The sequence below is a fragment of the Ptychodera flava genome, chromosome 2 (assembly GCF_041260155.1).
Source record: "Ptychodera flava strain L36383 chromosome 2, AS_Pfla_20210202, whole genome shotgun sequence".
NCBI classification, from domain to species: domain Eukaryota; kingdom Metazoa; phylum Hemichordata; class Enteropneusta; family Ptychoderidae; genus Ptychodera; species Ptychodera flava.
Window position 1 is genome coordinate 36,123,517 of NC_091929.1, and position 72,089 is coordinate 36,195,605.

Below are 72,089 nucleotides of genomic sequence, written 5' to 3' on the forward strand. Positions count from 1 at the left end.
TAAGCATCTATGACATACATTTAATTTACTGGTCTCCAGCAAGAGGAAAGATTCGACGAACTCATAAAGATATATATATAAATATATCATGACGCGCATGTTGGGGCAAACGCTAAATATGATACACTGGTTCGATCGTTGTGATGAATGCGGGGATACTAATTTGGTCTCCTGGAAATCAGACGTCGCTCGAAAATCATTTTTGACGAGCGACACTGCCGTAATAAAATATCGTCAAACACGGTCCCTCCACAAAAGAGGGACCGTGCGTCAAACTTAAAAACTATACGTCACTAAATCATCAGTGCAACATTTTAGGTAATATCTTTCGTGAAGTCTTCACGTCAACGATGGTATACGATGGTCTTGGATATTATGACAGTTCATTTTGAGATATTTGACATCATGGCACCGGCTGAATTTAGTGTAACTTTGCCATGAGCAATGCTACTATCGATCATTCATATTTTTATACCATATGACTGTGTCGTTATTTTGCTATCGACACTAAACCATATATTTCTCGCTTTGCGAATGTCTCGTGTTCATGATAAATGCAATACGTAATTAGTTTCACGCTTTGAACAAGTAAGGAAAGAGATGGAATTAACTAAATTCAATTGCTTTTGGCTCCGTGACAGGTACCATATTATTTCATCTAATTTTGTGAATGTCACTCACTATTTTGTCGAATGTCAAAACTAGCACAAGTAATTATTTAAAATTGTCAATATATAACACTATACTATAGACAGTACAGTGTGGTAACTTCTACGTCAAGCCTGACGATACTTTATTACAAGTTTGGCTGGTTGAAATTAGCTTATATTATAGGGAGCACCGTCAATTCTTTTCAAACTACACAGTATTTAGGTTCATTGTGGTAGTTTCCCACCGAAAAATACTCAAGTACTATCAATAACATCGTCCAGTATTGCAGGGCTCGAAATTAACATTGTACCTTGGTAGTACACTTGGGCTACCATTTGCTGAAGTTGGTAGCCCAGTGACAATGGCTGGTAGTCCATGAATATTTTAGTTTAGGGATGCTGTACTCGTCCGACTATAAGCCCCGGTTCAGCAACACAAAATAGCAGTAAAACTAGGGGCTTCAACTCGAGAAACCCCATGTTATGTGTCACGAACGCTTAATTTATGCTAATTTATATACATTTTAACACTTTCTATCACTTTCAAAATCGGCTTACACATCCAAAGAAATTGTAACTTGAGTAAAGAAAAACAGAAAAAAATATTCTCATGATCTTTATGAACTGGCATGCCTTGTTACACCCGAGTCTATCTATACAGAAAGTAATACATTGATACTGATCGACAACCATAGATAAAAGACAGCGAAACTCAGCCAAGCTTAACTGACAGAATGTTTTGTATTACTATTTCAAATCAAACTGATTACACAATCTCTTGATATAGAAGTGACAGTTTTGTGAAATTTCAGCATCAAAACCCAAAAACGTGACACAAGTACGTCTTGTATGTTGCCGATCAACAGCATAGTGTGAACTGGCATGCAAAGACTGCACACCGTGTGACGGAAAAGCAACTCAACATTCTAGTATCAAACGCTCTGCATCTTGTGAAAATAACAACATAGCAGTGAAAATTGTAATAGTCACGAGAAAAAAACTCTTTACAGATGAAAGGATAATTTATTCAAACAAATGAAACTGTATGTTGATTGCATTTAGCTCGTCCGAAAGTGACGGACATCGCACGCCAAGTATTTCATGTCCCAGGCTTTGGTAGTCCGTGTTCCATTTCATGGACTTCGGTAGCCCCAGGGAAAAGTTGGTAGTCTGTGGACGCGGGACTACCGCTAATTTCGAGCCCTGCAGTATTGTTTGGGTTTACGAAAGTGGATGATTTGGCTGACTCTCAACAAGATGACACGTGTATCATACTTCAGATCTCTTCTTACCTCCATTGTCAGATGTTATCGATAGCCACGGTGGATAGAGGGACTGTGTGATAGCAGAGCTAATGTTGTCTAGCTATTCAAGCTAAAATACATTGTTTTAACTAGTACTTTTGGCTCACTCGGTGATTTTATGATTCAAGGGTGCTTTCAGAATCATAGAAATTTTTAAGTTTCGGAAAATATTCGTCAAGAAGAGGCCAAACAACGGCCAATTGCAAGTGAACTTTGACATTTTAAAAACCTGCCAGGTACGCGGTTTTCTACAGCGGCTATAATCTCTCACTGTCATTTACACCTGTATGGATCTAATCCCCATTGTTTCTTCTCCGACGCCGATCATGTCTCGTAACTGCCTGTCCGATCGTCCGTGAGAATGTAAACATGGATTTTGTCACATCACGATTAGGAAACTCACAGGATTGCTTTTAGAGGAGAATAATTATGATAACATAAAAAGAAAAGGCATCCATGATATTTAATTTACTCGTCCCATACAAGCTAAAAGCTGCAACGAACACCGACAACTATGATGTTGGGTCTCTCGGAAATAAGACGTCGCTCGAAAGTTATTATTTGTCGAGCGACATTGTCGGCAAAAGCTACTGTTGTCATAAAATACACTTTGAAATTATAATTTATAAAAATATAAATTACCTAGAAATTATCAGCTAGACGTATCGTCACACATTCCTAGATCTTTTGTCTTTGGTATCATATACATTCAACAGCATTGGATAGTTTGGATGACATTGTCAGAAATCTCGGCGAGTCAGATTGTGAACTCAACCTGACAAAAACGATATTATCAATAGTCTCTGATATTTTTCCTGTTCATATTCGAGATAAAGGATGTCGCCATGGCACCGGGTGAATTGCATGTAACTTTTGCATAGGTGTCGTACTAGTCGATCCGTAGTAGTTTTGACTACACGATAGTGTCATTAATTTCTATTTTCGATTCTAGACGATGTATATCTTGCATTTCATGTTTGGGTGTTGAGCTTTCATGATAACAACTATGGGTTCAATTAGAGGCGACATAAAAAGTTCAAAGTCTGATCAAAAACTGAAATCTTTAAGTTTATCGCGCAACCTCCCCCACCTCCCACCCAAACCCCCATGAAACTTAATTGTTGAATGTTGATCACAGCTTCCTAATATTTCTTACAGTGATACTCAGGACTGGTGATATTGCAACATTATTCAAATGAAACACCAGTTAAGTTCGAAAAATTTCCCGGTCTGTCACTGTACATATAACATCAATATCAAAGTATCAAAGGGTCTCTATTGACTTACCGCGAAAGGAGCGAAAATGTGTAATTACTCAGGGTTTTCACAAGCTGTAGAATATCTCTCAGGGGATAGTGTCAAAGTACAGGGGGGGATATTTGGGGGAAACGTGCAAAAGTTTTGATGGGAGAGCAAGAGATGTCCCCTCTCCCATAGAAAATTTTGAAAAATCGCTGTCTGCACTGGTACTATCGGAGAGAAGTTTTGTTTTGCATTAAGACCGTTTGAAAATGACATTCGACAATGATATTTTTTCAATGACAATGATAATTTTATTTGATTTTTTTAAATTTTTGCATGATCAGTGGCTGAGGAACAATTATTCAACAATGCAACAATTTACAATACATCTAGACGCATTAAGGTGCGAAATTGTGTTTCTACCGTTTCTAGAAAGTTTTAGCTAGAAGTTTAGAAAGCTAAATTAGAATTGTCTAAATCTAAATCTAAACTTAGAAAGTTAAGCAAGAAACGATAATTATCGCTTTCTAAATAGCGTTCTAAGTTTAGAAATTAGCTGAAGTTTAGAAAGTTGGGCCTCGATTGAAAACATGTTTTCGAGGATATATCGGATAAAAACGATAATTATCGCTTTCTAAATAGCGTTCTAAATTTAGAAAAAAGCTGAAGTTTAGAAAGTTGGGCCTCGAGTGGAAACATTTTTCCAAAGATAATCGGATAAAAATGATAATTATCGCTTCTAAATAGCGTTCTAGACAGACAAGACGTGGTTCAGATTATCTTTGTTCCACGATGATCGCGTCCATTGTAGTGCAAATTAATGCTAGCAGCCTTATCAATGCCTCATTAGCATTAACTTGAATCACAACTTTATCAGCACAAATTGACGCGATCGTTATGGAACACACCTTGGTCATTAGCTGAAGCAGTACGGTTCCTTTTTTGTCTATTGGACAAGTCACATTTGAGCTTTGGATGTTAAAACTTACTTCCGGGGGGAAATAGTATTTTCCAGGCTATACAAGAAAGCTCCTACATGCTCACACTTTTTAATTTAAAACACTCGGGAATTTACAGATGACCACAGAAACTGTGAATCAACCTTTTTCCGACATAATCTTGAAAGTGTTTGCGGGACTTCATCTCAAGCACTGCACATTTCACTGTGAGCACGCAGCTGGGAGATGGCAGCCTGGCCGGCAACACTTTTGATAAGGCCAATGCATTAATTTGCATCACTTATGGGAAGTACTATATCGTCGGTCTATTGGACAAGTCACATTTAAGCTTTTGCTTTTAAAACTTACTTCTGGACTGAAGACTGCTCCTACAAACTCACACTTTTTCCATTGAAACACTTACGAATATACAGATGACAATAGAAATGGTGTACCAACGTTCTTATCCGATATATCTATGGGGAACTTTTTCTACAGTAACTCAAACTCCGACTTTCCAAACTTCAGCTAATTTCTAAACTTAGAACGCTATTTAGAAAGCATAATTTTCGTTTTCATCCGATATATCCTTGGAAAAAAATTTCAACCGAAGGCCCGACTTTCTAAACTATACAGCTATTTTCTAAATTTAGAACGCTATTTAGAAAGCGATAATTATCGTTTTTATCCAATATATCCTGGAAAAACCTTTTCTGCTCCAAGCCCGACTTTCTAATCTATAGCTAATTTCTAAACTTAAAACGCTATTTAAAATGCGATAATTATCGTTTTTATCCGATATATCCTTGGAAAAAAAATTACAACCTCAGGACCGATTTTCTAAACTACAGCTAATTTCTAAACTTAGAACGCTATTTAGAAAGCGATAATTATCGTTTTTATCCGAAGTTTTTCATCAGAGGCCCGACTTTCTAAACTAAAGCTAATTTCTAAACTTAGAACGCTATTCAGAGAGCGATAATTATCGGGGTTTTGTGTATATCGTTTTAGCTAGTTTAGCCCCCATAGGGAATACACGTAGTTTAGAAATGGCTTTGAGGAACAGACACAATTCCGTACCTAACTCTCTATACGGCTGGTATAAAGAATTAGCTCTCGGATATACCAAAGATTGTGACCATTAATTCATTAATTCTCCGTTGGTTTCATATCTCGTGTCTAAAACTGGTATCGAATATATGCATGGTCACCCATTCATTCAGTATCTTTCAACATATCAAGCAACATATATCGTATCTCGTATCAAACAAAATTTATGAAAAAATGTGCGACTTTGTCCCTTGATTGCTTTCTTTCCCCCCGATTTCCTTCTCATGCCAATATCGAACAATTAAAGATAGCTGGCTCATGGCTCATACAGTGCGACCGATTACTGAAAGAATGCGAACTCTACGAAAGGTCAAACCATTTTCAATGACGCAAAAAAATGCTGTATATGAAACTTTAAATATTACGATTTTTGGGTACGAGAGTCTCATTGGCAAGAGAGTATCCGACACATCATAACACAAACCGGTATATGCATGATCACTTTCTAGCAGGCTGTGCGTGTATGTCCAGCGTAACGGACTTGGGTCATTTGTAAAATCTTATATTACCTAAAAGACTAACAGTCAGAGTCAACTTTTTTCCCTTTCAATCATTATTTGTTTGCAACTTTGAAATTTTACAGCCAGAGAAACGACTTCGCCAGCTGTGCAATTTCTCTGGCCAACACCTGATTATATTAGCAATTTATTATTATAGGACACTTACTTTTGACCAAACCAAAGTAGGATATCTTGATATTGTTTCTGTCGGATAAAAAAGTTTTTTGGTGGGTTACCCCTAAAACAAAAAAACAAAAAAAAAAAAAAAAAAAATAAGCATCCGACATCGAGCTTTTGACGTTGTTTCCTAGTTCCACACTTTGAATTTGCTTTGGTGGATGTAAAACTTTACTGTACTGCAATAATTGAAAGTATATTGATGGTATCATTCGTGTTTATGTGTTTAAGTATGGCTTTCCGATAGGCACCTTGTGTTCAAAAGTCTAAATAGAAGCTTACAGTTTGTGTAATATAAATAATGAATACACGACTATACAATATAACAATGTCATACAGTATCAATAGTGTCCAATATTTTTATAGGCGACATAGACATACCATGTCATAGGTGGCATGAGTCTGTAATGACACACCGGTAAACTTATCTATACTATATATCGTACCCCTATCGACATTATCGGTAGCATCGTATGTTTCACAGGCGTTATTGATCTTTAGTCCAATACAGCAGACGATACCAGATAGTATCGGATAGGCCTACTATCGAATTTTATTTTGTTCATATGTCAGAAGCGACATGTGTATCTAGCGAAATCAAATTGATATGTTATAAGTGTTATCGATGGTGTCGATATTTTCTTAATTTAGCACTTCTAGGATATATGTATATCCGATGCTAAACGTTTGTGCACAGACAAAGATCTTTTCGTGTTGTCTGTAATGTCGTGCCTATATGCTGGAGCTTGAATGACCAGTGACCTTATTCAGAGAGCATGTTGGATCCATAAGCTTTCGAGATGGCTTCGAGGGCTCAGGGCCATATTAAAAGTAACACTGTACTATCATAGAATTATAGAATTACGGCTTCGTCAACAGTTGAGCTCTCAAACTCGCTCAATGTTTGGAAAACAATCGATGATTAGTTTGCAGGATATTCTCGAATTCAGATTATTATTTATTCAAAGTGTTATAAATGCGATTGGAACTAATTTTTGGATAATTGGATGGTGAAGTAGTGTCGATTTAATCTGCAAATGTAAGCTCATCTGCTTTCCTTTTAAGTTACACATTTATTTTTATAGTAATGTGTAAAATTGCAACATTGAGCTATAGAGCTTAACAATTGTGATAAATTTGAAAGATATGAAGATCCAATTATCACGAATTAGTTCCAATCTTGCTTATAACATTTATAAAGTGAACATGGCATGAAACTTACTTTTGCAGGTCAGCTTGATAATTTTTATTTTGTGAAAGCAAGGGCTATTTCTGCTTGTTGCCATCTGTTCAGGCAGAATAAAGCCATGTTTGTATTGTTTTTTCATTCGTTTTAGTCAATTCTCTTGTGTTCTTGCCACAACTCTAGGCCTATAGAAACTTTTGTAGAAATTGCCGCGCCTCCCTCAATAATTGAATGTAAAGTCACCCCCCCCCCCATTTCCACTGACCCTCACTGTAAAAAATAATGTTCCCTTCATATATGCTATACAGTTTCTCATCCAAGAGCTCGCACCTGTTATACCTTGAATACTAAATTCAGCTTGACCCCGACATAGCCGGCACTGGATATCGGGTGTGTACGTTGTTGTTCTTCACAATGATGTGCCAGGCTTATCACGACTTCTCAACAAAAGTATTTATTTACATTAAGAGGTTCAGGAAATCGCCCCAATAATGAATGTTTACACTTTTCCAGTTTCTATCATTGTTGGACGAGGATGCCAGAGTTTGCCATAAAATTGACCACGGCCACTTCTTATAAATGTACGTCGTGATGATAACCATAATTTATTATCCATTTTGTCTGTCAAAGCATGCATACACCTGGTAACAGAGCTACATTCCAAAATGAGCCTCAATCTGAACAAATGTATCACATAAATTTTTGAAATATGTACTACGGAAATTCTGTAGCATATACATATACAGATGCTGCATTTTGCTTTTAATTTGCCTTTCTTTAAAAAAACATGGAAATTTGGCTTTGTGGGGTGACTTGTCTCTGTTGACAATGTACAAGTAGTAGCTGCGTAGGCTACAGGAAATCATTTCATGTGTAGTAACTGGAATCATTTCAGTCTTAACACAATTCGGGTCCGTTAAAAAACTAGACTGTATAAGAGCACTCAAAATGGCTACCAAATAACCTAACTTTATCATAATTTCCTGTGTCAGCACCCTGTACTATACCTGGAACAAACTTTATCACTAAAATGGTAGTGGTTCTTTAAAGATTGAGATCTCGATGATTTCTCGTCTGCACATCTGTGATTTGCTGTACCGTGTAAAAAGATGCTTCTTTTTTCTTTCAAACTTTCCAGCATTCTGGAGCAGATGCTGTTATCCTGTACTTCCATGTAAATTTTGTGCAGCATTAAATTTCTCTATTCGTTTTGTCATGGCATATAAGAAAAGCATTGTGACAGAAAAAAACCAGGAAATATTGGCATTTCAGCATGCGCATGAGGGCGAAAAAATCTTCTCAGAAAGGAAATGAACAAGTCATCGTTGATGACACAGTCCCCACTTGTTAATGGGTATTTTGATTACAGGTCCTCAGAGAGGATAAAGTCCTCTTCATTAGGTCTGTGATAAAAATACTTTTGAATGAATTCGCTTGATACATGTCTGAGTTATGGTTCAGGACATGAAAAAATTGTAACAAAATGGCCGCACAGTGGCCATATTGGATCGCATCACAAAACAAATTGATGTGCATAGCTATGACATTGGTCGATGTCCTTGTACCAACTTTGAATAAAATCGGTTGAAACATGCGGATATGCCTGAGAAATGGCTCTGTACATGAAAAAAATTGTAATAAAATGGCCGCCTGGCGGCCATATTGGATCGTATCACAAAACAGATTGACGTGTATATGTATGACATAGGTCAATGTCCTTGTACCAACTTTGAATAAAATCGGTTGAGATATGCCTCAGTTATGGCTCTGTACATGAAAAAATCGTAATAAAATGGCCGCCTGGCGGCCATTTTGGATCGTATCACAAAACAAATTGATGTGAATATCTATGACATTGGTCAATGTCCTTGTACCAACTTTGAATAAAATCGGTTGGAACATGCCTGAGTTATGGCTCTGTGCATGAAAAAATCGTAATAAAATGGCGGCCTGGTGGCCATATTGGTTCGCATCACAAAACAAATTGATGTGCATAGCTATGACATTGGTCGATGTCCTTGTACCAACTTTGAATAAAATCGGTTGAAACATGCGGATATGCCTGAGAAATTGCTCTGTACATGAAAAAAATTGTAATAAAATGGCCGCCTGGCGGCCATATTGGATCGTATCACAAAACAGATTGACGTGTATATGTATGACATAGGTCAATGTCCTTGTACCAACTTTGAATAAAATCGGTTGAGATATGCCTCAGTTATGGCTCTGTACATGAAAAAATCGTAATAAAATGGCCGCCTGGCGGCCATTTTGGATCGTATCACAAAACAAATTGATGTGAATATCTATGACATTGGTCAATGTCCTTGTACCAACTTTGAATAAAATCGGTTGGAACATGCCTGAGTTATGGCTCTGTGCATGAAAAAATCGTAATAAAATGGCCGCCTGGCGGCCATATTGGATCGTATCACAAAACAAATCGACGTGCATCTGTATGACATATGAAGTAATCCTTGTACCAAGTTTGAATGAAATCGCTCCAGGCATCTCTGAGATATCTGCGTGAACGGACGGACGGACGGACGCACACACGGACGCACGCACGCACGGACGCACGCACGGACATGACCAAACCTATAAGTCCCCCGGACGGTGTCCGTGGGGACTAAAAAGAGATGCGGTTGACAGAAATAAATCAAGATGACGCAGCCAGGAAGAAGGAATGATGCTTCAGAGTAAATCTTCTAACCAACCCCCACCCCCCCACCCCCGCATATCACATCGTTCACTGTGTTACTGGGTTATCCGGGCAAAGAAAGATTGTCTACTGTCAGGCGAAGTGATGAATTGGCGAAATTGTTTCTGTTCAAAGTTGGCACCGACCACAGGCTTCCGATCAGAAGGCGAACCGCAAAACCGTCACTGGTGCAATATACATGTATCCACAGTCCCTCTATGTATCAGTGATGGTTTGGCGGCTCGCTTGCATTTATTCGAAAGCAAGTGGCACCGACCATCGATAAATTTTCATGTTAAGGTGTGTCTATAGTGCGATCTTTTCTTTTTCCGCCGAGACGCGATCAATGTTGCGCTGCCCTTTCATTGCATTTACCCGAATTTAGATTCCTAAGGTGAGCCACGGTCTTACAACATACATGTATTGCTAAATTACTGCTGATGGCAGTCTCGAAATTCAACAAGTGACTGCTCTATTTGATCGCTTGCAAACAATATCCGCATTGTTTTGGTGTTTACACAATAACAAATTATACATAATAGTCGCTGCACATTGTTATGACTTGTGCTTATACTTTAATGTCCTGAACTAAATCATATGGAGGGAAGTACAATGAAAAGACTTCTGTCATAAAATTACAATTAAATTTGTGGTATCGATGCATTAGACTATTCAAACCTTACTAAACGTGTTGGCACCAACTTAGTTGGGGCTTTGGTAGTCACTTTATAATCTAAATTTATATGATAGTGAACTGAAATGGAGATCAACTGGAGTGAACAAATAGCGATAACTTAAATTAGCATATGAATACTTTTGTATATAGAGCAGGTTTGCAAAATGACTTAGGAATTTTCCTAACTCTATGATTAGAATAAATTACCAGGGTAATGCAACTAACAACTGCAGGGCCAGGTGCAGGCATGCATTGTCCTCCCCACACACACACACACACACACAAACACAACTTCTGAATCATTCGAAGGGAGGGAAGGCCGCAGGTTTTGATCATTTTGTGATTCCTCGTAGTTTTGATTGATATATACGTATTCGAAATGTGATCACAATGCAATTGAATTAGTCTGGCCACATTGATGTTTTTAACTTGCCATGATGTATGGGTCACAGTCTTACAACACAAAAAATATGAATGAACATATCAGTGCAGGGTATTTTTCTGCATTTACTCAATATGACAGCACTAATTGGAGTTTTCCATCTTGTTTTCACTCGTTCATATCCATTCACAGACTTCAGAATTTGTTGAGTGTAGCATATGTGCACAGTTGAAAGAAGACCGAAACCGAGCTAAGACAAAACAAGAAAAAGAAATCATTTCGGAATTGCTGAAAAAAACATTTGTCCAAGTTGAGTAAGTATTTTGTGTATGATAATTTTCATGGAATGATATATTATGTGCTGTAAATGTGTCCTGCCTTGTGAATATTGTTAATTGGTTCCAATGTTTATGATGATATATGCTGTTTTCAGGACTGAAATTTAATGGAAAATTCTCAGGTACGTCACTAGTGCAGACACATAGATTTGAAACAGGGGAGACCAGTATGATAGGGGTCCCTTCATTCATTATATTGTTGAAAGCTGCTAAATTTGATAATTTCAGTGCTTTGCTTTTTTTGTTTATGAACTGCTCTTCTTGATCTATTTTGCATCATACTATAATAAACCAAATGCCACTATTCTTCCTGTCAAATTTGTCCATCTCTGTGTAAGAAGTAAATTTTGTTGTATTAAGAAATGAGTTCAAGTCCACTTCAGAATTCAATTTCCTAGAGAATGTATGTGTACTGTAGTTATTTGCTGTATACCATTCAAGTTATTCATTGTTTCATGGATAACATTGTAGCATGTGAGCTAAATCAATCATGAAGAGAGACAAAGTGTTCAGAGTTCTATCCTTGGACATACTCTATCTTGACTCTAGTATTATATGTCGTCATAATGCACTAGTTTGTTTGAAATAAGTTGATTGAATGACTGTGATACTGATATGCCATTGACCAAAACAAATGCCAAACGTAACCAACATAACAACCTCACAAACTAATAAATGGCCATACTATGCATTTGCAAAATAGTTTTTGTTTTTTTAACCCCGTACCTGCACGCATACATGCATGTGTATTGGCTTTGGTATTCACAGTTGTACCTGTGTCTTTTGATAGCAGTGAAAAGCGTCATTGTTACCCAGAAGGTTGATTTTGTGAAGTATCATAGATTAGTATTGAGAATGTTGATATTGTATCTTTTATGTATATAGGACAGAGAGAAAGGTGTATCATGCAACCCGAGAACAGGCAAGATTTGACCTGATGAAATAATGTGTATAATTCAGGATGGAATGGATCAGAAGAAAACAGCAATCCCAAGACTAGTAAATGAGGATAAGATGACAAGCTTGCTTGCCCGAATACGATTGCATATTACCGGTGAGTTGTTGTCAGCTTTTGTCCCATAGGCGATATGCCACACCAAGCAATGGATATTAAGCAATAAACACCAAGTAAAATACTTTATGTACGTTCTTGTAGATTTATGTTTATGAATGTATGGCACACGACACTAGCGGTATACATCCCAAAGATCTAATGCGGTGTTCCGTAATTGTACAAGAACGTATATCAATTATTTTACATAGGGAAAGCACGACCAGTGACGGCATACCATGAGATTTTGATCAGTTCACAACCTATTTGCACAAGGAAGAGCCATTGTAAACAAGAAGTGAACTGGTCAAAATGAGTGGTTTACTATTGCTAGATGTGATTTATTGCTATTATATCACAACAGTATATTGGAATTCTTGCACTGATGTCAGAAAAGGATTTTTGCTCTTGCCGAAAGCTCATGCAGGTGCCAAACATGATATATCACGTATATACCATGGTTCTTTTCATTCTCAACCAATCTGATAGCTACATTTGTGCCATCAATATGCTGGTATGATATAATGCAATATATTGACCAGTTTCCAATATATATTCGCAAACAATGACAAGTGCTAATCTGGAGTGAAGCGATCAAAACCTAGTGGTATATCCATTGCTCAGTTGTCGCTAACACAATTTTCTCCATGCTATTGTCCAATAATAATGCAACTGTGCAGATGCCAGTATGACATGTCTCTGAAAGTGCACAAATTTGTGTTTACAACACAAACGATTGTAGAAGTATGTGGGCCACAGGATGAAAGTTCTAATGTTAATTAGATATATTCATGTAACACAGTGTTTTAAGGAGGAAATCTGCATAAAAATCTTCCCCTACTGTCTGTGGTTATTTCAATGGGAATATAAGAAGTCATGGGTGCACTGTGGAACTGCTGATGATGCATGTCATTTTACACTGAGGGTAGTTTTTGAATGCTGGTATAATAAACAGTGGCTATAACCATCTATTTGAGGTAAACACTATCTGTTTCACTCAAGGTGTAGCACATGTTTTTGAAACTTGCATTCTATGACAAAAACAATATTTTTTTTAGTTTGTTAAGATTTTCAGACATCAATATGATTGAATGACAAGGGCCTCTTTTTAACATGGTAAAATAAGGAGATTCTTGGATCAAACCAAACACGTTCGATCAATAGCTGACTTTTTGACATTTGTCCAGATTTACAAAAATTAAGCATTTATAGTGGAAATTTCTGCTTGTAATGCAGTACCGTGTCGGTGTGTATCCTGTAACGACTTTAGAACCATTGAACATATCTCCTTTGTACCGGTACATGGATGCAACCTGGACTGTTTATGAGATTTTGTTGGAAACAAAACTTATCATTATGTAAAATTAAATAAAAATATGACAAAATTATATACTCAAGAATTATAGGTCAAGCTGATTTTATGACTTTGTAATTATTTTTCATGTATGAGAAAAAAGATTCAGAAAACTCCTGTTGCATCAGCCAGTCCATGATGGCAATGCTGGTATCATTCCTCTGTTTACCTCAATCATGACTCCAAAGGGATATATGATTATTCAGATGATACTAATATTATATAGGGCTCAGCCCTTGGTGTCGCGCCAGGCGTTGAGATTAAAAATGTAATTTGTATCGATTCATGATTAGTAATCATAAAGGATAAAATAGAATTAATTGTTACTTTCTATATACGTTTGTACAAGTATGACCGGTTTAGAGCCTACCCTCTAATGACAGTTCACGTACATGATGTCGGACCCCTTTAGGTATAGATTTTCTGTTATGTGTAAAAAAGTTTGACATAAATTTGCAATTTTTACCATGATTACTATATATTGTGTTTAACAAGGGACGTATTGTGCCATCATTAACTTTGCAATAGTAACTGTACCGCCCAACTTCCGATATTGTAAGCTGAAAACCAGCGTTACTTCTAAAAACGGGTAAATTTTGCACATAGTTATTGACACAGAGGGCGCTTTTCTAAGGTTCAATCCCAGCATTCTTTGCAAATGTTCTCGTTCATATGCACGACAGTTTTCTCTCTTCTTTTAATTTTTAGGCGTGATAAGAAATTTTGTATCAGCGACAGGGTGGATAATAATAATTACTCGCTAATAAAAAAGATATATTTTATTAATGGCATGTTATAAAATAATAGAGAGCACGTTTCGAATTTGTTTATTTACGAGCACTCAAAAAACATGGCGGCGCCCACGAAAGAAGGGTACACTTCCGGTTACTCGCATAGTATATTATGAATGCGCGCATGCGTAGTCAGTAAGCTGCTGGCGCGACTATTACAAGGGAGGAATAATGAATGGGGAGAGGAGGCTGTGTGTGATTTTATGATTGCTCAGTAATTTTATTTTAGGTTATATCGCTCATATTGCATGTCTGCATGTCATATAAATGTCATTGATTCTAATAGTCAAGTACAGAAATTGTTAAATAATGTATGAAATAATTCTCCCGATATTTTTTCTTTTCTCCAAAATACAGGCAATATTATCCATACTAATGTACCAGGTGGTAAAATAATACCGGCTTTCGTGACCTGTTGAACTATCCACACGACAGCAACCTATCCATGCACCTGCTGCTGCAAACATTGTTTGACAACCGAGCCCGTTTATCCAGATGTTTATTACTCAATTAGACAACTGCTATCGTGAAAATAAAAATCGATACATGTTAAGTCTTGCTTATGTGTTGGTGCAGTACAAAGTATTTGATATGGTGAGTTTATTTAGCAAATAGTGTTACTTTAAATAGACACCTCATATTAAAGCTCCATAAGCTGTATCTTTTGTCTATTTTTTTAGAACTTTTGTTTTGTGTTTTCCCTAAACTTTCTGCATTGGATGCCTGAACTGTAATTTAATGCCAAGTATTTAGCATATCAGCACAATCTATATGAGTGTAATCTGTATTGTTATTGTTGAAAATTGTTTTCAAGTCCAGACTAGAATTCATTTGAAAACAGTAAGCAATGATCACTACACACATACAAGCTGCATTGACCCAAAAAACACCTGAAATTTCTGCATGACAAATGGATTGGGTCAAACACTGTAGTTGATATACAGAAGCAGAATACTGAAAAAACTTGATACAAGTTACAGCTTATGTGCCTTTAAAATAGACAATGAGTTTAAACGGGTGTGATTATACCTGTAGTGTAAAACTTCAAAGGGAGGTTGGAAGGTTGATTTTTACATAGCTTTTGGGTCGTTTATTCTGGAAAAAGCCATTTCCCCGCGATTTCTTTGCCATATCACATGATGAAAGCGCCAAGCTTTTCACTTTCTCTCCATGATCCAAAATAAATTGAGTTGAAAAAGCCCTAAACTACAACTTCCACTACTATTTTTATCTGTTTTTGTAAAAAATTGCATGAGGTACATTGTAGAATGGTGAAAATGGCTTTTCGGAATAAGTGACACTAAAGGCAGCACATACGCAAAAATCAGCCTTGGTGAACTTCCCCTTAATTTCAAATCAGGCACAGAGTTATCAAGATATTTCCTTATCTCTATCCTCTATGGAAAATGGTAAATTAAAGTGAAAGAATACAATGTTTTTCCATGTGTTTGAATGGTCACTATTTTTCAGTGATGTATCCTTCACAATCACAGGTTGACCTTCATTTCCTACCGGTCGGTCATACTCACGAGGATATTGACCAGTTGTTTTCCTGCATCAGCAGACACTTGAAGAAGACAAACATTTATACAATGGATGGTAAGTTTTAATTTAAAGGAGTGACATGATTTGCTACAAACACCAGTATACCCCCTTGCATTAAGATTATGCATTCATGATATTGTACAAAATGAGAAAACTACCATATAGGTTTCTGATAAGACGGTAGGTGTCTGATACTAATATTGTAATTTCAGCATTAACTTTCCTCAGATTGAGTTTTTTCAAGTCACTTAGGCAACATGCTGTGAGTTTTCATTGTCCTGAGTAAAAAAAGGAAATGTAAGGCTGCGTATACAAATAACAGGAGGGCTGGAGGATTGTGATTGAAATCTTTTTTTTTTTTCAGATCCCCCCCCCCTCAATACCCTTAACAATTTTCAAGCTCCCCGTCTATATGATCAAAAATTTTAAAGTCCCCCCCAATTATCATCATGTTCTTCCCAGGATTTTCTGGTAGAGTGGAGACCATTTTCCATAACAATAAATTTAATTGTCATGATAATGAGTTTCTATAAATAATATTTACCAAAAATTAAAGAGTGCCAGCTAACACTATAATTGCTTAGGGATTACAATGATCATGTAGCTGCATATGTATTAGGATGCACACAAAGAAAATATAGAAATCTATTGGGCAGTTCTGCTCAGAAGTGTCCAACACTACCTGTTATTAGTAGATTGTAGAGCCATATTCCCAGGCAAGTTCTTTAATTGATTCATTTTTAAAGACAGTCGACTTTTTTGAATTATCAGTCAAAGCCGACTTAAAGGCAGAGCCTCCCTTTAAAAGGACACCAAGCTATGGCGGCGTTAAATGTGTAAGTGGACGCCAAACAGGCAACACGCGGACACACGCTCCAGAAAATGCCACTTTTTAGCTACTATAGACTATAGTCTATAGAAGCTATTGGGATGGGTATCCGTCCGGCGTCCGTCGTCAGTCTGTATGTATGTATGTATGTATGTATGTATGTATGTCCGTTTGTGAGGCGTCCGTCCACTCAAATATCTTGAGAACCGCAGTACTTACTGATTCGATATTTGTTGTGTAGATTAAAAATATGATTTTGAGAAACTGTTTTTTTTAATTTTTTGATATTGTTGAAAATAGGCAAATTAATGCCAAAAAAGGTGTTTTTGATAAAAAATCTTCTTCTTCATAACCGCTGGTCAGACAGCTTTGTTATTTGGTATACAGGTCCCTAGGGGTAACCCAAGTTAGATTTGTTCAAATTGTGATGAAATATGCAAATGTGTATTTTTAAGGAATTTTTTTGTCATTTTTGGTCAAAATTTGACTTGCATTGTATGTAATTCTTGTACTGTATAAACCCTATCAATTCACCCAGAAAAAAATAATTAATATGATTTTAAATAATTGAATTAATCAGGAAATCATCAAAGCCAAAATAATTTTTATGTAGAATTATCAGAAAGTTCAACCTTTTTTGACAGTTCATAGTGAAATGCTTACCATCTTGGACGATTAAAACATGTAAAGGCAACTTTCCTGAATCCCAACTTTGACATATTCTGAACCGTCATTTATTGTGCCCTGTATGTTATCTAAAGAAATTGCTCAAAATAGTCAATAGAGATAGAGATAGAGATAAGAGAAATTCTAATTTCCATTTATGGTTGACTTGGTAAGGATAAAATAAAATTACTTTTGAGGAAAAAAATAGAGTGGTCAATTAAAAGAGTGGTCAAAGTGATAGGGTTTTTATGGTACAGCTTGGCTGTAAGCTTCCTCATGTGCTATATTTATAGCAATTGTGCAATCTGTGTAAACAGTGCAATGAAAGTTACATGATTCCTTATAATGCTTTTGATGACCTTGAACTTCTTAAGTTTCAAACATTTGTCTCTTCAGTGTGCTTTCTCTGAGTATGTACAGTCTCAACTTATTCAACAGAACTCACTTACAATGTTAATGAAAGATATCCACCTTCTTCATCAATACATGTGTCACAAAAGGTTATTCTCTACATAACACAGCAGAGCTCTGTCAACTGTTGAGTTGCTTGTTTTTTCAAAACCGCTGGTCAGACAGCTTTAATATTTGGTTTACAAGTCCCTAGGATGACCTAAGTGAGATAATTTCATACAGTCAGGAAATACTTAATTTTGTATCCATGTCTATAGTAGCTTCAGGGACTTTGGCCCTATGTTTAGTTTTCCCCGGCCGCAAAAACGCACAGGCTGCAAAGTGGTCAGCGCGAAGTTGCTGTCGATCGAATTCTGTGGTTATATTCAAAGTCCAATGCAAATGGAAGACAATCTTTTAAGGAAATTTGAGCGTTTGTGGTTGGGAATCAATGACCGTTGGTGATTTGAACCGACCGTCAATCAATAGCTTGCATAAACTCTGTTTGCAGGATTATCAAAATGTGATAAAAGGTTGAGATCACTTTGTGTAATCAGTGTTATAGAAATCAAACATCTTACTGGTCAAGCGTTTGACTGGGAGGAGAATTCCACTAATGCGAAAACCTGGGATTGAAAAGTGCGGCTTTAAGGTAATCCAACTTGAACTGGCCACACCAATGGCACCTGCTGAAGAGCACACCAAAATGATGGCCATGAAAGAGTATACGAATTGTGAATGCCTGGGCACATTAAATGCTAGTTAGAAGTTTACTAAATTGACAATACCAATAAGGAATGATAAAATATTCCATCAAATAAAAGTTTTAATCGCTGAAATTTTTGGTGAAATAATGCTAATTTTGCTAAAATTAAAATAATTCCATCTAGTCACACATTTTTATTAGCTTCTCGTCTATGTATAGACAGAGAAGCTATTAGAATTGAAAAAAATACCGTCAATGACGCTGTACCTTCTCTAATGTGTGGCCAGGTCAGGTAATTGGTTGTTGGCATGGAGTTGTTGGCAAATGGTTGATAATGTAGGGCATGAGGTGGGATATGGACCCAAAGAACCCAAAAGATGATTAAATATATCAATCAAAAAAATTCTAAGCTACAGTATAAACAAAGTTTTTGAGATGGGCATATTTTAACAAATACAGAAATTATTAACATTATAAATATAAGACCAAACTATTTTTTAGCTACTATAGACTATAGTCTATAGAAGCTATTGGGATGGGTATCCGTCCGGCGTCCGTCGTCAGTCTGTATGTATGTATGTATGTATGTATGTATGTATGTATGTATGTATGTATGTATGTATGTATGTATGTATGTATGTCCGTTTGTGAGGCGTCTGTCCACTCAAATATCTTGAGAACCGCAGTACTTACTGATTTGATATTTGTTGTGTAGATGAAAAATATGATTTTGAGAAACTATTTTTTTTAATTTTTTGATATTGTTGAAAATAGGCAAATTAATGCCAAAAAAGGTGTTTTTGGTAAAAAATCTTCTTCTTAATAACCGCTGGTCAGACAGCTTTGTTATTTGGTATGCAGGTCCCTAGGGATAACCCAACTTAGATTTGTTCAAATTGTGATGAAATATGCAAATGTGTATTTTCCAGGAATTTTTTTTGTCATTTTTGGTCAAAGTTTGACTTACATTGTATGTAATTCTTGTACTGTATAAACCCTATCAATTCACCCAGAAAAAAATAATTGATATGATTTTAGATAATTGAATTAATTAGGAAATCATCAAAGCCAAAATAATTTTAGTGTGGAATTATCAGAAAGTTCAACTTTTTTTGACAGTTCATAGTGAAATGCTTACCATCTTTGAGGATTAAAACATGTAAAGGCATCTTATTTCCTGAATCCCAACTTTGATATATTCTGAACCACCATTTATCAGTTCGTGTTCAGTCTTAATTTAGAGATGTATTATGCGCACTCGCAGTAACGTTTTGACCCGTTGACCCTTTGCTGCGCGTGCGTAGAGCAGGAAGTTGATCGTACCTAAATGTCAGAGGTCAGAGCTAGCTCCGATCGCGCGGATCGCGCGAAGTTTTCTGCCTGACTGTCTACACCGTGTGTACTCCTTCGGAAGCTTCTGCTGTATACGGTAAACTTGCCGAATCAGGTCCACAGTTACAATTGATCAGGAATCAACGGTTAATAAACCTCTTTACAGTGATCCCATGATAAATTTGTGGAACCAGCGCTTAATTTTTAACTTTCCTGGGAGCACGATGCAAGGCCTGCGTGGCAGGGCTGTGTGTTTTACCGGCGTTGGGGCCACAAAACGCCGGTACCCTGCGACGCAGAGCCCGCTGCCCGGACTTGTATTTCATGTTTGCATGCACGGCAGTTGTATTTCTTTTGGTGTTAAACTTCGCCATTGTACCGTCGACTGTTTGTCCCTCCCTGCCTGTTAATGTTGATCATTTCGAATATATTGCGATGGGGCTGTGTATGGCTTATAATAAATATGATGCTGCATGGAGGTAGAAACTTCTTCCGCCATCGCCACGGTGAACGTACGTTGATGCTCCGATGGACGACTAGTCTGCAGAGGTACGTCTCAGGTGATCGTCAAATCCTAAAGCTTCCGCAATGACCCTCGGGGCTAGGCTTCCATAACTGACATTTCTAAAACTGTATTTAATTTCCCTTCCCCTCAGTCTTTTGCTACACGCCAACGACGCCAAAGGAGTCTCGCCATGAAGCGGTTGGGAGGATCTGGACTAATGGAAGGAAACCAATTGAAGGGGAATTTTAGTCAGATGTACGACACCAGGATGATAAAATTTGCCTAAATAAAATTTGCTTCATGTGCATTATAACGTTTGTCTAGTCAAGCTTATAGGCTGATTTTCAGGTTGTTTTGATTTTGCTCTTGTTTTAGGGAAAACCGTTTCCTCCAAAAACCTAGTTTGAGGGTTTCTTTCGGTTTTGTTCTTATTTTTTTATCGTCATATTTTTTGCACAGTGCAATGAAAGCATTTGTTCTTATAGGTTAATATAAAAGACACATGTCAGCAGAATATCACTCATAGTAGTTACTCAACAGGACTGTCCATGCAGCACTATAAAGTACTACAAAAACAAGACAGAGAAACATTTATTTACTGCAAGAGTATTTATTTGAAAATTATAATACTTATATTGTTATACATGTTCATGGTGTTGTGAAATATAATAAAGATACTGCAATATGATTTAGTAGTGTCTTTTTAGTGTCTTTTTTAATTCAGATCCTCAGTCATGAAAAGCAATACAAAATTACTGGAATAACAATACTAAGTTCAAGGTATCTCTTGTAGAAATACCCAAACTGCAGACCTTGAAGATGCATCACCAAATTGACTAATCACAGAGCCAGGTTACTTATCCATGTGACCCCATCATATATCATCTAAAAAAAAACTTTGCTTGGCAACCCTAACATCAAAATGTTTTGACTCTCCAGAAGACAATTTGTTATTGTACTCTACAATATCTGATACATGCAATATTTATTTTCAAACGAGATCAAAATCCTAAATATTTATAATGGTGTATTTCCCCTCTTATCACTTAACATCGAACTCAGTTTAAGTTTGAACCCATCTAAAGTGCGGTACGTACCAATGACTTGATTCAATTCGTATACTGCCACTAGACGTAGCCGGCCCTGCGTACAACGCTGTATGTTCCTGGCGTTACACGGATGGGAGGACGTATAGCGCCGGGAACACACACTATTGTACGCAGGGCTACCACTTGACGCAGCTGAACACTTGGATGAAACTATGGACAATTGAAGGCTGTATTTTTTTCACTAAAAGAATTCCTTCGCGGGCTGTTCTATAAGTCGCCATGCATGAGATCAAAGCTAAAACGTCGGAATTTCCAAAAATAGAAGTAGGCCGCGATGCATGTAAGGAAATGCCGAGTGTCCCCCAATGTCCCCCAAGGCGCAACGGCCATAAAATGCTGGCCTTTGTGTCCACCAATTGTTCATCGACAGTGTTGTTCACGTGGGATGAAAAAATCGGCCGAAAAAGACACTGTACGATGGATTTGAATATAGCTGAATGAAATCATGGATATTCTGACAGAAACAACATGGCGGAAACCCTGAGAGGATCGCTGAAAGTATTGCATAAAATCTACCGGAAATCCTAACTTTCCACCCTCGCTGGTAGCCATGACGTTAACTGAAAGTCCAAACTGTTTCTGCTTCCAAGCTTGACCCGAATATGTCTCTCCATCGCCTTTACACAAGAGCCGAAAGCACCCGGTGCGGTGTGCGTACCCTGAGAAAAATCCATTTTCGTGTTGAACGGGTCGCTTATGCAAATGTAGAACTGCGCATGCGCAATGCTCCAAAATACATCTCTAAATTAAGAGTGAACACGAACTGTTTATGTTATCTAAAGAAATTGCTCATAATAGTTTGTCATGATAGGGTGGTCAAATAAATAGAGGTAGAGAAAGTTCTAATTTCCATTTATGGTTGACTTGGTACTTTTTGTGGAAAAAAATAGAGTGGTCAATTAAAAGAGTGGTCAAAGTGATAGGGTTTTTATGGTAAATCTTGGCTGTAAGATTCCTCATGTGCTATTTATAGCACTTATGCAATCTGTGTAAACAGTGCAATGAAAGTGTAACATGATTCCTTATAATGCTTTTGATGACCTTGAACTTCTTAAGTTTCAAACATTTGTCTCTTCAGTGTGCTTTCTCTGAGTACGCACAGTCTCAACTTATTCAACAGAACTTACTTACAATGTTAATTTGAAAGTTAAAATGTGCTTGGTTAATAGGATGAAAATACTGATATTAAAAGATAATTAGCTCAAGATTCTTTATAACCTGACAGATATGCTGTTTTTTATGACGTAAATCTTGATTTAAGCAAGTCTTGTTCACTTGAATTAGAATGTAATTAACTCTCGTTTGTTTGCTATTATAGACTAATATAGTCTGATGAAATATGCAAATCTGTATTTTTACAGAATTTTTTTCCATTTTTAGCTCCCATAGCCATATGTATATATGGCAATGGAAGCTATTCTTATAGGCTAGGGAAATGTCTGTATGTATGTATGTCTGTATGTCTGTATGTCTGTGTGTCTGTATGTCTGTATGTCTGTATGTCTGTCCGTCAACATCAAAAACTCCAAAACCGCTGTACATTTCATCTTGATATTTGGTGTGTACATGGATGATGGGCTGTAGATGAGATTTTGTTCAAATGAAGTTGTCATTGCCAAAAATATGCAAATTAAGTGAAAAAATGTAAAAACAGTCAAAATTGAAAAAACTCAATAACCACTGAGCAGATTACATGAAAAATTAGCATGTAAGTACTTTGGGCTGACGTGAAATGATTGTGCACATCTTGGGTCAGTATCTTGGACTTGCTATTTTTCATGAATTTTTTTGTAATTTTCTCCCATTTTTGGTCAAAAAATCTCCTGCTCTGAAACCACAAGTCAGATTGATTTGAAACTTGGTATGGAAGTGCATAGGAGTGACCTTTCCCACAATTTTTTTGACAAAATGTCACGTGACCTCGGTGACCTTTGACCTCAAATATACATATTTGTCCATAACTCAGTAACCACAAGTGCTACAGCCTTCATGTATGGTATGATGGGACACCTTATGACGCCACATATTGTACCTCATTAATTATGTGCATATCTAATTTTGAGCGAGCCAATAGAGCTAGAGGTCTGATTTTTGGTATATAGGGATAACTTAGCAATACATTTTTTTTGACAAAATGTCACGTGACCTCGGTGACCTTTGACCTCAAATATACATATTTGTCCATAACTCAGTAACCACAAGTGCTACAGCCTTCATGTATGGTATGATGGGACACCTTATGACGCCACATATTGTACCTCATTAATTATGCACATATCTAATTTTGAGCGAGCCAATAGAGCTGGAGGTCTGATTTTTGGTATATAGGGATAACTTAGCAAAACAATTTTTTTGACAAAATGTCACGTGACCTCGGTGACCTTTGACCTCAAATATACATATTTTTCCATAACTCGGTAACCACAAGTGCTACACCCTTCATGTTTGGTATGATGGGACACCTTATGACGCCACATACTGTACCTCAATAATTATGCGCATATCTCATTCTGAGCGAGCCAAAAGAGCTGGATGTCTGATTTTTGGTATATAGGGATAACTATAGGAGAGAAATTTTTTGACCAAATGTCATGGGACCTCGATGACCATTTCCCTAAAATATATGTTTATGTCAATAAATAAGTAACCACAAGTGCTATGTCCTTTGTATTTAGTAGTATGGGAGACCTTATGACAACACACGCTTTACCTCATTAATTATGTACACATCTAATTCTGGGCAAGTGAATAGAGCTAGAGATCTGATTTTTGGCATATAGGGATTAATTAGCAATATAATTTTTTTTTTCAAAATGTCATGTGACCTCGATGACCTTTGACTTTGATTATACATATATATGCATATTTCAGTAACCACAAGTTCTATACCCTCCAATTTTGATAGGATATTAGACCTTAAGATGTCACATCTTGTACCTCATTTATAATGCGCATATGTATTTCTTGGCTGGCCAATACTGCTAGAGGTCTGATCTTTTTTCCCGATTTAGAACCATAACTTAGACATGCCTCATGTGTTTCAAATTGGGAACAACAACATAGACCTATGTGCCCATAGATCTCAACATATACACCCCAGTGATACTTCTTAATGACCACATTTTCCTGCCCCATCAAGACTAATACTCCTATTACAAGTGGGGACTATGTCATTGTAAATGACTTGTTGAGTTAATGGTTGTATCACAGTATTCGATATATCTAATTCTGTATTTTTTCCATTTTATATTCTGAATAATTACATTAAACATATTTCACTGTCTCCAGTACATTTCATTTAAGTATTTTCACTTCATGCACTTTATCCCTTTCACACATGTTCAAATATCTGACCAGAGAACAAACACTAAATAGTCCAGGATGGGAGCTACAGTGTCATTGACGCTATTTTGGTCAGGCCATCCTGAAATGAGCTGTCAAAGATATCCACCTTCTTCATCAATACATGTGTCACAAAAGGTATTCTCTACATAACACAGCAGAGCTCTGTCAACTGTTGAGCCGCTTGTTTTTTCAAAACCGCTGGTCAGACAGCTTTAATATTTGGTTTACATGTTCCTAGGATGACCTTAGTGAGATAATTTCATACAGTAAGGAAATACTTAATTTTGTATCCATGTCTATAGTAGCTTCAGGGACTTTGGCCCTATGTTTCAGGGATGGGGCAGGCTGGAAATGAGGGGCGAGAGACAAAGGCATTCCTATTGCTGCATGTGGATGACGCCACACCATTCCACTTACAGCATACTAGTACTTATTTTTAGATCATAGTCAAGTAGTACTTCAAACAGATTAACCATTATTTTTCTGTCAACCCCTAATTTTACATCACAAAGACTGTAATTCTGCCAAAATTTGTATTTTTAAGGCATTTAAAAATTTTTGCACTGCACAACATTGAAAAAACTGCAATGTTTGAATATGTTAAGCTCAAAGAATAAAATCCTTTATCACAGAGTAATTTCTTTAAAGAAATTACTTTTCAACACTTCCAGCATATATTCTTTACAGGGTCATATATTTCAAGGAAAATATGCCTATTAAAACTGTAATTTCATCACTTTCAATTTTTTTCTATAATATGACAATTACTAGTATTGGCCATGCGGTACATTTACAAACACAAACCCCAAATAAGCATTTTTCATCATTTTCAAAGGACTCTTTAGAAATTGCATTTAACAGTTAATAGTGACTTAATTATTCACTTGGTATACATTTAATTTACAGACGCCAGGTTGTTCATTTCACATGCACTCAGGTCAGCAGGGAAGTGTGTCATTACTATTTCAGGATTTTTATTTCTTATTTCTTAATTATTTAACTTCTTTCCACAATGAACTATCTTTAGGCAGTTTATACTGTAACTTACAATTTTTTCTGATTGATATATTTAATCATCTGTTGGGTTCTTTGGGTCCATATCCACCTCATGCCACTACATCATCAACTATTTGCCAGCAACTCCATGCCAATAACCAATTATCTGACCTGGCCACTAATTAGAGAAGCTACAGCGTCATTGACGGTATTTTTTAAATTAGAATCTTTACTGTTTTACTAATATGAAAATTTAGAAAATCAAGCATGGTGACCCTATCTTTTTTCTTTAATAATTGAAATATTTGATTATTCTCATGTGCTAGAATTCAAAAATCCCAGATAACTTTCAAGTCTCCTGGTCTTCTGTGTCGTGCTTTCTGGCCTGATCTTGTGTACAAATATGTTTCACCGTCATGAGTGTCATATGACCCAAACTCTTCTTCAGCTACTTCATGGTCAGAACTATCTCTGTCACTACTGCTATAGTATACAGTAGCAGTGACACTGCCTGTAGGCAGTAGCAGGACAGTAGCTGTATTAACTTTGATAATATTGACAATAATTTTGTTCAGTTTATACAACTGCATTCTTGTTCAACTCCCTACAGTGTTGAACTGTACAGTATTCAGCGTGCCAACACAGCCTGTGAATATGTATCCCGCATTTGTATCATTGACAAATGACTTTCAGTCTGGACTCTGATTCAATTATCACCCAATATTCCCATATGCAGGCTTTTGTCGACAAACTGAATAATATGTGTTTCAGCATACTTTAGGGAGACAGCAAGCAACTGTATTTGATATATTTCAAAGAACTATTGAAAAACTTATCAACAGTTCCAGCTTCTGCCCCAATACTACGCCTACTTGTTTGCTTTTTAACGAAAATTCATAAATTTTTAAATTTTTTTTGAGACAAAAGTAATGAAATGGTACAAAATGGTTCTAGATCTTTCATAATTATTACTAACATTAAAACAATGGAATTACATAAAAATGTAATTAAATTTCATTGAATTTTCAACCAAACCTTGGAATCATAAAAAAAGGGAACCAAAAATTTTAAAGTCCCCCTGTAGGTAGAGCAAAACTTTACAGTCCCCCCTCCTCTAACCCCAAAAATTTTCAAATGTTACCCGAATTCCTCCAGCCCCCCTGGTTTTTGTGAACGCAGTCTTAAGCACACTTCCCCTATTCCCTTTAGTGTTTATTATTCTGAATGTCTTTCTGTGCAGATATGGATCGTGCTGTGATGAATTCATATAATGTCCCTGTATTTGTCAAACATGTAGAAGGAGTGTTTGACATAAAGAAATGGCTGTTGCCACACATGGTGAAGAACTTCAAGGGACAGTCAAAGCCATTGCATTTCCAGTTCAAGGAATTTGATGGTAAAGTGCGGATGAGATATAGACATCGTTCAACTTCAAACTGGAGACCAGTTCTCCAGTTTAAAGATGATGACTTCACACCAATTGAAGAATCAAGGGGTTGATTTGCTTGAAGGTTAGCCATATCCTCTTACATCTCTGTCACTTCGCTAACACCCTTTAAACTCCAATATTGGATATCAAAGACATCCTTACTATTCGAAAATTCATAAACACATCAATAACAATAGCAACAGTAAGGTGTACCGCTCAGTGAAAATAACACACCACCAGTCAACAAAAATTATTGGAATGGCATGAATGTTTATCATTTCATAAACACGTAGACCATACAGAAATCCACATAATTTTAAAGGATTTTCCAATTACAAAGATTTTTGGGAAAATGACTTTATGAAGAAACACAAGGGCACTTGGGAAACTTCGGTTCCACTACTCAAACAATTGTCAATCGGTCAGTGATACTCAGAGGTGTCAACTGCTTGAACATCTGCCGTGTAAGCCAGAACAATTACAAGATAAACAAATCATGTGTGTGCATATATATAAATCCATGTGCGAAAGGTAAACTCTTTGAGTTGTAATTGATTCTCTTGGATTTGTGAAAGTGGTGTACTGAATCATAAAACTGAACCTTTTTGAACGTAAGCTAGCAAGAAGTATGAGGCAGTGTCATGAATGGTTGGTGGTGGGCACTGCCACACTAATGATTTCGCAAAACTGTAAGCATAGTCCATAGTTTGTACTGATGTTGAAAATAACCACAAAAATATTGTATACCCAATCAATCTTCACGTCTCCCCTCCCCCACCCACAATCGACAGCCAAAATATGGTATGGTACATGTATTTTGGATATGCTGGCCCAACGACCTTTAGGTTTGTGCACATGTTTTTATACAGTGGAAATTTGATAAAATGTTTAGGGGCTGTCGATAATAAAAGCTGACGCACAAGAAATGTAATTCCTTCGTTTACATGAAACCCCCTCCCTACCCCCTCAAAACGAAAGTTTTTATGAGAAATCAATTTCGTATTATGCCATTTCTGACAAACCCACACACACCTCTACGATCCGCACACCCATGAAAAAATACCGGAAGGGCACATTGATTACTAAACCTCCACTTTACGCGTTTCACTTTTTAAGACAGAACATTTTAATGTATTTCGCACATAGGAAAATGTTTCACATACATGTTTCACGTTGAAAAAGCATACAAGTTTTTATTTCACATTCATGTCTTTTCGTTGTCTTTTCTGTCTCCGTATTTTGTGGTCATTCTGTTCTCGATGAACGCAAAGGTAGTTTTGCATTCTCACTGCAAAGTCGCACTTCAAAAACAGTAGAAAATCTTTATGCGATTTTGACGCACACAAAACAAAATGAGCTTTTACCCACTCCCCCTAAATGAAAGAATTACGTTTGTCGTGCGTCAGCTTTTATTATCGATGGCCCCCCCCCCCCCTTAGACAGTCATGATCGGTTTACTAAATAGTACCAGCCACAGTAACATTTGGTTTTTTCTGTGTTGAGAACAAAACACAGCTTAAAAGACATCGCAACAGTTGAAACATTTCCTCAGTCAGTTCAATGTGGATGGATATGTATGACATCAAATCTTCTTGTCTCTGGGCGTGCATGTGTGATGATGGCACATCGAATCATATGCTGCATTGTTAGATTTTGACAAACATTGGTTTGATTCCCTCCATAATGAAGATGCACTGACATTGTTGTCAATGCCTGTCACACATTGACTAACTTTTTGTTGAACAAATCTTCAGAAAATAAACTCAAAGGTTAAACAGGTACCATACAAACAAATATTGTACATGAAACACACTGAAATTTCAGCCTATACGTGACGTAATAAACTACCGAAGTTAATTTGCTCATAAAATAGTCCACCTACTGCCTACCATTGTCAGCACCGTATTCTTTTGTTCATGCTCAGATGAAGAGAATTAGTATATAATATTTATATATATCCCAAAAAGACGTTATCTTATAGAGTGAATCAGTTCATTTGCATCTCATTTGCAAGTCTGTGTGTATGTATCTATGTCTGTTATTCAGTCCATATCCAAAAAACTTCCAAACTGAAGGACCTACCATCTTAGTATTTAATGTACGCTGTACATGCAGGGATGGAGATGTGGGTTTGTTCAAATGAACATACCAGTGTCAAAATATGCAAATAAGGAAGGAAAGGGAAATATACTGCAAATTGCTAAAACTCTGTAAGTTACCATTGGTCAGATTGCGTTGAAACTTGGTTTGCAAGTTCCTTTAGGTATTCTTAATTAGTTGTGTAAAAATTGGGGTATAATTTGCATGTTTGTATTTTTTTTGGATTTTTATTTCATTTTTACCTCATATTTGGTATTATATAAATACCAAAAAGCTTATATGGTGAGTCAGTGGTGTCTGTATGTATGTATGTATGTACGGATGTACGTCAGTCACACGCAAAAGCTCCAAACCGCCAAACAGGTATAGACCCAGGGGTTTAGATGTAACGTTGTTCAAATGAATATGTCAGTGTCAAAATATTCAAATAAGGTAAGAAAAAGGGGGAATCCTGCAAATGTGCGTGAGTGGTGGCATTTACAGAAACAGCCCACACATCTGAGATGTAGATTCTGTAATCTCTAACCTATTTGTATGCAGTGTGCCTATTATGTGTAAGAGTGGTGGCAGTGACTGAAACAGGCTACTTTACTGACCTTGAGTCATTTCCTGTCATTGTTCATGAACTGATACATATTGGCAGACCTGCTGAAACCATGAAGGACTGTGTTGAAACATTCCTGTGCTAAGCCTGTTCCTAAAGTTGACCTCCAGTACCTAAAGTTTCAGACCTCATTTACTTTTGCCATTCTTTTTTTTTTCTTGTTTAAATATTTCTTGATGGACCAATTCAAACCAACTATGAGCACACTGTCCTTGACGGTATTTTTAGTCAAAGAATCTTCTTCTCTGAAACAGCTTGTCTGATTGCTTTGAAAGTTGGTACCTATGTTCCTCAGGATGACCTCAGTCCATTTTGTATAAAGTGTAGTGAAATATTCGTATTTATAATTTTGGAGCAATTTTCCCAATTTTTTGGTCAATTTTTTTTTCCAAAAATGACTGATGAGATAGCTTTTGATATTTGGTGACAGGTTGCTAGAGCTTATCTTAATATTAGATATAGAATTTTGAATGAAATATGTAAATTTTTATCTTGGGCAATTCTTCTCATTTGTAGTCAAAACATTTTTTCTCTCTCAAAAACTACTTGTCTGGTTGCTTTGATATTTGGTTTACACGTTCAAAGGGTTTATATTAATGTGATATATTGAAATTAGGTAAAAATGGGCACTTTTGTATTGTGGGGGGCAATTTTTGCCACTTGTGTAAAAAAATGTGTTTCTGAAAGACTACTCATCAGACAGCTTTGATATTTAGTAGACATGTTTGTACACGTGATTTTAATTAATATGTTCAATTGTGATCAAACTGAACAAATTAACTGCTGTACATATTTTTGCAGCTATTTTTACCTCGCGTGCGCATGCGCGCAGCGAGGTTATGTCGCAGCGATGTCTGTCTGTGTGTCTGTCTGTCTGTCTGTCTGTTGGTCCATTTTCTCAATCTCAATTTCTCAAAAACGGCTGAACGTATTTCAGTCAAATTGGTAGACATCTTCAGAATTCAAATGGCTAGAACTGAAAGGTTTTGGTGGGCGTGGCTTGGATATTAATGAAGTTATGAAAGTTTTAATTTTTCTGTTACGCCGCGTATGACAAGTGAAAACAATCGACTGTTTGAGGGCGCTGTGAAATGTGCTTGTCCAGGTTGGCTACAGCTGGATAGCTCTGGTTTCAACCACGGTCCCTCCGTGTTTCAACCTCGTATTGAACATTAAAAATATGATATTTTATTACTCATTCAACTCACTATTCAAGATAAAATATCGTTTAGCAAATTAGCTTCATCCTTGGTAATTGATTGTTTCCCTCGCTGCTCGATCGCCAGAAATGAGTACATACGTTCTTAGCCCTGCGTACGATGCTGTGTGTTCCGCTACAGCTTTTAATAGCCCCGCTCACCACAGCCCTGCAAAGACCCGTACGTAGAGTTGGTGACTTCAAATCCATTTTTGGACTTGACGTAAAAGCCAAATTACTGCCGAAATTCAGCGTTCTTGGGCCCAAGTCGTATCCCTGCCTACCGCAGCTACTCGATCGCTTCCAAAAATGCCAGTCTTTTATTCTTTTTTCGTAAATAACCGTCGATGTCGGCAACTCTCTCGCTAGCCCTGCGTACGTACGCAGTGTACGCTGTGCATTCCCTGTGTGCGTTCCTAACACACAGCGTACACTGCGTACGTAATACGTTCTCTACCTACCTCATGGCATGGAAGTGCTGATGAATAATAACTTTGGGTCAAAGGTATTGAAGTGTCCAATCAGGTTCGTGCACAGAGTCCAAGGCCATGACCTACTTCATGTACTGCTGCACTGTTTTGATTTTGCTTCTGATTTTGCTTCGCCAAGAAACGTATTCGTCATTGTCCATAGAAGTATGTTTGCTCTCCTTTGAGGTTGTTTGTGAAACAAATTCCGGGATAGGCCTTGGAATGCATACGATCGGCATCGCGGCAGTGCATGTAGCTAGCAGTACGAGTATGGCGAGAGTGTCCGGCTTTGGCTACGCCGCCTCCCACCTCCGGTAGGCGGCGTAGCCCCCGGCGTAGCCAAAGCCGGACACTGTCGCCATACTCGTAGGGCTATGCATGTAGCGTACCATGCTTGTGTAACTGCCGAGCTCAACGTGCATTCACGTTGATACTCGTGTACAATCATGATGTGTTCAATTCTGATGAAGATTCATAAGTCTTAGTTTTGCAGTCTTTTTTCCGTACGATAATCCTGACAATACGTGTTACTGTTAGACGAGGTGGCCATTTTATGATAAGTTTCAATACTGCACAGCTACATAGCGTCACTATCGTGTGATCGAGGTACAGCGTTGTTGAACGGGATACAGAAACTCTGCAGAGGGAGAAACGATCGTTGACATGAACAGTCAATGTACTTCAGCACGTAGTCCGCAGATAGCGGATCGAGAAAATAACAGTCTGTGTCTTTTAAGTTGCTTTTCAAGATTGTATTAGCTACAGAACCAACAATGACAAATTTTTCATGAGATTTCCATGTTGGCATTGATGTTAAATCAGGAGCAGTAGGCTAGCTCCTGCCATGCTCCTGCGTACAATAGGTCTGCGTTTCCCGGCGGTACGGTGGTAGGCCGACGGCTTGTACCACACTGTCCACAGGACAGCACGTGGTAGAGGCCGTGTGCACAACCTGTACGCAGAGCTTCGAATACACTAGACAGAGTTCGTGTTTCCGTAAATTAGGCATTGAACTTGACAATATAGGCAATAACCAGAATCATCGACCATCGCATCGCCTGACAAGTGCACCATAGTCAGCTGTACATGAGTTGCGTGGCGTGGTGAGCAGGTTCCCATGGGTATTTATTTTTTGAAACGCGTACTTCAAAGGTCACGAACTCATTTTGCTGCTACACGGCGCGGCACAGATGATTGTATCGTTTTTGGGCGCATTGAGATACTGTGAAGTAGGTCAACTCGTTCTACATGGCAATTATATGTGAAATATGCAGAATTTATACGCAAACGCGACCTCTGCCAGTTAAGAGCCTGCTCAGCCATTTGCACTTGCATCGACAGATATTGTTGGATCATAATTTTTCAAATGGTTTCTTTTCTTTTTTTTCATTGCGTAATACAGTGGGGATAATGTCAAATTTAGATAGATTGGATTAATTTCGGGAATAAAAACAATGTAATGTCATAAAAGCCAATACCCCAAGAAGTACTTTACAAAATGTGCACGCGAGGCAATTCAGTTCATATCTGGTTCTTATTTTGGTTAGGCCAACTGAAGTGGGTTATCAAAGATTTCCTCCTCCATCAACACTGTGTCACAAAAAATTCATTCTCAGCAATCATTCTCAGCATAACACAAAGGAGCTCTATCCAGCTACACTCAGCATGTCATTGAAAATTCCTGGAAAGATTGTAATTACAATAAATGTCTCTTTATGAAATATCTTAGACTTTACCCAATGTTGATGAGTGCCAGAATGGGTGAAACCTAACATTGAGAAAATGGACCCAGAAAGACTACGGAAAGACTTGCCTGATGCATACCAGGGAAGAATCACATGTGAAAGAGATAAACAGTGGCAACGAGAATTTGCACAAAATATCAATGATCATGCAAAGGTAAGAAAACGTGCATTCGCATGCACTGGAAAGTATTTTATGTGGGTTCTTTTTGTCTTTTTATTCTGTGTTTACGGAAGTGTAATCGAACGTGAACCTCACTGAACGCAGCATCTTACACAACACAACTTGGTGATTTTTGTCGAAAACAGGTAAAATATTTACCGCTGCTACCACTGCATTTGCTGTCAGCCATCTTGTTTACGCCATTAACATAAAAATATTTTCAAAGCTATCGTTTTAGACGACCAAACTTATGGATTCCATTCCAGCAACTATCATTTCCCTAACCAAGCTATGCTGCACGGTGTCAAAGCTATCGTTTTCATTCAAAAGCTACACTTTCTTAGGTATCCCTGCACATGTGACAATTTTGGGTGAAATTGGAGAAACGTTAATTGTGCAGATCTTGACTGGGCATTTGTCAAAGATTTGCGTTCACCAAGAAAAATTACATGTGGTCATTCTTTACTGGTTTGTTTGAGTTTATTTCAATGAAAAACACTACTAACTGAGACCAACGTTTCTTCTCAAGGTGTATTTTAATCTTACCACCTATTGATACTAGTTTGTCAGTTTGTATCAATTTTACACATAAATTTCATATTGGTACAGCAACTGTTTGATTCTAATGGGACAGAAAGGGGCAGCATCAGAATGTATAGACCAAATACTGTCATATTGGCTGTTTTGTTACGCCATTGGGTTTTGTAAATAATATCTCTGATACTATTGTGAACAATGCTATAAGATATTTTTCATTGAAATTTACTTTTCTTATCAGGCTCCATCTTCAAGACCTCAAAGGTGGTTTCTACATGACTTGATTGATGCTGCCAAGCAGAGACGAGATAGGCAGCAGAACACTTCGATGCCAGATCACATACTTTCAATTCAACAGAACATTGAGAATGAGTGTCCAGATGTGAGTATAGCCATGAAGATTCACTATTGTGTGTAAAGCAGTCTTTTTTTTCAAATAGCATTTTGTTTTTAGATGCAAATCACATTACTGTTTAGATTATATTATTCAAAAAGTTTTGATTTTAATTTTACACTTTGACTGGCAGCCAACAATTCTTTTCAATGTTATTATTTTCTTGTTGTGACATCGATTGATGCCCTTAGCTGTATAAATATGTTTGAAGTGAATATATATGTTTACCTGGTTCTGTATCATATTCTAAGATAGCTTAATGCCCCAGTGCTGCTAACTTTTGGTGGTTTTTTTTTCATTATTTTTATTCTATAAATCAATTTCTTATTCTACTCCCCAAAGAATGTTGAAACACCCACTATTTAGCTTGTCAACTTAGCATCTATATGTGTAAAATGCATGGTTATTGTTTAAATTTGAATTCTAGTCCGGACCAGAAGTCAGTTTTCAACAATAACAATGCACTTTACAACCATAGGGGCTGAGTTAACAAGCTGGATACTGTGTATATCAACATTCTTTGGGGAGAAGAACAAGGAATTATGGTTCACATTCAAAATAAAAATGGTGAAATTATCATCAAAAGTTAGCAGCACTGGGGCTTTAAGTGCTACGCTAACATTAGAATATCTTTTCAAGTCACTGCTGTTCATTAATAATAATTTAGTGAGATAAAAATATGCTGTGAACCATTTTCATGATGTCATTTTGTACAAAATGAGTATTAGTATTTTAGCATTATGTCAGAAAAGCTAATGTGTACATGTATTAGTGGTGCTGCCTGAGGGAAAAAAATTGTTCCTTGGAGTTTTTTGCTCAGCTTTTGAGGTAATGAGCAAGTTTTTTATTTGTTATTCTGTCAAATCCAGCAGTAATTCCTGCTAATAACATTGTTACTGATGACTTGGAGTCCAAACTTTACAAACAGTTCACAACGATAGAGGCATTAAATATACAGGCATTGTTCACATAACTAATTCTGAGCATTTCAACTTGCTGCCAGAAGAACTAAAAATATGTGCTACAAAAAGGATTAACAGTAAAATGATGTCTTGTGCTATTAGACTCCTCAATGTGGGTTGTATCATTTGCTGTTTTTATTCATATAACCTTGACCCCATGTATTAGCCACTTAACCTCTGCCCCACCACATTTTACAGAACAGTCTCATAATTCTGTCCTGTGATCAGAGTGAATTATGCAGTTAGCAAGTAGGACCTTTTGTGCTCTGCAATAGAAACAGCAAGCTTCAAACAGGTTGCACTGACTAGTAATTTGTCTCCATTGGACTTTTCCATACCGCTCAGTTGTACAACGGCACTTCAATGATTGCAATGCAGAAGTATCTGCTGCATCTCAAAAAAAGATTCTAAATTGGCTTGAGTAGGAGGGGAAATTTCAAGGAAATTCCTTCCGGGCCTTAGTATAATAAAATTGTTTTTGACAGGTTGTCATTGGGAGACCAATTCCAACAAGTGAAGACAGGGGAAATAGCCTTGAGAAAATGGATGACTTCTCCAGCCTGAAAGAAGGCATGCTTGTAGCAGTCTATCTCCCAGATGTGAAAAGACTGCCACAAATTGGCAAAGTGGTTTGCTTAAAGACAGAGAGGAAGTGCTTACTCTTCATTGGTACACTGGGTCATGGAAAGCAGCATGGAAGCCAACATATAGAGGAGTAGGAAGAAACAGAAGACCAAATACACAAATAATATGGATTCAGGCATCAATCATGTGGGATTTTTCCCTCACACCAAGTGGAATGCTGCCAAAACAGACTAGGACACAATTACATGAACAGTACAGAGAGATAGAGGATGAAAGTGACCAGGAACAGTAAGAAAGACAATAATGCATACGTACGTATGCATGTGTACATACATGTGTGTTTGTGTTTCTGTGTGCTTTATAGCCCCACTCTCAGCGACGTGGAGCTTATCTCATAGGTGATGTAGCCAGAGTCTGTCATCTTTCTACATTCCACGCTGCTTCTTCAAACTTAAAGTCTGATTCCTTTGATATGTGGAGAACAGGTCTGTAGGGATGATCTTAATCAGATTTGTTCAAATTAAAATGAAATATGCCAGTGTGTATTTTTCAGGCTAATTTGCTATTTGTGGGCAAAAATCTTCTCCGTAACGGCTGTTAAACAACTTTAATATTTGGTTTACACGTCCATATAGGGATAACCTCAATTAGGTTTCTACAAACAGTGATGAAATCTAAAATTTTGTATAGTGACAGTGGCATTTTTTCTCAGTTTTTTCAATTTTTTTTCAAAGGCATGATAAAAATGTGTTATATTCAAATTATGTTGAAATCTACAAGTTTGTATTGTAATGCAATGAATTGATGTGTAGAAATCTGCAGACCTGTCTTTTGATAAATTTAAAAGCCAACTTTCTATCAAATGGTTTATCAGACAGGTTTGGTACTCCAGTCAGGGGCAGAGAAACTCAAATTTATCATTTGTGAGGAATGATGCATTCTTATATGTCGAGAATATTTTGGTTAAATTCTGAAAAAAATTTATTTTGAATCACTGCACAGTATCATGGTTGTAAATAAAGCAATATCATTACCTATATACTAGCTGTGTAAACCTTAAAATTTTGTTTCAGTTTTAGGTGATTTTTGTTACCCATTGGATATTTATTGCCAATATTGTTACAAAAGTCAGTACATAAAATTTAAAGAAAGATAAGTTTTATTAATGCCAAGTTAGTCCATTTGAAATATACTAATACTAAAAAAATTAAACTTGACTTTTTGTAGTTGGCAGAGTTATGATATTCAGTCTAGGTCATTTCAAAAATGTCCTAACTTCAGCTTTACATAAAACTATGTAATAAGTATAAAATATCTAACCACAATATTTTAAGTGCCCACACTTCTCATTGAAAACCAAAGTATTTCTGAAAACAAAGTCAGGTTAATTCCTAATGTGCCCTGACTCCATGTTCAAAACCAAAGTATTTCTGAAGACCAAGTCAGGATCACTTATAGTGCCAAGGCCTGAGGTTGAATATAACACTTTATCTGATAAACCAGGTCATCTCAATGTGACATTCCTTTATGTTGAAAATACACTTTTCTGATGACAAAGTCGAGTCATTTCAAATTCCCTGACAACATGTTGAAAATCACACCAGATATAAAGACTAAGTCAGGGGCTTTCAAAATATGCTCCAACTACAAGTTGAAAATCACACCTTTTCTTAAGACCGAGTTAGGGTAATTACAAATGTATGCTGACTACAAGTTGAAACTCACACCTTTTCTTAAAACCACAAGTCAGGGTCATTTAAAATATGCCCAGACTTCATGTTGAAAATCATGCTTTATCCAAAGTACAAGTCAGGGTCATATTAATATGCCCTGACTTCAGGTTTAAAAACAATCCTTTTCTAACAAGCGAGTCAGGGTCATTTTAAATTTGCCCTGACAACAAGTTGACAATCACTCCTTTTTTCAAGACAAACGCCAGCATTTGAAATGTACCCTGTCTTCAAGTTGAAACTCACACCTTTTCTAAAGACAACAAGTCAGGGTCATATCAAATTTGCCCTGACTACAAGTTGACAATCACTCCTTTTTTCAAGACAAACACCGGCATTTGAAATGTAAGTTGAAACTCACACCATTTCTAAAGACCACAAGTCCGGGTTATTTAAAAAGTGCCCTGACTTCATGTTGAAAATCATGCTTTATCAAAAGACCAAGTAAGGGTCATTTCAAATGTGCCCTGACTACAAGTTGACAATAACTCCTTTTATCAAGACAAACACCAGCATTTGAAATGTACCCTGTCTTCAAGTTGAAACTCACACCTTTTCTAAAGACCACAAGTCAGGGTTATTTAAAATGTGCCCTGACTTCATGTTGAAAATCATGCTTTATCAAAAGACCAAGTAAGGGTCATTTAAAATGTGCCCTGACTACAAGTTGACAATCACTCCTTTTTTCAAGACAAACACCAGCATTTGAAATGTACCCTCTGTTTAATTTGAAACTCGCACCTTTACTGAGACCACAAGTCAGGGTCATAGTAAATGTGCCCTGACTTCATGTCGAAAATCATGCCATATGTATAAAAACAAAGTCGGGGCAGTTTTTGTTGAAAATCACTCCTTTTCTAGCAAGCGAGTCAAGGTCATTTTAAATTTGCCCTGACAAGTTGAAAATCACTGCTCTTTCAAGAGAAAACACTGGCATTTGAAATGTACCCCATCTTCAAGTTGAAGCTCACACCGTTTCTAAAGTCCACAAGTCAGGGTCATTAAAAATGGCCCTGACTTCATGTGGAAAATCATGCCATATATATAAAAACAAAGTCAGGGGCATTTCGGGTTGAAAATAACTCATTTTCCTAACAAGCGAGTCAGGGTCATATCAAATGTGCCCTGACTTTAGGTTAAAATCAATCCTTTTCTAACAAGCGAGTCAGGGTCATTTAAAATGTGCCCTGACTTCATGTGGAAAATCATGCTTTATCAAAAGACCAAGTCAAAAACAAAGTCAGGGGCATTTCGGGTTGAAAATAACTCATTTTCCTAACAAGCGAGTCAGGGTCATATCAAATGTGCCCTGACTTAAGGTTAAAAATCAATCCTTTTCTAACAAGCGAGTCAGGGTCATTTAAAATGTGCCCTGACTTCATGTGGAAAATCATGCTTTATCAAAAGACCAAGTCAGGGTCATATCAAATGTGCCCTGACAACAAGTTGAAAATCACTGCTCTTTTAAGAGAAAACACTGTCATTTGAAATGTACCCCATCTTCAAGTTGAAACTCACACCGATTCTAAAGACCACAAGTTAGGGTCATTTAAAATGTGCCCTGACTTCATGTGAAAATCGTGCTTTAACGAAAGACCGAGTCAGGGTCATATCAAATGTGCCCTGACTTCAGGTTTAAAATCAACCCTTTTCTAACAAGCAACTCAGGGTCAGAACAATGCGCCCTGACTTCATGTTGTGAATCATGCTTTATCAAAAGACAGAGTCAGGGTCATATCAAATGTGCCTTGACTTCAGGTTTAAAATCGACCCTTTTCTAACAAGCAACCCAGGGTCATTAAAATGTGCCCTGACTTCATGTTGAAAATCATGCCATACATAAAAAAACAAAGTCGGGGGGCATTTCGGTTTGAAAATAACTCCTTTTCTAACAAGGGAGTCAGGGTCATATCAAATGTGCCCTGACTTTAGGTTAAAAATCAATCCTTTTCTAACAAGCAAGTCAGGGTCATTTCAAATTTGCCCTGACTTCATGTGAAAATCATGCTTTATCAAAAGACCAAGTCAGGGTCATATCAAATGTGCCCTGACTTAAGGTTAAAAATCAATCCTTTTCTAACAAGCGAGTCAGGGTCAGTTCAAATGTGTCCATACTACGAGTTGAAATTCAATTCTTTTCTCAAGATAAAGTCAGCAGCATATAGAAATGTAACCTGTCTTCAAATAGAAACTCACACTGACAGAGTCATTTTAAATGTGCCCTGACTTCAGGTTGATAATCACTCCTTTTCTGACAAGCAAGTCAGGGTTATTTCAAATGTGCCCTGACTACAAGTTGAAAAACATTTTTTATAATTAGCAAGTGTCATTTACAATTTGCCCTTCATGTTGAACATCATTCTTTTTGTAAAGACCAAGTTGGGCTCATTTCCAATATGCCCTGACTTCATGATGACAATCACGTTATATATACTGATAAAGTCGGGCATTTTCAATGTGCCCTTACTTTATATTAAAAATCATGCTACATTTAAAGACCAAGTCAGGGTCAATTAAAAAGTGCCAAGGCTCGATGTTCAAAATGACTCCTTTCCTCAAGACCAAGTCAGGGTCATTTCGTATGTGCCCTGACTTCATGTTGAAAATCACACCATATATAAAGACCAATTCAGGGCTACTTCAAATATTCCTTGACTTAATGTTGAAAATCTCACTTTCTCAAAAGACCAAGTCAGGGCCAGTTCAAATATGCCCTGACTACATATTGAAAATCTCATTTCATCGGAAGATCAAAATCAATGGCCTTTCCAATGTGCCCTGACTTCAGTTGAAACTCACACCTTATCAAAAGACCAAGGGTCATTTCAAATGTGCCCTGACCATGAGTTGAAAATCTCACTTTTTCATAAGACGAAGTCAGGGTCATTTTAATGTTCAAGTTGAAAGTCTCCTCTTTTCACAATTTAGACTGAGGGTCATTTCAAACATGCCTTGACTTCATGTCGAAAATCAGGCTTTATCTAAACACCAAAACAAGGCCATTTCAAATGTGCCCTGACTTCAAATTTAAAATTGCATCTTTTCTCAAGACATGGTCAGGGTCATTTCAAACATGCCCTAACTTCAGCATTGAAAATCGCACATTTTCAGACGACCAAATCAGAGTTATTTCCAATGTGCCCTGACTTTAAGTTGAAAATTGCACCTTTTCTCAAGACAAAGTCGGGGTCATTTAAAATATTCACTGACTCCATGTCAAAAATCACACTTTTTCACAAGACAAGTCGGGGTCATTTCAAACGTGCCCTGACTTAATGTTGAAAATAACGCTGTATTGTATAAAGACTAAGTCAGGGGCATTTCAATTATGCTTTAGGTTGAACGTCACTCCTTTTCTGACAACCAAGTCAGGGTCAATTTCAAATGTGCCCTGACTACAAGTTGAAAATCACTCCATTTTTCAAGACAAACACAGTGGCATTTGAAATGTACCCTGTCTTCGAGATGAAACGCACACTTTTTATCACAACTGGAAGTTGTGATATAGAGGGGGTTTCAACCGGTGTTTGATGTTGTCCATTTCCGTAAACGACAAAAAGTCAAAAACTGTTGAACAGACTGCGTTGATATTTGGTACCGATACATAGACTGGTTCCAAGGTTCCAATTCGCGAAAAAATGGAAAAAGCCAAACGGAGCGGAGGGTTATATAGTTTTGGGAAATTTCTAACCCCCCTTTTTAACTAATTGATTTTAGGGGTCTTTCATATATGTAGTTTTGGAATGTACACCAATCCTGCATTGTGGACTGTTTTATGAGTTGTGGAACAGAAATGAGGTTTTGATGAATGTTAGAAATATGCAGGATGGCTGATTCAAAGTATAAGACATTTCTATGCTCTTTTGGGTATCAAAAGCAATAAAAAAAAACATATTTCATAGTTTAGATTCTCACTTTTGAGATGACCCTAAGCATTTGTTATGTAAACATCCTTGAGTCAATATACAGACTTTGACATTCCTGAGATTAAGTATCCACGACCTCACATGTTACAGTCTTTCACTATCATGGCCCAAACCCATTGTTATCAATGGTGAGTGTGGACCTGTCTACAGGAAATTGGGGTGAACAGGTTAGACAATGCCGTTACAAGTTGGCAGGTTAGTTATCAAGGTAGCACCAGCATAGAGTCCTAAGCATGTCCATGTGTTCTCACAGGAAATTACAGGGAAAAAAATTATTTGAGAAGTTTCTCTCCTTTAAATAGAAGTATATTACAATTTAAACCTGTCATGGATGGATTGCTCTCAAACGATCTGAAACACAGTTATTGCCCATTAGCAACAAATCTATAGCAAGATTTATGTTAAGTTCATGAACTTACACAAGGTATTAGACAAAAGATGACCATGACTTTGCTACTTTTCAACATTTCATTCAGATTTCCTCAGCTTAGTGTATAATTTTGTAATCTTAATTACTGTCAACTTAGCTTTACTAACTTATTCTAACCTCATTATTCTTACACTACTGTTATACCTTATAACCACAAAATTTCAAGAGATGCATATATGATTGTCACTTAACAAACAATTTACAAATATGTCTTCTGCTTTTTTCTCCATATACATATACATGTCCCTTTTCTCATAAAAATGGGCTTAAAATCGCAATGTGAAAAATAGTCTTTCAGCTGTATGTTGCTCATTGACTTCGTGGTCTGTCTAATTAGTCCCCACGGACACCGTCCGGGGGACTTATAGGTTTGGTCATGTCCGTGTGTGCGTGCCTGCGTCCGTGTGTGCATCCGTCCGTCTGTTCACGCAGATATCTCAGACATGCCCTGGTCAATTTCTTTCAAACTTTGCACAAGGATAGTACCCTACCCCATACAGATGCACGTCGATTTGTTTCACAATGCGATCAAATTTGGCCATGTTAGAGGACTTTTTAGTTTACACCACCATAGACTACCATGTATAAGTCAGCTGTCTATAGAATCCCATGTATAAGGCCAAGTAAAATAAAAATTTAGTTTCTCATCATATTCATATTGCAAAAAGGATTCAGTGACACAGTTTTTAGTCCCCATGGATGAAGTCCAGGGCCTTATAGATTGGGTCATGTCCCTCCGTTCACGCAGATATATCAAATATTTTGACAAAATCTCCCGTGACCTCGGTGACCTTTGACCTCAAATATACATATTTGTCCATAACTCAGTAACCACAAGTGTACATACACCCTTCATATATGGTATGATGGGACACCTTATGACGCCACATATTGTACCTCATTAATTATGTGCATATCTAATTTTGAGCGAGCCAATAGAGCTAGGTCTGATTTTTGGTATATAGGGATGACTTAGCAATTCAATTTTTTTGACAAAATGTCACATGACCTCAGTGACATTTGACCTGAAATATACATATTTGTCCATAACTCAGTAACCACAAGTGCTACACCCTTCATATATGGTATGATGGGACACCGCATGACGCCACATATTGTACCTCATTAATTATGAGTAGTTTCACAATGTGCCAGTTGTGATCAAGTGCCATTGGCGCTATTTTTCTTAGACCAAGTCAGGATCATTCAAATGTGCCCTGACCTTGACTTATAAATCACACCTAAACTTCAAATATGCCTTGAGTTCATGTTCGGTATCACATTATTTCTGAAGACCCAAATCCGGGGGCATTTCAAATGTGCCCCGATTGTATGTTGAAAACCACACTATTTATATAGATCCAGTCAAGGTCATTTAAAATGTGCGTGACTTCAAGTTGAAAATCTGACTGTTTTTAAAGACGAAATCGGGGGCATTTTAAGGCTACCATTATTTTCAAGTGACTCAAGATTGTTTTAATCCTAACTTGTACTCTGACTTTATGATGTAAATCAGGGATGTACTAGATATAAAGTTTACATTGTATAGTTTTTCTGAATATTGTGGAATGACTTGCTATATGCACTTTTGATATGTAAACTGATGACAATTTTAAGAAAGTAAGACATTTTTTGAGTTTTGAATAAAGATTTTAGTAATATTTAATATTCAGTGTACTTTTTGTATGTTTGTCTTAAAGTATTTGCTGTAAGAAAGAAAATTGAAGTATATCATGAAATTCTTTAAATTTGCAAAATTGAAGGCAACAAATGTTGTTTTTTTTACACAATTTCTTAATTTTTGTGGCTATCCAATTATCCCAAAATAGTTCCAGAGCAAACCTTGCCCAGGGTTTTCCGGAAGAGTATGGCTAGTTTGCATAACATTAATTGTAATTGTTATGATAATTAGTTTATATTGTTTATCAATAATTTAAAGAGTGGTGTCCACCATGCTCTAAAGGCACTGTTCGCAATCCGTCTGATCTCATTTGTTCTAGTCTGTAAGGGAATCACGGAGGTGTGAAAGCATTTTGTTTTCCATTGAAATTGTAATCTTGTGGGTAAATTTTCTGATGAGACAATCTGGTGCCGACACAGGTCTATAAATTGCTCTGGATACTTTCCAAAAAATAAGTTTTGAATTGATGTATATTTACATTGGATTTGTATAATTGAATCTCCTTAAATTGTGCAAAAATATGGCTTATAAAATTTGTTGAAATTGAAATTTGCTTGTGGCATAGACCCTCCAAAAACAGGACACGAAACTGTGGTATTTTCTTTGTATGAGCTACAGTGGGATATATTAACATAAGTGTACCTTGAGATAAGCCCTACTTGACCAACTAATCTTGTTTACGATGCGTGAAATATCGCAAAACATGCGATGAAATTATGCAAATTAAGGAAAAAGCACGCATTCCTCGAGTATTCATGAGACGTTAATAGAAGTTGTATAACAGCTGTTTTCAGCTCTCAGAGAAAGCATATGTAGACGTGCGAGGAAAAGATCGACAGCGATTATTTTGTGGCAGTTTTCTCCAAGAAGACGCAACTGGCATTTATGATATTTAATTACAGAGAAGCGGCCAATACGCTCAACATGCGCTGGGGATAACACTGATAACACTTACCTTAGTACCGCCCTTAACAAAACACTCTGCTATCTAAAATACACTGGAGTCTTTACTATGGATGAGCTCCACTTGTCTATTCAATATAAGATCTGCTTTTTTTAAGGAACGCCAAAAAATTCACACATGAAACCATTCTTCTTGCTTTGTTTTACTTGTCCCTGCTCAAAATTACTAGCCTTGAGTTAACAGGCCAGTGACTGTGGTTAATCCTGTTGTCTCACTGGTGGCATTTTCTATTTATTTTCACAGACCTGTAGATGTCTTTCCAGTGAACGCAATACCTACTCAGACTTGAAAGAGACATTTCCCGTGGAACACTCATGGATCATAATAATACAGTACGGATCTGCCTGCCTGTAAACATCAGTCAATGTTACAATGTGTGGTACAGCCTCAGAAAACGATTTCAATTGAAAAACATATAACCCGGCATCACCCGAAGCATTATTTGGTACTGATCACAGTTGATAAAAATCATGGCTAAATACACACTGCACATTGCCCTTTGTATTCTTCTTGCAAATACTACGTACGATGGATTCGACCTGTTCAAAAATGTTAGCACTCAGCATGGAGATCTTGTCAAGGATATCCATTATTAGGATCTTTTGTTTACAGTCTGTATATAAAAGGTAACTCAATACTTCAATATAGTCAGTCTCGAATTGACCATCACCTAGACAAAATGTTGAATGGACTGTTCTGGCATCTTCTTCCTTTTAGGAGCAATGATGCAAGTCCTGTTGTTGCAGTTACCACAAAATTTTTGCTTGCCTCCTCAGTTCTCTGATGATGTTTTGTGAAGCTCAGTGGATGACCATACATGAACTAATTAGAGTCCATTGCTTCAAACCTTTCAAGCCTGACAACCTGTATATTGATAATATTTCGCTATAATCTCAGAAGGCCACAGAAGTACTTGAATATTATATTTAGGTTTATCTCTGTGTCAGACTCAATTTTTACCGTAGATGGGTTTAGACACAAACAAATAGGGCCCGTGATGGAAATGTCTGCAAACGTCTGGCATTGTCTTGGTATCCTGGCTCGGTCAGCTCTACCTGTTACAGACATGTAAGTTCATTGCAGAGATTTCAGCTAGGGTCACATGAATTGACAGACAGTCAAGCAGAAATAGACCCTCTTTTTGTTGGTATGCCTGAACCTGTTAGTCTGTCATTCAATCTATTATACTATGTTATGTAAAAGAAATAGTCTGACACAAAGGATAAACCTTCCTACAATGTTAAACCCTCTGCATGACTTTCTGAGAACTTAGATACAATTTATCAATCTTACAAAAGTGCGGGGAATTCAGGCCTGAAAAGGTTCATTACGTGGGAATTAGGGAGACTGGCTGGAGAGCACTAAAATTATTCAATCTTTTATTGTATATTTTCATGAAAAAATGCCCAGAACCATCGCTTTGCACTCATTTTGGTTGGTGTATGAATTGATCAAAAATCATAAATGTTGCACTTTTGATTGATTTCACTATTTTTTGCTGATAGATAAAATCCGCTGAATGAAATCGCAGTTCAAATGTTAAAGTTTAATTATAGTATAAATAGCCCCTTTCTCTTAATCCCTTCATAATTGGAAATAATGGGCACATGAGAGGAACTGGCAGGGAGCTCTAGAGAACGCCCATTTTACAGTACCATACACAGATATTACATTTTGTGAACATCCCTGGTAATGACCCTGAAGTTAAATTTTCTCCGACTCCCTATTTTAAGTCAGTTATTTACGCAAAAACTTATCTTATAGTTGTTCAAAAGTTACAATGCAGTCGACCTAGAATTCAAAGCGCTATGAAGCTCATAGGAACACGACATGGCGATAACTTCCACATCTATTGTTTACCTCAATGGTATCATTCATTTATAAAAAGCATGAAAATTGCATACTTGTTATCAAACATCTCAAAGGACTTGAAAGATTGGTTTTCTCGATTTAATTTTATAAACGAGTAAAATTAAAATACTTGTAAGTAGATTATATTAATTATCTAAGAAAATAGTTGCCACTCCAGTATGACTTGCCAAGGGTACACACTCTTCATGGAGAAAACATGCAGTACTGTGCACTGAATGTTCAACACAGAATTAAAAAAAATGGCAACAATGTTTACATTCAACAATTTCTGTCAGGATTAATATATCTCAATCAGTAGATGGCATTATTTTGCATTGGCCATATTGCACAAAACAGCAATTTTGTGTTTAACACATGCTTGTCCTGCTGCATCCCTGCACACAATCCACTCTGTTCTTGGAGACAGATGTAAAGTCTTCATCAGACTATCATAAACGGTGAAATAAGTGGTAAATTTTGCTGGTTTCAAAAAGAAAATTGTAAGTACTATTTCTGCCACAGAATATTTAAAAATTCATGGCTAAATCACCATGGATCTTTTTTGTAAATTTTGTTTACTGTACATGATTAGCTGTGCATCAAAATTACATGAAACATTAAAGTAAAAAAAGAAATAAATACAATGTTAATATAAGCAATATTTTTAATATTTTAAAAATTCATTGCTCAGTCACCATGAAACTTTTAGCTGTGCATCACAATTACATGAAACATAGAGGTCATGAATAAAAATGAATAAAAGGTTAATATAAATAATATTTTTTCCTTTACTGTATTTTGAATAGATTTGGTCATATCTACAGCCATTTATTCTGGTGTATAAAGGAATCAATCAATGGCCCTCTCTAGAAAGTTGATGTTTATAATATTTTCCCCCATGTATTAAATTTATAAAATTGACGGTGTTCGTACAGTGATTCATCACTCAAGACTGGATGTTTTTGCAGCAGCATACAGCGTGTATATGTTAGTATTTAAGAGCCATTGTTATGATCAGTTTTTTGACAAATTAAATATATATGCATATCAATTCTTCGACAAATTAAATAATTATGGTGTATAAGTTTTGTTTACTTGCAAAAACCTGCTTCATTTTCAGACCAACGATTCAGTAAAATAATTGTACATACACTGCACTGAAGAGAGCAGTAGTTTGTATTTGTCAATGAGTCAAAAGAGGTCATTGAATTGTAATTCATAGTGCACTGTAGTTGAGTAACCGGTACCGTCGAGACTGCTCGAGTCGCCCGCAGTTCATTCGTGTTTTTGTGGTAAAATTAATTTTTTATCTCTGACGGTAAAAAAAAGGGATAACGAAGAGGTACTTGGCCATTGTACGATAGGAATTTCATTTGAACCAGCGATTCTCGATAGCAGAGGAGTATTTATTGTACACGGAATCACAAAAGGCGAAAGTATTTTTGCATGCTGACGATACCGCATGAATGAAAATGTTTTTATGGTGTGACCTACAGGTCAAGTCGAGGTCGAGCATTTAAACCAATTAGAACACTTGGATACAGTGCGTCATCGCTTATCCTTCAAATGATTGGGCTGTTACAGGTGAAACCACTGATCACATCCCAATTCTCCGTACACGCAAACGTGCTAATCGCTCCAAGGGTAAAAAATATCGTAAAAAATACTCCCTCAACCCGGATATAGTTGTTATTTGGCGCATTGTGAATCGTTGGTAAATCTCTAAATTTAATCCTTATGTCCGCACTCAGGTCCTTAGAAAATTCGGTTGCACAACCTCTCTTACTATTTGTCTATTTTGCTTCATGCGTACGATTCTCACTGTTCCAATTTCTGCCGCTGGTGGCGCTGTGCATCCCAATCGCTACCACCGTAGCCGATTACACTCAACATGCTCAAGATTACATACACAACATTGCGCCAGCCGACCGTGATCACAGCAACCATCATTACTATTATATGGAGGATTAAGAATACAGTGTCTTAGCATCAATATGATTCCATACAAATGTTACACAAAGTGTACAGATCAAACTTCTAAGTTCAGATCTAGCAATAGATATGCGGAACAGTCGTAAGATCTGAGGGCCAAGAGACTCTGGAGAACTTACTTCAGCATAACCATTCTTTATTCGAAGACATTAGTCTTGCTGTCTCAAAAAAGCTAACACATATGCAGCAATACCAATATGTTGTTTCCAGACCAATAATGTATAATAGGTGCATTGATATTACGTTCTCATTCGATGTCACAAAATTGTAAGGGCTATTTACTCGCTTGCAAAAAAACTGGAAACAAACTTTCAACCACCATTTCTGGCGTCCTGCCAAGAAGATCTGACGCCTCAAGGTAACAATGCTCAGACGGTGACAGAAGATGGACATTTTACATCGCTACAGCTTCACACTTCTCACTGAGTTCATATTCCTTTCATCCATAGATGTACTTCCCTATCTCCACTAACAGCACAAGCTGGTAAAGTGGCAATCCAACTTAACATCCTGCTGTGACTGGTAATGAACTCGACAGAAGTACCTGAAAACCAGTATAAAATATTATTGATCAATTAGTAATCTCGTATACAAGTTTTTTCGAAGTTACTTTTCAAGCTGCTTTTCAACTTATGTGACATGTATAAGTTATCACACACTTACTTAAGACAATTATATATAAAAACTATCGAATGGGAAATCTGATGACTAGATAGGAGAAACCTATATACTAGTATCTTTACACTTGTTTACACTAATAGAGTTCTTTGAAGTGTTGTGCTTTGATACTGAGAAGTAAACAGTTCGAATCATGCGGAAAGTCCAAATTAACTGTGAATGTCCCAGATGAAATATCTTGCTTCATTGTTTCCTGCTGTGGCAAACAGATTCTCACTGACTTGCAACAACCTAAAATTTCTATCACCCTCATTGCAAGCTTGTCTTTTCTGTCGTTGCAGGCTAAAGAAAATTGGATAAGGTTTTTGAAAATATAGCTCTTATACCATGTCTCTCTCATCAGGTGTTCAGAATGTCACACAAAAAGTATTAGATGATGTTTTGTATGTGCACTGCATGATTCACACTGTTTTGAGAAGATAACTTGAAACGTTATAAAATTATGTAAGAATTAACAATACCTTATCAGACTTTCACACTTTGACCTTGAGGAATTAAAGATCATCAAACTGCCAATTACAATACAACAAATATAATCTGGATCGAGGAAGCAGATATCAGCTGACAGGGGCACATGACCTGCATCTAGTGACATAATTGGTCGGTGTGTTGTGAGATCATAAAATCTGATTGTAAGAAGCTAGAAACAGAGAGATGTTTAGATGTAACCGTTTAAGCTAAAAATACAAAATAAGACATAATAACACAAGCGACCTAATGGCAGATACAGGCTCGCTGTGTCATGTAGAGAATAGATATCCGTGTCACATGTGTTGATGAAGAAGGTGGAAATCTTTGTATGCTCATTTCAAGATGGCCTGACAAAAATGGCAAAATTAGCTGCAAAATACACAATTGAAGATTATATCATAATTTGAACATATGACATTGAGGTAATCCCTAAGAACATGTCAACCAAAGCTATCACAAGATGAGCAGTTTTTTAGGATACAAAGTTTTGATCAAAAATGGCAAAAAATGCCATATAATAAAAAAAATTCAGATTTCAACGTAATTTCACTATGAGTATATTATATCAGGATAACCCCTCAAAACCTGTATCGGAAACATTAAATATGTCAGAAGAGCAGTTTTTGTGCAACAGAATGTTTGACACAAAATTGCAAAATTTGCCTAATATACAAAAATTGCATGTTTCATTAAAATTTCAATATATCTTATTAAATACCCAAAGCTATCAGCTGAGTAGTTTCGAGATACATTTTTTTACCATAAATCGCAAATATGCCCTAAAAATAGAAAATTGCAGATTTCATCACAAATAAAATATACATGTTAGGATAACCTCTAGGAGTCATAACTATCTCATGAGTAGTAGTTAAGAAACAAATCTTTTGACCAAACATCGCAAAAATTGCTTCAAAAATACAAATATTCAAATTTCACCAGAAATTAAAAAACTTAACTGAGGTATGCCAAAATGGATTGCATATAAAATTTCAAGGCAATCAGACATGCTGTTTCAGAGAAGATTTTTCGATCCAAAATAGTAACAAATGCTCCAAAACACAAATAGGCAAAGTTCATCATAGTTTGAACAAATTTTACTAATACCAACCCAAGTAAACTGCACATCAAATTCAAAGTAACTGGACAAGCGATTTCAGAGAATTTTTTATGGTCAAAACAACAAATGCCCAAACAATACAAATATGCAAATATCATCGCGATTTTAGGAAACCTAACTGAGGTCGCCAAAAAGAATTGCATGTATCAAATTTAAAAGCAATGCAATTTCATAGAATGCAATTGTTGACGGATGACGGGCAGACGGCCTGGCGGACGCGATTGAGAATCAGCCTATTTGATAAGTTACCGTCGCTGGCAGCGGAGATGGAAAGGATGACATAACAGGGTATTAAAGATTTAATTATTGTTTCATCACAATATTGAAAAGAAGTGCTACTTTAACCAATACACTGTAGTTTATGGTGTCTGTCCTCTTCGATGTGCTGCAAGACACTGTGTAAACCAAGCTATCTTAATTTCAACAGATAAAGACTTGATAAATATGAATATATGATGTAAACAGTAAACTTAAGTCTAACTGTATATGACATTACCGAGCAACAAAGTGAGAGTATTAATAAGTTTAATTTTTCTGCAGTGGGTCTTCCTTGTTTGTTTGCTATATTATAGTTGGCATCAGTTTGCAGGTTGCGTTTTCGTATGGGTAGGAAGAGCTTTTCCGTATTCATGATGTGTGAATGTTGTTGAAAACGCTTAGCCTCACTTTCACAATTGTTAAAAGACCAATCCATCCAGGTCATAGACTCGGCAAATGTGATCATCACTTACTCTGCTGATTCTGTTGGTTCAAGGACAACGTCATCGACATAATTTGTGAGACTATTCATTACCTCACACAAAAGGAAAAGCCGTTAAAGAGGAAGAATTTGTGGCAATTAGTCAAATGACATAAGTTCACCTTTTGGAAATATTTCTTTACATGTGTTTCATTAGCCCTGCAAAAGACTCACAGGCCCGAGGGGTTAAAGACGTATGCTGTTGCCCTCATGCCAGTCAATATATGTTTTTTTAACACATCTCATCCGTAGCCATGTATAAGAACGTACTCTACTGACTATACACAAAACTTGTCATATGTAGCCTATGATGTAATATATGTTGGAGGGATCAGTAAGAAAACGTTTTCCAACAGAATCGCAATACTTCTGAAAAACGTTCAATGAACCTTTGATTATAGTTTTCGTCCGTTTCGAGTTCTTGTTGGAAACCAAAGCATTCAATTCTTCTTCAGAAAGTAGGATAAACCCAAAAAATTATCGACTATCGTTTCGATCGGCCGCAGACGCTATCTTTGTTTACATTCTGGTCCGCGCACGCGTCAATGTCGTTTTGGACGTCAGCGGGCAATCATTTTTCGGAACTGATGCCTTGCAGGCAACAGTTCCAACAAATGATGCCTGATGACGTCGTTACGTGGATCGGCACAAAAAGAATGCATTCCACGTGACTATCAACTGGCGAATAAGAATACAAACTGCGAATGAGGTGTGTTACAATCTCTGTTTACCGTAATGTAAACAAAGATGTCCTCTGTGGCCGATCGAAACGATAATCAAGAAATTTCTTCGTTTATCCTACTTTCTGAAGAAGAATTGAGTGCTTTGTTTCCAGCAAGGACTCGAAACGGACGAAAACTATAATCAAAGGTGCATTGTACGTTTTAGAGAAGTATTGTGATCTTTTTAGGAAAAACTTTTTCTTACTGACACTGGTTGAAAACCCTATAATACAAACCAATACAGATATATATTATAGCCTGTATTAAGGGTAAATACATGTAAATAAAGGGCAATACAGAGTAATACAGGAAACACAAATACAGGCCCTGTATTTTTGCCTGTATTTACCTGTATATGCACTCTTACAAATACATTGTAAATACAAGTAAATAAAGGTTAATACAGATTATAAATACAATCTGTATCAATCATGTATTTGCCATGAATTTGTATGGTTTAAATCCATCTATATTCATTCGTGTATTTAGGATGTATTTCCATGGCTTTAATTTACCATGGATTATGCCTAGATTTGTCATGAATTTCTTAGCCCCAAAGGAACCTGAGTGAACCGTTTGGCCTATGGCTTGACGCATTGTAGAATTGAACATTCACAAGGCATGTGTAGACTTATCTTGCCGAAGCCTTGACACAGAAACGAACATATATAACATAAAAGTGATAACTGATTGTCAAACTGCTAGGGATGAGTGTAAATCCCTTGCAGGCAAATATACACGCATAGACCTTAAAAAAGACAAAGTAACATGAATGGTTTACGTTCTACTGTTTGTTAAACCCACACATGAAAAGGTCAGGGAATTGTGAAACTGAAGTCTTGAGAAGACTATGCGTTTCTGTCTTTTGTTAGTCCCCACGGACACCGTCCGGGGGACTTATAGGTTTGTCATATCCGTGCGTCCGTGCGTCCGTCCGTCTCAGACACGCCTGGAGCGATTTCGTTCAAACTTGGTACAAGTATAGTACCCTACCTCATACGGATGCACTTCGATTTGTTTCACAATGCAATCAAATTTGGCCGTGTTAGAGGACTTTTTAGTTTTCACCTCCATAGACTCCCATGTATAAGGCAGTCCATAGACTCCCATGTATAAGGCAGTCCATAGACTCCCATGTATAAGGCAGTCCATAGACTCCCATGTATAAGGCAGTCCATAGACTCCCATGTATAAGGCCAAGAAAAATAAAAATTTAGTTTCTCATCGTATTCATATTGCAAAAAGGATGCAGTGACACAGTTTTTAGTCCCCACAGATAAAGTCCAGGGGGCTTATAGATTGGGTCTTGTCCGTCCGTGAGTCCATCTGTGAGTCCATCCGTTCACGCAGATATCTCAGACACTTTGACAAAATGTCACGTGACCTTGGTGACCTTTGACCTCAAATATACATATTTGTCCATAACTCAGTAACCACAAGTGCTACACTCAGTCTCTTCATATTTCGTATGATGGGATATGACGCCACATACTGTACCTCATTAATTATGCTCATATCTAACTTTGAGCGAGCCAATAGAGCTAGATGTCTGATTTTTGGTATATAGGGATAACTTAGCAATACAATTTTTTTTGACATGTCACGTGACCGTCATGACCTTTGACCGCAAATATACATATTTGTTGATAACTCAGTTACCACAAGTACTACACCCTTCATATAAGGTATGATGGGACACCTTATGACGCCACATATTGTACCTCATTAATTATGCATATATCTAATTTTGAGCGAGGCAATAGAGCTAGATGTGTGATTTGTGGTATATAGGGATAACTTATCAAGACAATTTTTTGACAAAATGGCACGTGACATCGGTGACCCTTGACCTTAAATATACATATTTGTCAATAACTCAGGAACCACAAGTGCTACACCCTACATATTTGGTATGATGGGACACCTTATAGGTACCACATATTGTACCTAATTTATTATGTGTAACTCAGGTAGCTAAACTGTCAGTCAACTAAACCTGGACCCAAGTTCATATTACACAATCAACAACAAAGGAAAGAATGAATATCGTACAATTGCGTTGCAGTTTAACGTTGAGGTTTACTTCACTACACATTAATGATGATAAAAAGTCTACAATGATTAGCCGGCAATACTGTTTAAACCTACAGAAACTATCCAAGTTCGTATTAATTACAGTGTCCACTCAATAAACACTCTCCAGAATTGTTCAGGGTTCAGAGTCCACGTCGACCCTGTTGCTACGGTTACGATTCCTTGATGTAACCTCTTCCAGTTCGGGTGGGAACTGATTCACACAAAACGTCTTTCAGACAGTTCTCCTTTCAGATTATCTCATTAGCAGTCCAAATGCTTCCGTCGATGGGTTGGTATGTCGGGAACTAGAAGTTCATAAGCCATGCAAAAAGAGAAGAACACTTACAAGTTACATAAGCTCTTTGAGTCAGCAGATCGTGATATCAACTGGATCTTAATCCATGGCATGGCAATGCCATTCTAGTCACTATGTAAAGTTGAACAAGTTCATTTTCTGTGGAACTATTGGTATTCAAAAATCAAAACAAAAAGTACAAAACTACTAAACAAATCAATCTATTACTATGGAAGCTTGAGATTCAGAATGGCTCACAGTCCAATTGGGAAAGCACATGGCCTCTCCAATCTGCCTCACAATGGGTGTGGTCTCAACCTCAAAAAAAAAACATCATGAAAACACGTTACAAATTCAGTATTGCAACAAATGTGAAAACCTACCTAGAAGTTCATAAGCCATGCAAAAAGACCAACCACGTCGTCTTGGTTACTGGCAAGAAGAACTAATTCCCTTAGACCGAGTCTCTGCCCTCACAACCACACCACTCCACGCAGTATCTGTCTGCTCGCAGTGCATTGTGGGAGATAACGGTAATCAAGGAATTCCATCTGATTACTTAACTGTCAGATGGGATGGAAGATCAAATCACGTGACTTACTTCGTAACCAGGGTTACACATTCCCTCAGAAGCTTACACACTCCGGGTGTAAGTTAACTCCCATGACAGATAATCACAACTCAATAATGCAAATTCCACAGCAGAAACCAGAAAGGAAGGTCACTTGACCTACGGAACACCAAGTGAAACAAATGAAAAGCCATACAACTTTCACAAATGGAGGTGTTGATGTTTACATGCCATAAAAACGTGCAGCAAAACTCCTAATTCCCTCAGGAATCACATGTCATGTGCGATCCTCCATTGCAGTTTTTCTCTTCATCCCAATACTCCTCCATCTATACTACATAAAACTAACAATTAAACAGGGCAGTGACACACCTGTGCCATGCGTGGTATCACCCATCTTGCTGGTGATGTGACGACTGACGACGTGGTTGGTCCTTCCCATTTGTTTTTAAAACCTCCAGTTCCGAGACATTAATGTAAAAACAAACTGCAACAAACTGTACGATAATAACTCACTCTTCCCTCCCGGACGAGCCCCCATTTATGTAACCCAGGTAGTTAAACTGTCAGTCAACTAAACCTGGACCCAAGTTCATATTATCCAATCAACAACGAAGGAAAAGAATGATTATCGCACAATTTGAGTTGCAGTTTATGTTGAGGTTTATTTCACTACACACTAATGATGATAAAAAGTCTACAATGATTAGCCGGCAATTCAGCAGACAGAAACTCTAGACACGCCCCTATCCAAGTTAATATCAATTACAGTGTTCACTCAATAGACACTCTCCAGAATTGTTCAGGGTTCAGAGTCCACGTCGATCCTGTTGCTACGGTTACAAATCCCTTGATGTAACCTCTTCCAGTTCGGGTGGGAAACTGATTCACACAAAACGTCTTTCAGACAGTTCTCCTTTCAGATTATCTCATTAGCAGTCCAAACGCTTCCGTTATGGGTTGGTATGTCGGGAACCTAGAAGTTCATAAGCCATGCAAAAAGAGAAGAACACTTACAAGTTACATAAGCTCTTTGAGTCAGCAGATCGTGATATCAACTGGATCTTAATCCATGGCATGGCAATGCCATTCTAGTCACTATGTCAAGTTGAACAAGTTCATTTTCTGTGGAACTATTGTATCCAAAAATCAAAACAAAAAGTACAAAACTACTGAACAAATCAATCTATTACTATGGAAGCTTGAGATTCAGAATGGCTCACAGTCCAATGGGAAAGCACATGGCCTCTCCAATCTGCCTCACAATGGGTGTAGTCTCAAACTCAAAAATACATCATGAAAACACGTTACAAATTCAGTATTGCAACGAATGGGAAAACCTATCTAGAAGTTCATAAGCCATGCAAAAAGACCAACCACGTCGTCTTGGTTACTGGCAAGAAGAACTAATTCCCTTAGACCGAGTCTCTGCCCGCACAACCACACCACTCCACGCAGTATCTGTCTGCTCGCAGTGCATTGTGGGAGATAACGGCAATCAAAGAATTCCATCTGATTACTTAACTGTCAGATGGGATGGAAGATCAAATCACGTGACTTACTTCGTAACCGGGGTTACATATGTGCATATCTAATTTGAGCGAGTCAATAGAGCTAGATGTATGATTTTTGGTATATAGGGATAGACTATAGGATAGAAATTGTGTGACAAAATGTCATGTGACCTCGATAACCTTTACCTAAAATTTACGATTATGTTAATAAATAAGTAACCACAAGTGCAATGTCCTTTATATTTAGTAGGATAGGAGACCTTATATCAACACACGCTTTACCTCATCAATTATACCCCTATATAATTGTGGGCAAGCCAATAGAGCTAGAGGTCTAAATTTTGGCTTATATGGATTAATTAGCAATACATTTTTTTCAAAATGTCACGTGACTTTGATGACCTTTGACCTTGATTATGCATATATATGCCTAACTCATGCATCTCCATTCACTCAGTTGCCATTCAGCGATGGCCACTACTATAATTAATTACATTGTTATGCAAATTAGCCACTTTGCTATCAGAAATTCCTGGGGGAACGCTTTTCACACCTGACCAAACCTTACCAAACTTCTAAAAATTTAGGTCTCTTTTATGTGACACCAAAGTTAATCTGATGCTTTAGCACTGATACTTTCAAACAATTCGTTTAGCCAATGTTAATGCAGTATCGTTTAATAGCAAATAATGACATCTCTTTCAGCAATGTTAAGAAGCTGAAAACGAAGAATCAAGAGATAGAAATATCACACAATTTTCATAGATAATTGCAAAGACAAATTTAAATAACACTGTTATTCAGTAACGCGATGACCCTTATCTCTTATTTATTCATTTACTGCCTCTGTGATTAGTTACCCTTTTACTAATCTGTTTTCAATTTATTTTGTCTCGCAGGCCATGAAGACGATTCGTCGTGTGCTTCTGAATGATGACAACATGACTCTTTTGACGGGTTTACTCCTGAACTGATTTAAGATGAAGAAGAGGAGGGTGGATTTGTCTTGTGGTCTCCTGCTTGAAGAGCAAACCCGTTGAATGAACTTTTATGTACATTAGATGCCTGTCTAACAGCAAAAGTGTATTTTAAAATTCTAAGAGGAAGGCAGTCATTCTACTCATTGCACCTGAAAACAGTGAGGAAATACGCAGCAGATCTCATCTCATCAACGCATTATGATTGCCCAGTTTTCACCACCACATGTACAGTTGACTCAAAGTTTTCAAATAGCTGATTATCTCTTAGCCGTCCACTTAAAACCACTTGCCAATTAACTTGTTGTGAACTTTGGTATACAGGAAATTTTCTCTCAAATCACTTGTCAATTTGCTTTTAGATTTATTAGGCAGGTTCCTGAAGCAAAACAACCGAGTAAGATTTAATCAAATTATGGTGAAGTTTGCATGTAATTGTATTTTGGTGAAAGTTTTGCCCTTTTAATGGAAAAAATATCTTCTGAGAAACTGCCACTCGACTTATTGCTTTCAAATTTTGCACGCAGGTTGCCACAGATGTGTTGTATGCATGCCAATATCACAAAGGGGATCTCTCAGCTGCAACATTGCTTGTTTTCTTTCCAAACAAAAATAACGTGTTATAATAGATAAGAAAAACTTCCAAAAGCGCAGTGCAGTAATTCCAAAATCTGTGCAACATACAATTATTTTGAAGTATTGTTTACAGTTTTAGTTGCTCTTTTTATCCAATTGTATATTTTTTTAAATACTGATTACATTTTAGTTTTGAAATAAATGTTTTAATTTTTCTTGGTAAATATTTGCTGTGTTAAATATTTGTTGAATGTGTGTGATAAGTGACACTGCTTCTGGCTATTTAGTGATTAGAAGAGACAATATCATGTCATCATGTTGGTAAAAGGTCTATAGAAATATAGACACATTTAACCAGATGACTTCGTCTTGCCCTAACATCATTTGAATATAAAATCATAACGGCGATCCCCCAGTTTAAAATCGGATGCAATGTTTTTATTTGTAGCAGTAACTCAGTTACTGTCCTAAGCTGGTGAAATGAAATCATGTGCCTAGAAGATTGGTACACGCCTCTCAGTGGGCTTTCACTGATTCAGTGGCTAAAATTATTCTAAAATTATAAATCCAGTATTGTTTACTGCCAGCATTCTAACTTTTGAGAAGCTCAAATATGAATAATTACAGATGCCATATATGGTAATGTTGGCATATAAATACAGAACTGTATTAACCGGAATTTATGTAAATCCTGAAAAATAAGCAGGAAGCACTGCCAGCACATTGGCTGGAAATACACGTAAATACAGGCAAATGTAGCCCTTTATTTACAGTAAATATAGGCAAATACAGGAGATGTATTTACCATGTATCAACAGTGCATATACAGGTAAATACAGGCTGAATTTCCTGTATTTACCATAAATACATGGCTGTATTTACCTGTATCTGTCTGAATTTGCAGCAAATACAGCCAAAATACAGGGTCATACACTCTAAATTTTAGCCAACATATTACATCATAGACCTACAAGTTTTGTACTGTGTATAGTACGTTTTTATGCATGGCTACGGATGAGGTGTGTTACAAAACACATATTGACTGGCATGAGGGCAACAGCATACGTCTTCAACCTCTCGGGCCTGTGAGTCACCCCCAAAAACAGACTGTTTCCCTCGGCCTACGGCCTCGGGAAACAGGCTGTTTTTGGCAGTGACTCACAGTCCTCGGGGTACAGACGTATGCTGTTGCCCTCATAGCCAGTCAATATGTGTATACTCGCATATTGCAACTGTTCATAACAGTTGCCGTAATCCATGTCTAGATTATTTCAAAACTGCACGTTTTCTGGTACAAATTATCCAACAAATTATCCATCCAAAATATCCATCAAAAAAAGAACCTGTAACCTCACTGCACCACCTCCTCTGTCTGAATGTTACGACGATTGGCGCACACCGGCTGACAGTGAATGCGACGAATCTATTTTAGTACGCCAAAAAAGCCAGCGCTATTGTTTTTATGTAAATTTAAGTAAAAAATTGTTACTTTTTCGTTAACTTTGAAATCTTGACCAATTTCTGTCTCCAGCAGTTCGCGTTAAATGTAAATATTGATGATGTTTTGATGAACGTAACGCGTATATTATCTTAGAGTATAGTGTTCGTGTGTTGTCAACGTAATCCAAACTTATAACCTGATATGAACTGAATATGCTCACGTGTTTTATTACAGGTTCATTAATAGTAGTACGCTTCACAGAACAATAAGATATATGTTATCACTAAATGAAGCAGGTTTTTTCAACATCGCACAGTACTCTCAGATTTTAATCACTAATTACAAAAAATTATGTGATATGCAAGTGAGCTGTTAATTAACTTGACACTGCTCAATGCTTTATGGGACAATTAGATATCCATCAGATCAACATTTGTAGCACGTTTATTTAATTTAATGCAGTAATTTTAGAGTAATGTCACTATTACAAAGTTCATTAAATATGCAAATAATCCCAATATTAACTTGACACTGTTCAATGATTCAGAGCACAATTAAATATTTATCAGATCAACATCTGTAGCAAGTTTCACCAAATTTGGTGCCGTAATTTCAGAGTTATATACCTAATTACAAAGTTTATTAAATATGCAAATGAACCCTTAATTAACTTCACACTACTAAATGCTTTACAACACAGTTAGATATCTGTCGGATTAGTATATGCAGCAGTTTTCATCATATTTGATGCAGTTATTTTGGAGTTATATGACTAATTATAAGACTTCATGAAATATGCAAATGAACTAATTATTAACTTGACACTGCTCAATGCTTCTCAGTACAATTGGATATTTATCAGATCAACATCTGTAGCAAGTTTCATCAAATTTAACGCTGTAATTTTGGAGTAATATCACTAATTACAAAGTTCATTAAATATGCAAATAAACCCTTAATTAACTTCACACAACTAAATGCTCTACACCACAATTAGATATCTGTCGGATCAGTATCTGCAGCAGATTTCATCACATTTGGTGCAGTTATTTTGGAGTTATATCACTAATTACAAAACTTCATAAAATATGCAAATGACCAGTTTGTTAACTTGACACTGCCAAATGCTTCTCAGTACAATTAGATATTTATCAAAACAATATCTGTACCCAATTTCACTGACTTGGGTGCCGTAATTTCAGAGTTATATACCTAATTACAAAGTTCATTAAATATGCAAATGAACCCTTAATTAATTTCACACTACTGAATGCTTTACACTACAGTTAGATATCAGTCGGATCAGTATCTGCAGCAGATTTCATCACATTTGGTGAAGTTATATCGAAGTTATATGACTAATTACAAAACTTCATAAAATATGCAAATGACCAATTTATTAACTTGACACTGCCCAATGCTTCTGAGTATTATTAGATATATATCAAATCAATTTTTGTTATAAGTATCATCAAGTTTGGTGCAGGAATTTCAGAGTTATCTCACTAATAACAAAAGTTCATTAATATGCAAATGAGAAGGCAATTGACATGACACTCACAGTATCATCATAATGTTCTGAGATTGTCATCTGTAAAAAGTTTCATGAAATTTTGTGCAGTATTTCTTGATATATGTCTACACTGTCATTACCGTCTCCATAGGGAAACCATTGTACGGAAAAAAACGATATTGCATAACTTCATTAATATGCAAGCCACACTAACCAAAATCTAATCAGTTCTTGCAAGTAGCATATGGTACCTGTGTACCAAATCTGATTTGAATCCGTTCAGGCGTTTTTGAGTTATCGTGTAAACAGACAGACAGACACACACACACACACACTAACACACACACGGACAGACAGACAGACATCGCTATGACAATAGCCCACGTGTTTACACACGTGAGCTAAAAATGCTCGGTCTCGGGCGCTGAATTTCCAACGTTCGATCTCTCAGACGGCCGTTTTCTGCATTTGGGGCTGTAAATGACGAAAGTACTGGAGCAAGACAACAGAGACACACAAGTTGATATAATATAATAGCAATAACCCCCTCTGCAGTCGGGTATACACTCGATTTTGTAATATTCTCACCATATAGCACTCGCCTATCGGCTCGTGCTATATGTCGCACATTGTACCAAAATCTCGTGTATACCCTCCTGCGGAGGGGTTATTGCTTAAGTAAATTATCACTGAATGATTGAAAAATAATAATATTAGATGATTAATGTAGTGAGTATTAAATATTTCTTTTAAGTCACTTTTCAAATGGTTTCGAGTATTAAAAGGTCTACGCCTAATACTAATGATACACATGTCGTGTTACACTAATACTTGAGCAGGGCTTTGTCATGCCTGCTTAAACAGTGCTGTTACATTACTGAAGCAGCTGGGCTGTGACATACCCGCGCAAACCATGTCGTTAAATCCACCAAGGTGTGACATATCTGCAAGGATATAACAGTTACGTAACAGACATAGGAACTGTAACTTTGTCTGCAAGTGCTGTCCACTTGGTGTTTTAATTCTGTGGATACCTTTAAGAAAACTATAACGAATTGGAGAATGATTCTCAGAGACTCATTGTTATGATATAAATTCAAAATACAAATCAAAATAAATCAAAAGGTTGAAAATCATTGTTCTACAAAGACAAACCAGCTAATGGCTCCTCAGCGAAATGGCTATTAGCATAAAGATGATACTGTTGAAATCATATTATCGGAATACGCAACAAATGGAGATTAAACTGGAATGAACAGTCTTGCTGTAGCACTACAATTGAAAGTACGATTTAAGTTTGTTCGCGTTGTCCACAGGTGATTTTTTCCCTACAATTTCTTTATTTGCTTAATGTTGTTATGTCTTTAAGGGATGTTTGCCGTTCAACTTCAAATTAAAATGCATTTTCGAGCTAGCAGCTTTCAAAACAATCTACTACGTGTTACGTCTAAATTATATTGTTTTAAAATAATGGTAGTTTTCTCTCTTAGCATTGGTATTCAAAATGTAGTATCACTCCGGGACAGTGATCCCCTATCAATGTGTGAACTTTTCTTATTTTGACATTTCTCGTTCGCACTGCTCAACACGTTTAATGAGTGGAATCCTCCCAATTTGCTTTAACAAATCTTTCAGCAGCTTGAATCCTCGTCGAAGCAACCCTTTTCATCCAACTTGTTTAGAATATCAGCGAAGCTTTTCAATTCTTCTAAATCCTTCTTATTAAGTTGTCCTCCCAGTAACAGTCTCACTTGGTCTTCCTCGTTGCGACTAAGCTGCCCGTTCAGGTCATGATACATAGTCTGGCGCAGACCTAATGTTTTGGGATCTGTGTTTCTGTGACAAGAGTTAAAATGTTAAAATTGTACAAAGAGTCGATGACTCTGACTGAGAGAACCAGCGTGCAAACAAGTGTTCCTCTTATTATTACTTGTTTCATACTTATATAATAATAATTTATCTTGCAATAAAAATGAATATTAGAAATAGTCATTTGAGCTATCAAACACTTTTTGCAACACAAAATTGAAAAATATACAAGAGGAACATATTTAAATGTATGATAATACTACCAAGAATTCTGATGATTGGGTACTTTGTTATTAAGCCTGTATCACAAGTATTGGAAACTTTCATTACTACTACGTACTTGAAACTCATTTGACATTCTTATAAATCAGATCACTTGTAATTGTAATCTAATGAGTCTAATCGACCATAATTTACTTTACTTTACTATAACATCCAAATAAGCCCGTTGTTTTAAAGATATATGTTTACCTTGACTGCACACCACTGGCCGAATCCTCTGAAAAAATAAATAGGATACCTTCTAAAGACGGGTCGTACTGAAGAGTACATCAATATAAATGATGTACAGTGGTGGAATATCTTTTAATACTACTGCTACCATCACTACCAACATTTCTCATATAAGCGCTCTCTTTCTCCAATTTGTTATGCCGTCAAGGTGATATGCATAGTTTCATGTCATGTTTGATGCACATTATGAAATACAGCGTGATATGTTATGACAGCAAAGTAATCGAAGCAGTCACGACCGCTAACCATATGAAAAGAATTGGAACTTTCAATGACATGCTCATGATGATATGCAGAGTTACTCATGTCATATTTATATGCGCATTTAATAAATGCCCGCGTGATATGTTATGAGTGCAAGAAATTAGAAACCGGCAAGACCACTTACTTTGACTACATAAATAGTCATTGTACTTTCCTTGACATTTTCAGCTTTAATCGTATCCAAAATGTCTAGAATGACACTTCTCCTTTTCTCTTTTTTAAAGTATCTCAGTATCAATTCGGCAATGCCGTCCGCAAATTGAACGTCTTCGACCATCCCAGAAGGAACATCATCATAACTTTTCAAGGAGCCTTTTGCGTGCTGGAATTGATCTTTCGACAATTCTCGAAATATGGCTGCGATATTTTCCGTTCGCCCATTATCTTCAGTGAATAAAATCAACGTTCACAACTAAGAGCTATTGCTGGGTCTGCAACAGAAAAAAACGCGGTTGTTTTTGTTATTGCTAGTAATGATTGGAGGAATGTTTTGTTGAATAGTACATCTGCGAAATTACTACACAGAAAAATTATATATTGCTATGTTTGCATATATTATCCTTAAGTATTCTAAGTGATTATTCTGAATGATAATTTAATCTTATCTGGGCAAGTCTACCATCGACTCTGTCGTCATTCCACGCCAACTCTTAGATTCGTCGAAAACTTGCAAAGTTTTAGAAGATCATTGAATCTCTCAGATTTAGATTGAATCTCTCAGATCACTATCGGTTTCATTGTTCACTCAATTGTTCTATGTCGAGGAGTCGAAATTCTGTTTAGTTTAAAACTCTCTCGGTGTGCTCAAAACTTGAAAATACCGCCATCAAATATTTTTACACTAAATCACTACACGATAAATTAGATACAGGAACTTTCATGCCCAGTTGATATTGATCGCTCTTCATCCAAAGTGATTAATGTTATCTGTAAGACTGCTTATGCAAGTATTCCTTCATCGCGGTTCAAACCGTTCTTAAAGCTTACTTGAAGACTATTCAACCCTTTTTCAAAAAGCGCGTGGGAGTTTCGTAAAGAATGGATACAAGCTGGTAGGCCTAGAGGATGACAGAATTCAACTTTTCGCATTTATAAGAATTCGAAAACGCGAGTTCAGGGCGAGAATTAAGACGTTTACAGCGTCAAAAATGAACGCGAAAATCACGACTCAATTGAAAACTCTATTAAACTTGATTAAACTCTCATCTAGCGTAAATGTTAATATACGTAGAAAAACAATCTAGAAAGCTTTTTTAATCTTAAAAGGAAGCAATCAGACAGTCTCCGAAATAGTCAATTCCTTTGCGGACTTCTTAGAAAGCTTTACGACTCTACTATTGACATACATTTTTCCCGCATTTTTGAAGCTCGTATAATAATGTGATAGACAACTTATCTGCAGAAAGCCAGATAACACAGAGACAATTTTTAACACCATTCTCAGCTGAAAAAATCCTGCGTGCGCTAAAAAGCTCAAAGGAGGGCCTGTCTCTCTACCACATGAACATATCATTTTTGAAGGGCCACCTCTGGTTAAATGTCTTTTACATCTGTTCAATGCAATTGTTAACGTTTTGAATACCTTCTATATTTAAGTCAGCTTATCTGGTACTTATTTATAAAGGTGGTAACAAAAACCCTTTTGATGTTCCAAATTATAGGGGGATATCCCTACTCCCATCGTTACAAAAACTTTTTGAATTATGTATTTCTCAATGCTTAGAGCCTTGGCTTAGAGAAAATAACATACCACACTCCCTTCAAGCGGGCTATGAACCCAGCAAGAGAAATATTACTGCAGCTTTTGGAACTCTCGAGGCGATTTTCACCGTATTGAAAGGCATAATAAAATATTATGTGCAGTCTTGATTTTCACAAAGCTTTTGATTCCATTTAGTGGAATGGCTTATTTTATAAGCTATGTCTATGAATCTAAATGCTAAACTTTGGCGGATTTTACGTGTCAGGTTTTATGGCCAAAATTGCCAAGTTGCTCTTGAAACTTTTGTATCAAACAAATATCCAATCTTCCAAGGTGTATGGCAGGTAGCGTTCTCTCAACTACCTTGTTTTTATTGGTAATGAGGTGTTCGTTGAACTAGAACACAGCCATGCAGGTTGCTACATTGGTTCGTTTTTTCTTAAGGGTGTACGATCGGAAAAAGTAAAAGTAATGTCAATTTTTTCAAATTGGGATTTTTGAATACCTACATATGTGAATAGTCCAAAACAAGGGAAAAAAGATGGGGTCACCGCGCTTGTTTTTTTACAAAATGACATTAAAAATTCACGGTTTTTCACAAAATCACTAAAAATCAATAAAACAGGTCATCATTTTCATATTTATATCATGATTGCATTTTTCACGTTTACACTGTAAAAGATAAAGAAATTATAAACCTAAGCTACTTTGAAGAATTTATTTACATTAAAATTGAGTTACAAAGTCATGATATTTATTTTTTAACCAAAATTGCAACAAATATGCCCCAAATTTTAGGAATGGGAGAGGGTAATTTATTAATTATTGATAGTTTCTACTTATGTCAATTTTCTCAAACTTTGCAAATAACAGCTCTTTTTGTGAATTTTTCAAAACCACATTTTGTTTACTAGGTCACCGAGCTCGATTTTTCACAATTTTGCAAAATCTACCGTAACTAGGATTTACAGGTTCTGGCGATAAAACATGCTCTCCCGGGTTTCGTCGCGCGGGCGCTCTTCAAATGCTGCTGACCTGCAGTGGCTACCTGCACTGGCCTTGTCCAGGCATGGTCATGATTCAAGCCTACCTGTAAACTTTAATGAGAGGGAAATGACAGAAAAAGCAAAGACTTTAGGTTCTTCTACTTTTAGAGTCTATATATTAATACAGCATAGAAAAAATCATGTAATATTTATTGCCGTGACACTTATCGGTGGGGATTAGCCGATTAGGTTGACTTCGCTGCAGGCTAAGTTGTCACACACTATGTGGAGCCAGGAGCCGAGGCCGTGAACTTCGCGTTTCCCTAAATACACGATGACAATCGTAAAGGCAAGCCCGCAACTGACACAAGTGTCAATATTTTCGGCAAGTACACTCAAATGGACAATGCGACGGCCATTCTTCCATTCTCCGGTAGGTCTACTAGCGACACTATCGTTGAGATTATAACCACGCGGTCCTACTAATTACTGCCCGTAGCTGCCCGAGGACTGCCCGAGCACTGCCCGAGAAAAAGTGGGCCAAATTCGCACATTTTAACACTTGGCCAATAGGTTCAGTTTATATCATGCCCAGCCAACCAAAAATATCATTGATTTGGCATTAACCTGATGTTTTCTCCAGCAGTTTTGGAACACGGAAAACGCCGGGCTTGAAGGACGTCGCAGGCTCGATAGTGAGATCATACCATTCAGTTCGAGAGGTGGCACAATAACCTCGCCGAGCGCGTACAGCCTGACAGCCTACCACCCCTTGCACTGAATGGTATGATCTCAACAAGCAAGATGGGGACGTCTTTCTAGTCGAAAGCCCGGCGTGTTTCGGGTTCTAAAACCGCTACAGAAAACACCAAATCAATGATATTTTGGTTTGGCTGGGCATGATTTAAGTTCAACCTATTGGCTTAGTGTTTAAAATGGGCGAAATTTGGCCCACTTTTTCCTCGGGCAGTCACGGGCAGTAATTAGTAGGACCCTAACCACGACCTCCTTTTGTTGGCGAATCAGATCTCTGACTTACGCTGTACAGGCTACGGTCATGTTGCATTTTTTTATCTCTTTGCTGAATTCTCGTACCTTCCAGCGTGTTTTGAGGGCACGCTGAACGTTTTCTTCGGGCGCGATTTTCCTTACCTGCAGACGACATTTTGTACCACGCAAAACGTTCGGAACGTCACTATGCGCGAGTGGTTACTATGGATACATTTCTGCGCGGAAATCGGCGCAGTACGCTTTATTTTTTTCCGATCGTACATCCTTAAGGTCACCCGCCATAGCTGACGACATTCAATACTTTCGGCAATCTGTTCCCTCTGCCAGAACTGCTTAACATAGTTTGTAAATATTCTTCTAATTGGTATCTTATTAAAAATGCAGAGAAAAATACCAAAATTATTGGAGAAAGTAAGAGTGGACGCAAACAATTGTGCAAAAAGAAATCTTTGAAGAAGATGAGGACATTACTGTTATTGGTATGCAAATTACAATCACTTTATCAACAATGGAACGAACGCTTTCAACTTGTAAAAAGGTAGGTGTTTTAATTGACTATTTACGTGTGTTGGCGTTGGACCACATGGCCTCAATTCACCCGTTAGCACAGATGTTTTGAAACACATGCGCCTTCCATCGGCTCTACATACCTGTGAACTGCGAACGGTCACAAACAATCACTTAAAAATGCTTGAAAGTATCAGCGTTATGCTGCTTCACTTCTTCAAGGGTTACCTCTCAGAATACCGACAGACTTTGCCTTAAGGACCCTTGGATGAATATCAGTTGAAGCTTACATTGATAATTGTGAAAAAAAACTGCATTTGGGGGACTCTTTGTAATTATGATAATTCATCAGCTAGAAAATGTACATGTATTTTTACAGCATTTGTTTGAATTCACACATGTTATCCCTCCCTCACCACATTTTGTGAACGCAACCTGAGAGTGTGTATGGCCATGCGCTTATCGGGAAAGGGGGTTGTACATGGTTCACAGTGGGCTGGGTACTGGTTTTTGTTAAAACACGTTGCCATTTGGAGTGAAGTCTTCGGCTTTATTTATCATGCATTACAAACTACATATGCATGTTTGGTGTAGAACCTTTGCAATATATCGATGCCAGGCATGGTGGACCATTGGGAGTTACACAAAATATTCCTCAAAAGCGAGCAATTGGACCTGTCTAGAGCTCGCAGCAGCGGTTGTATGCAACTTACTAAAGTTTTGTATAGAAAAGGTTGTTTTGTAGCAGTTGATTAAAGTATCCTTTCCGGATAACAAAAACCGCCTTTTCTAGAGTTGGTAGAATTCAGCTTACAGAAACCTGCGATTCTGATTACAGTTTTACAAAAAGTAATTAGCAAATGTATCTCTTTTTCTCAGGCAATTCCGTATACTCAACTTTACATAAGGCAAATGGCCAGTGCCCTTTCGTGTTAAAACTTCCGTAAAATATTTATTCCAAATAAAGGCCCTCTGAAGCATGATAAATTAACGAGTTGTTGTTGTAGGAAATAATCAAAGTACGGGAACTTTATCTTGGCTTGATGAAACTCAAAATATGCTACAAATGTATACTGACGAGAGTTCATACAATGTGAAGTGGTGTTTCAACCAAAATCTGAAAATGCTGTTACTAAGGCTGATAGGTTTCCCTGACTCTAAGTCTCTTCGTTTAAACAAACTACTGAAAAAAATATTTTACTTCTGTATGATAAATAACTGCAGCAGACAATATCTTGCGTCAGCTCGCGCCAAAATTTAGCAGAAAGTGCCTCAGGACAACTCGATATAAATAACACGAACCTATCGGATCAATCATTGGATTATAGTAACATAATTTGGTCCCAACTCTATTGACTAGATGGTCACATCATGGAACGCTAGACTAAAGAAGTTTATATACCCTTTTCCGCAGTCTGATAGTTCTGGGGTAAATTTCTCATCAGTACCGATTTCGACCAGGTGATACGATTTATGTGCATCCGCATTTAAACCTCACGCATGCTGTCATCCGACATGTTAGACCCCCTCGTATTGGCCAGAGATCAAGCAATTGGTGTCACAATCTTAAAACTGGCTGGTGAACTGAGCGTAATTCTAGCGCCCTGCCGCGATGGGTTCTAAGCCATGTAAAGTTTTTTTGCTCTTTGATGTAAAATTCGAACCCTCTGTGTATTTACAAAATATAGAAGTAGAAAACTGCCATTTGTCTTGCCGCCATTTCGTGCTGGTTTCGCGCTTTATAAATTCATTAGAGATATCTTAAAGCAATATGCGTAGCCCCTTCCCTTTCAATTAGCTAGTAAAATAAATATACAATCATTAGGAACTTTAAAATCTTAGTCGCGATAGTCTATATGTATTTTTCCCATGAAGCAGGTGTGTTTGATGTGTAGGCCAAATAACGGAGCTGGCCTGAACTGCGAGTCGTGTGATACGAAAGCGTCCTTACAGCTATGACAGCCCGTCACTCCCAGCAGCGACGCATTTAATCAGGCGCCATCGACCACACAATGATGGCAGTGCTGAGTAATCATTCGGCAAAGGTATATAAAAGGATTGTTTATCCGACAAAACTTACTTAATGGCCTTGATTAGCCTACAACTTTATGGAATACTTCACCACAAGACCTCGTTCGTTTTCTGAAATACAGAGATAAGTACGCACAGTAAGATGTCCATATCTAGGACATCCTGGATTTCAAAAATGCCGCTGCCCTAAGTGAATTCGTGTTACCGCGGCAGAAAATACGGCTATGGTTGATAATGAATTCACGCATTAATGCAGAATATGGGTCGGAAGGCAGAGGAGACGGCTAACTATTTTGGGAATTAGCAAAGGTCACCAAAATTGGGGGTCCAGCTAATTGTTAACCAGTACAGTAATTGCAATAGACGACAAAATAGATGCTTGTTGAACAATCTGTTGGGTTTTTCAAAAGCCTTTTTAGGGCAATCCATAGGAGCTTCCACACATAGCAAGGGTAAGAAGCGGGGGTGAATGCAACTCTGTCTGTGATATGACCTGATATAGGTTGTATTTGTTATTTACACAGATATGAGATAATTGTTTATTTGTGTTATACCATATATGATTCTATGTTAAATACATGAACGTTTGCATGACCTATCCCTGTGTGTCTATTTTGTGTACAGGAAGCAGCCTAAAAACGTGGAAATGGGTGTAAGGTATGGAAAGGAAGAAAATAATGTGTAGATAGAAAATATAAGGTTCAGGAAAGTTCATGCACATGACGCAAACAGTACATTCCAAGGTAGCCACCAAAACGTCGACCCAAACCTATATTACTGTCTCTCGGAGGACTGTTTCTGTAACAGTAGGTGTATCCTTGACCAAAATGATTAGGCTTTAAATATTAAGTTCTTGAAAATGGCATTACGCAGCGTTATTAATACGCAATATGCAAAATTAAAGGTGTGTAAATAGAAAATTTGGTAGCCGGACTTTCCGCCCTCCTCTGCAATAGGCCAAGCTAGAGACACGGATTGCTGATATACTGGGTAGACATATTTTGAACGAAAAATTATTCGCCCACCCACTCTCCCTTAATGAATGAGTCACATGCTTCACCATAATATTCCACCCGAAACTTCGACTCAATCCTCTAACAATATGCATATCATTGAGTGAAGTGATAAGGCTTTGAATACTAAGTTCTACTGTTTTCGGTTGATACCTTTGTAACCGCAGGTGTAAAGCTTATTTATCGAGAAGGCCTCACGTGTTAATCTCTAGGTATTGCCGTTAAATATTCCGGATAAATATGCTCGACACCTGCAAGAAAGATGGTATCAACCGAAAACAGTAAAACATCATACCACTTTGATCATATACAGGACAAGAATTCTATGAAATGGGCACGATATACTGAGGCAGCAATGCTATGACTGAGCGAAAAACCTATGCCGAGAACATGTTCCGATTTACTAAAAGTATCATAAAAATAATGATTTTGGTGAGAACATTATTATACACTGACAAAAGGGAGTTGACCAAGTGACCGTTCGTGATGATTGCATTTCCACATTCCGTACTGATATGTAAGATTCTTGTCCTACTCCCCTTTTGAGGTACTACATAACATACGGGCATATTTTCAGAAATATATTAAGCTTTAAAGTTATATTCTTCATCGCAGTGAGTGAGGAGTCTTTTGAAAAAATAAATTATGTTCATTCTCGTGGGGTTTTTTAGTGAAAATTCTAGCATTGATTTCCCCGCATGATGTACATTGAGTTTGGCTGCCATTTGGAATATAAATCTAGAGAAAATTGGGACATCAAAACTCAGAGGTTTGGATTACATCTCAGCTCCTGTAACGTTTCGGTTGGCGCAAAGGACTAAAAAGGCTTACCTTTCTGAAAGATGGTTTGTCTCCAAAGACGTGTAGATTGTTCTGTTAACAAAAACGTACACTGTTTCGAACGGAATGTTCTAGCACAGGTGTGTCGTTGCAGTTTGCTGTTATTGGCGAACTGTCATGTGACAAAGCTAGTGCGCATGAC

The 72,089-nt window shown here is 37.1% G+C and overlaps 2 protein-coding genes and 1 long non-coding RNA gene across 3 annotated transcripts; all 3 read left to right on the forward strand.

The window, feature by feature from the left end:
- Positions 1–11,036: 11,036 nt before the first annotated feature.
- Positions 11,037–14,955, forward strand: LOC139148210 (uncharacterized). The gene is made up of 3 exons (XR_011555896.1): positions 11,037–11,180; positions 12,090–12,258; positions 14,758–14,955. It is a non-coding gene; the product is annotated as an uncharacterized lncRNA (long non-coding RNA).
- Positions 14,956–14,988: 33 nt separating this feature from the next.
- On the forward strand, positions 14,989–27,323 carry LOC139149942 (uncharacterized). Its single transcript, XM_070722014.1, has 3 exons — positions 14,989–14,994; positions 15,894–15,999; positions 27,064–27,323. Exons 1-3 carry the CDS (start codon positions 14,992–14,994, stop codon positions 27,321–27,323), a joined length of 369 nt encoding a protein of 122 aa, XP_070578115.1. The 5' UTR covers positions 14,989–14,991.
- Positions 27,324–33,381: 6,058 nt separating this feature from the next.
- On the forward strand, positions 33,382–38,038 carry LOC139119865 (uncharacterized). The gene is made up of 3 exons (XM_070683796.1): positions 33,382–33,523; positions 34,308–34,448; positions 35,908–38,038. Exons 1-3 carry the CDS (start codon positions 33,407–33,409, stop codon positions 36,139–36,141), a joined length of 492 nt encoding a protein of 163 aa, XP_070539897.1. The 5' UTR covers positions 33,382–33,406; the 3' UTR covers positions 36,142–38,038.
- The last annotated feature ends 34,051 nt before the right edge of the window (positions 38,039–72,089 follow it).

Bases quoted from the DNA above. Each gene is read 5' to 3' on its own strand.
- LOC139149942 (XM_070722014.1), top strand. The intron at 16,000-27,063 runs GTAAGTTTTAAT...CTTTCTGTGCAG, and splicing joins AAACATTTATACAATGGATG to ATATGGATCGTGCTGTGATG.
- LOC139119865 (XM_070683796.1), top strand. From the start codon at position 33,407: ATGGACCCAGAAAGACTACGGAAAGACTTGCCTGATGCATACCAGGGA. The intron at 33,524-34,307 runs GTAAGAAAACGT...TTTTCTTATCAG, and splicing joins ATATCAATGATCATGCAAAG to GCTCCATCTTCAAGACCTCA. The intron at 34,449-35,907 runs GTGAGTATAGCC...TGTTTTTGACAG, and splicing joins TTGAGAATGAGTGTCCAGAT to GTTGTCATTGGGAGACCAAT.